The sequence below is a fragment of the Glycine max genome, chromosome 16, assembly GCF_000004515.6.
Source record: "Glycine max cultivar Williams 82 chromosome 16, Glycine_max_v4.0, whole genome shotgun sequence".
In the NCBI taxonomy this organism is placed as follows: Eukaryota; Viridiplantae; Streptophyta; class Magnoliopsida; order Fabales; family Fabaceae; genus Glycine; species Glycine max.
This window is the reverse complement of record NC_038252.2, coordinates 33,587,444-33,659,532: the sequence shown is the minus strand read 5'-3', so window position 1 is coordinate 33,659,532 and position 72,089 is coordinate 33,587,444. Positions and strand designations below refer to the sequence as shown.

At 30.8% G+C, this 72,089-nt stretch overlaps 4 protein-coding genes across 4 annotated transcripts; 3 read left to right on the top strand and 1 right to left on the bottom strand.

Annotated features, from left to right (window-relative positions):
• Positions 1-7,804: 7,804 nt before the first annotated feature.
• Positions 7,805-24,981, top strand: LOC100790492 (receptor-like protein EIX2). Its single transcript, XM_026126123.2, is given in 6 exon segments — positions 7,805-8,821; positions 9,014-9,347; positions 9,590-10,056; positions 10,126-10,662; positions 10,664-11,503; positions 24,049-24,981. Coding segments are annotated over 6 exon segments (3,969 nt in total). The 5' UTR covers positions 7,805-7,963.
• Positions 24,982-39,120: 14,139 nt separating this feature from the next.
• Positions 39,121-43,702, top strand: LOC102661033 (receptor-like protein 34). Its single transcript, XM_014768751.3, has 2 exons — positions 39,121-39,247; positions 42,474-43,702. The coding sequence occupies exons 1-2, from the start codon at positions 39,182-39,184 to the stop codon at positions 43,470-43,472; spliced, it is 1,065 nt and encodes a 354-aa protein (XP_014624237.1). The 5' UTR covers positions 39,121-39,181; the 3' UTR covers positions 43,473-43,702.
• Positions 43,703-43,828: 126 nt separating this feature from the next.
• LOC100789433 (receptor-like protein EIX2) lies at positions 43,829-47,438 on the top strand. The gene is made up of 2 exons (XM_006599957.3): positions 43,829-46,085; positions 47,176-47,438. The coding sequence occupies exon 1, from the start codon at positions 43,871-43,873 to the stop codon at positions 46,073-46,075; it is 2,205 nt and encodes a 734-aa protein (XP_006600020.2). The 5' UTR covers positions 43,829-43,870; the 3' UTR covers positions 46,076-46,085; positions 47,176-47,438.
• A 730-nt stretch (positions 47,439-48,168) lies between these two features.
• Positions 48,169-55,857, bottom strand: LOC100817952 (spastin). The gene is made up of 15 exons (XM_003548087.5): positions 55,231-55,857; positions 53,389-53,510; positions 53,208-53,296; positions 53,090-53,125; positions 52,889-52,982; positions 52,442-52,561; positions 51,932-51,996; positions 51,270-51,766; positions 51,118-51,190; positions 50,852-50,989; positions 50,019-50,584; positions 49,431-49,566; positions 49,290-49,358; positions 49,066-49,191; positions 48,169-48,737 (listed from the first exon to the last, which is right to left on the bottom strand). Exons 1-15 carry the CDS (start codon positions 55,437-55,439, stop codon positions 48,624-48,626), a joined length of 2,454 nt encoding a protein of 817 aa, XP_003548135.1. The 5' UTR covers positions 55,440-55,857; the 3' UTR covers positions 48,169-48,623.
• Between the last annotated feature and the right edge of the window lie 16,232 nt (positions 55,858-72,089).

The window sequence follows — 72,089 nt, the reverse complement described above, 5'->3', positions numbered from 1 at the left end:
GTGGTTTTGGGCTAAATTAGCATTTCGAGAATTGATTTCAATGAATATTTCATACAACAATCTCTATGGTATAATTCCAAATTTTCCGCTAAAGAATTTTTATCATTCCCTAATTCTTGGATCAAATCAATTGAATGGCTCTATTCCACCATTTATGCGACGTTCCATGTTTCTTGATTTATCCAAAAATAAATTCTCTGGTTCTCTTTCATTTTTATGTGTGAATGTTACAATTGAAACTTTATACCAATTAGACCTTTCAAATAATCATTTCTCTGGAAAAATTCCAGACTGTTGGAGCCATTTCAAGTCATTATCTTATTTTGACATGCCACAATAATTTTTCAAGAAGGATACCTACATCCTTGTGATCTCTTCTTGATCTTCAAGCATTGCTATTGAGAAACAACAACTCAACATACGAGATACCTTTTTCCTTGAGGAATTACACGAATCTAATAATTCTAGATATCGCTAAATGCATAATTATTTTTTTTACTTCAATGACTCAAAAGACATCTTCAAGAGATTATCAACGTTATTTATATCATTGCAATACCGGTTACTCGACATGCTCTGTTCAAACAAATTTTTTGAATGCACGCTTGATGTGGAAAGGTTCAGAAGAAATGTTCAAATATAAGGTGTTATCACTTTTAAAAGGCATTGATCTCTCAAGCAATCACTTTTCGAGAGAAATTCCACTGAAAATAGAGAATTTATTTGCATTGGTTTCATCAAATTTATCAAGAAACAATTTGTTAGGGATAATTCCCTAAAAAATTGGAAAGCTAACATCGCTTGAATCTCTTGATTTGTCAAGAAACTAATTGGTTGGATCAATTCCTCGGAGTCTTAACTCAAATTTATTGGCTCAATGTGTTAGATTTGTCACATAACCATCTAACTGGAAAAATTCCAACCAGCACACAGTTACAGAGTTTCAATGCCTCGAGTTATGAAGATAATCTTGATCTTTGTGGACCAGCAATTGAGAAATTTTGTATTGATGGGAGACCAACACAAAAACCAAATGTTGAAGTTCAAGAGGATGAATATTCACTTTTCAGTCGTGAATTTTACATGAGTATGACATTTGGATTTGTTATAAGCTTTTGGGTGGTGTTTGGCTCAATCTTATTCAAACGTTCTTGGAGACATGACTATCTCAAGTTCTTGAACAATCTTTCAGACAATATTTATGCCAAGGTCACAGTATTTGCTAATAAAATATAAAGGTACATGGCTGAAGCTTAACCGGTAACAATATTGTAGCCCTTCCATATATATAGTTTCTTTTGCTTTTCATATAGTTTATATACACGAAAGATTTCATATATATTATAATTTTGAATTGTGATAGTAAGATTTCATAATTTTTAACTATTTTTAATATAATTAATTTTGAAAAGATATGAGATAATCAAGTCAATAGCTACTTAACTAATTAAGTTTATTTGAGAGATGATATGAATATATTTACTGAAGTTAAAACATGTGAAAAATGTACGAGTGTTGTAAGCATAATATATATGTATTGAAGGAGATATTATTTTTGTGATACGACGGTTAAGTTGCTTTCATAAATTATAAAAGAAATATGAGATTTATTATCCATGAATAACTAAATGTGTGAATGTCGCGTGCTAGTTAATTAGGGTCACAATTTCTTGCTTCGTTGAATAGTTGGATGATCTAGTGTTTATATACAATGCTTTATTTTAATAAAATTAATTCCTATGGAACCTTTTGAAAATTTGGATAAAAAGTTTTCATGATAATAAAATAAAATAGAGATATAGTTAGAAAAAATAAGTTATGTACCACCCGTGTAAAACTATTTTATACTATCATTCAATCATTAATTTATTATTATGTATATGATAAGTTTGTGGAGTTTTACAAGAATTATATCAAAATTAATTAAAAATATAAAACTACATTGTCATTGCATAATTATTGATGTTCAATACTTAATCCTAAAATATTAATGATTTCCACTATTACTATAAAAGTTTTTCTTATAAACTATTGTGATTTTATTCTATCAACTTGATGTTATTATTTCGATTACTTCAATTTCTAGAAATTTCTTTTTATAGGTATAAGAATTTTATTTATTCTCATTTACACATTTTGGAAAGTAACATTCTGTTTTTCTTTTCTTTCTTTCTTTCTTTTTTTTTTAAAAAAAAAAATCTGTCCCTTGAAGACACTAGCCCTCTTGGATGACTGCAATGTCTAAGCTTGTTAATGCTTGGAAAAAGCAATAAGTTGAAAATTATGATTGATTTACATTTCTTCACTGTCAATTGGGATGGTTATATTTTGATGGTTTCAAGAAGACTAACTTTATTAGTGTTGTGCTTGTAATGAAATACATATTATCATGTATTATATGAATAATTTATGTGTCTCTGTCTCATAATCAAATTTTTGGTTTGACAAAGACATTGTCGAGTTAAACATTTTGATAAGGGCCTCGTTTTCAAATTTTTAAGAATCAAAGAAATTAGAAAAATACAGGCACAGATTTTGAATGAATGAATTTATCATTATCATTTTGTCATAATTAGAACAGAATAATTTGACCCCATATGTTTAAATTATATGGAGATCACTCCAATTTCCAAACTATGCATGCCTTTTATTTTAAGAAAGAAATAATAATAATAATAATAATCTATATTATTAATTATTAATCTATACTAATAATAAAGAAAATATCCCCATTTGATATCCATATTTCATTAGATAATTTTACCTTTAAATTACTTCTTAAATTTTGAAAAATTTCTTATCACCTAATATAACTTTCTACTACTTCTATATTGTTTTTTTATTCTATCACTTTTTTTTATTAAATGTATTTAACTTCTGTTTTTTTAATTGTTTTACTTATTATTTAAAATTTACATAGGCACGGTCTATCCTCTAGTTATTAATAAAATAAATACCTTTTTTAGTGTCCAAAAATTTTAGTGCACTATTAATAACCAAGTTAAAAACATTTTGATGCAATCCAAATATTGCCCTTTCATCAGTCTAACTATGGAACTTAGTGATTTTAAAAAAAAAAACAATGGAATTAAGTATTATATTTTGCTCCTTTTCATCGATCAATCAAAATATTACCCAAAGAAAATGTTGAAGTTACATAGCCTGAGGATAGAATGCAGGATTTCTAGCAAACTCATGACATGACTCGTTATGATCATTTGAAAGTGTTAAGAGCGGGGAGATGTCTGAACAAGTATAATTGTGAAGAGCTAATATTCTGACTAATAAAAGCTTATTAACGTAAGGGATCAAAAGAATGAATCATATAAAACTAATAAAAGGCCTTCTCCACAGCTGAATTTTAATTGGTATGAGTTATTTATATCAACCTAACCCCATTCTCTTAATTTGATTCCTCTCAATTCAAGGTTATTTTTATGCTAGCTCTCACAATTCAAGGTAGCATCTTCACAAGCTTCTTGAATCTAAAGTTAACAATTTTAAGGAATAATAAATTTTTAAGTCCTTGAATTTTTCTAAATTTTAAATTTCAGTTCCTAAATAAATATTTAAGTTGTAAAAGTCCTCAAAAATATATTTAGTTACAACTTTTAGTTCCTGCCGTCATTAGATGATGAAGTGGTGTCCTGTGACCTCTGCTGCGCCCTGGTGGGTGGCTCCAAGTGGCTTGTCAGTTGTCAAAGCTTGGGTCAACCCTTCCACAAGGACCACTTCATCCTCATAAATTTTATAATTTTATAATTTATTTTTATTTTTACTGTGCACTATTCACCAAATAATGCACATGATAAAAAGTTATAAATGTATCATTTGTAACTTTATGTTTGTGATGCTTTATTCTCCTTGTATTATACTTCATTAAGTATGTATCAAACGCATTTTTAAAGTACAAGAAAAATTAGCATTAATTAGTCATGACTCAATTTATATGTAATTTATTAAAAAAATATCACTAAAATTTTCATGACTCCAGTATTGGTGACAAAAAGAAAATTTTGTTCCTTAATGCTTTGACTTTTTGTGGCATTTCTAATGTAAGAACTCAGTTATTGAGTTCTTAATTTTTTTACTAGTGAGTCCTTTGTTTAAGATCGAGTACTCTCTAATTTTTACTCTAATTAATGGTAAAACATAATTGATTTCTTAATTATTTTTTAGTAGATCCTATTTTATCTTTCCACTCACACAATAATAATCTTTTTTAGTTGATTTTTTTTCCATCGTTAAACAATCTTGATTGTAGTTGCTTATATAAGAAACTTCCATACAAACTCCCATTATAATAAAAATTAAATTTTTAAATAGTTATAATAAATATTAACAGGTTTATCAATGTCCTATATAATAATCTATCGTTAGGTTACATTATTATTACATTTTGCTTAAATTAAAATATTATCGGTGCAAAAAATTGACTTACATTATGTATGAAATATCAAGTTTAATTTATTGTTTTATGTATTGTGATGACGGAATTTTCGTAGGCTAGTTTTTGGTGTTTTGTCTACAAAGTCGTACAAGAAGCCACCGACTCTATAAAAATTTCCACATTTATTGTTTTAAATAATATTGCGATGACAAAGTCTTTTCTAAAGGGGCCACGCCGGCCACTTCAACAAAATTTTCATAATTATTATCTTAAATAATGCGATGGAGTCATAATAAAAATGGGTTATAAACTTAAGCTAAAATAGTTGTATATTATCGTTCATTTACAAATCATTATGATAAATTTATTAATTTTTAAAAATATCTGAAAAGTCATAATGAAAATGATGTTTTATTAATTAATAATATGAAATCACACTGTATAACCATTAAACTATAATTTTATTGATGAAATACACTTTTCAACACTCTTTAATTTATTAGTAGACACAATTTATTAAAAAATAAAATTTTTGGTGGGTTTCATTTTTATTAAATGATTATCTCATGATTTTTTTAATTTTTAATAAATTTTAACCGTTAATATAATATATTAAAAAGTATGTTACTGTACTCTTCCAACTAAAATTTTTATTTATTTTCATTTACACGTTTCAGAGAACCAATATTCTGTGTTTTTTTTCGAGCCCCCTAAAGACCTCATCCTCTTCCATTACTCCAATATTTGAGCTTGTTAATGCTTGGACAAGGCAATAAGTTAAAAATTATGGTTGCTTATTTCACTGTGAATAGGGATACTTGTATGCATGCTTTGATTGTTCGAAGAAGACTCTAGTTTTATTCACGTTTTGCTTGTAATGAAATATAAATTATCACGTATTAAATCAATAATTTACTTGCATCTTTGTCGTAATCAAAATATTTGGTTTGACAAAGACATTAATTGAGTTGAAATATTTGTGTCAAGAAAGTGCCTCATTCTTCAATTTCTAAGAGTCAAAGAAATTAGAAAATTACAGGAACAAATTTTTAACGAATGAATTTATCATCATCATTTTTTCATAATTAAAACAAAATAATTTGACCCCTTATTTTTAAATTATACGGAGATCACTTCAATTTCCAAACTATGCATCTCTTTTTGTTTTAAGAAATAATAATAACAATTCAGGGTTCATAGTATATTTTGTCCTCTTGCTTTTGGTTTTCAAGGGTTGTCATATATGAAATACTATCAAATTTCAATTGTAGTGACAATAACAACTACAAATGAAAACTAGTAACAACAATAACTACAATAACATAATGACAATAATAATAATGATGATAGAGATAATGATAAAAGTGGTGAAGATAATAATAATAATAATAATATTACATTATAGGTTTATAATTAAATTTTAATCTCAATGCTATATTATTTTTTTTTTATCTTAATGCAATAATTGTTATTATTTGTTCTGGTTCTTTAAATTGACCTTTCTCTTAAATAAATGAAACACACAATAAATTTTATTTTCAATATTTCTCCACACACAAAAAAAAAAAAGAACCCACACAAGACAGTTACGTGTAGAATATGATAACTTTTTTTTTTTCCAATTTTTAAAATTTTGGATGCCATTGTCCTTTAAGTATGAAATTCTATTAACTATATTTGTCAATCATACATTATTTTCGTGAGACATTGATTATATAATTTTCCAAGTCCTCCCTTGAAAGTATCATTACATTAAGTAGTACAAATTTTAGTTAATATGACTGATCAAATTGATATTAAACCTTTATTATATGAATATTGAATTAAGAAATTTATTCTATATTTGATATGTGATATATTGATATATAGGAATAATGAAATTATAGCCCATTTAAAAAATTAAAAATGTGAGAAAATAAAAGAATTTAATGCTATCATGTGTAAAAATTTGATTGCCTTTCAAGCATGATATATCTTTTTAAACCCATTTTTTTCTTCTTGATTAAGAACATGATCACTTTTTTCAACAAAACTCAATTTGAATGTCACTTAAAGCGGACACCATTTTAACATACAATTTGAAGTCCTCCACTTGTTTAGGATGATTTGGAAGGAAATAAATTGGGAATAAATGAATGAAAATGAAACGGAAACTTTTGGTTTTCATGGGATGGAAACGAAAATGAAGCAAAATAAATTTAGTGGAGTCCAAAAAAAAATTGATTCCTCAAAAACAGGGATAAAATGGAAGTATTTTGTGTGAAGCAATGGTAATTTTATGGGAGGATTGCTAAAAGAATCATTCAATTTTTTTTATTATTTCTATTTATCCAAACAATATAAATTTTCCACCTCGTTGTTCTTTTATTTCTGTTTTTTTTCTCTCTCTCATTTTTCTCTATTTCATTTCTAATCCAAACAAAGTGCAAAAGTTACCGTGGGTTATATACTTTTAGCTTAAAGTGCAGTTTTTTGTTTTCATAAATTGCAAATTGTGCTTATTATTTTTGTAATTATTTTAAATATGAATGTAATTACTTTACGAATATATATACTATAAACTTTTTTGTAACTTTTTGACCGAAGACTTTTCCAAGTCTCCCCTAAAATGTCACTAGTCTGTACTTGATATGTATTGTTTAGAATGCTACATTATTTTCTAAGTCTTACTTTTTATTTAATTGGTTAGATATTAAATTGAAAAATAAAAGAAAAGTTGTGTTGTTGTGTAATTTTTGTCACTTTTACTCATAAGAACATATATATATATATATATATATTACCTTTAGCATCTTTAAACTGAAAATTATTCAATTCAAGTGCATAACAAAATATGGGTCAAGTAATTAGTGCACACAATCTTGCACACAATCTTGCACATAGTGTTTGTCACCATAGGATTTAGGTTGTGTTTATGACGATTACTTAAAATATCGTTAATTGATAGTTAAAACTTTAGATGAAATCTAAAAGTTTGAAAGTTGAATAGTTAAAAATGAAAACTGAAAATAAATAACCTAATGGATTCAATTTGAAGTATTTAATAGTATCAACAAGTAAAATTTACTCCTAATTCTCTTTTAAAAATTCAAATGACATCTAGATGAAAGTTTTCATTCAGAAATTTCCTTTGAAATCACTATTTTTCTAAAAATAGTTGTAGTAGAAACAAACAAGACCACAAAAATCATCATTATTATTTAGACGAGTTGTAGTACCTATACCAGGTCTGATCGGAAATTAGCTGTTTGCTGCGTGTGTATATGTTTTTTTTAACTGATTTCATAAATTTTATTGAATAGATTTTTATATATTTGATTCGTATATTACAACATTTTAAAAATTAAATATCTTAAAAAGACCTACTGATGAGGTAGCGAAGAAGACCCTTTGGATACTTGGAAGAAATTATGAGTGGCCCAACTGTTGAGAAATGTGTGTTCCATTAACCATCCATATGTTATATATATGCATGGCTATTGGCAGTGCTAAAGTCATCAGTATCATTCTAATTCTCATATTCAGTGGATTCATTTCATCAATCACTTTGCCTTTCTCATCATAACCACCAAAATGCCAACCATTAATCCAGTTGGTTTGAAATTCATGCAAGCCATAATAACATTTATGATGATGATGTTGCAGGTTGTTTGTGCTGAAGAGGAAATAATGTGCATTGAGAGGGAGAGGGAAGCACTCCTCCAATTCAAGGATGCACTTGTGGATGACTATGGCATGCTCTCTTCTTGGACCACTTCTGATTGCTGCCAATGGCAAGGGATTCGCTGCACCAACCTCACCGCCCATGTTCTAATGCTCGACCTTCATGGAGATTTTAATGATGTCCAGCAACGTTATATGAGAGGAGAGATCCACAAGTCGTTGATGGAGTTGCAACAATTAAACTATTTAAACCTAAATTCGAATGATTTTCAAGGCAGAGGAATCCCAGAGTTTCTTGGTTCTCTCACCAACTTGAGATACCTTGATCTTTCATTTTCTCATTTTGGCGGAAAAATTCCAACTCAGTTTGGCTCTCTTTCTCATTTGAAATACTTAGATCTTTCTTGGAACCGTTATATGCAGGGTTCAATCCCACGTCAACTTGGAAATCTCTCCCAGTTGCAGCATCTTGATCTCAGCTACAATTTTTTTGAAGGAAGTATACCGTCCCAACTTGGGAACCTTTCAAATTTGCAGAAGCTTTATCTTGGAGGATCACATTATTATGATGATGCTTATGGTGGTGCTCTCAAAATTGACGATGGAGATCATTGGCTGTCTAATCTCATTTCCTTAACCCATCTTTCCTTGGTCTCAATATCTAATCTCAACACTTCTCATAGCTTCCTCCAAATGATTGCCAAGCTACCAAAACTTAGAGAACTGAGTTTAATTCATTGTAGCCTTTCCGATCAGTTTATCCTTTCTGTGAGGCCCTCTAAATTCAATTTTTCTAGTTCCCTTTCCATCCTTGATCTTTCCTGGAACAGCTTCACGTCATCAATGATATTCCAGTGGCTGTCCAACGTCACTTCCAACCTTGTTGAGCTTCACCTTAGTTATAACCTCTTGGAGGGTTCCACATCAAACCATTTTGGCCGTGTAATGAATTCTCTTGAGCATCTCGACCTCTCACATAATATGTTCAAGGGTGAGGATTTGAAATCCTTCGCGAATATATGCACCTTACATTCTTTATACATGCCAGCAAACCATTTGACTGAAGACCTTCCATCAATCCTTCATAATTTGTCTAGTGGTTGTGTTAGACACTCATTACAAGATTTGGATTTGTCAGATAATCAAATCACCGGCTCTTTACCTGACCTTTCAGTATTCTCATCTCTAAAATCATTGTTTCTTGATGGAAATCAATTAAGTGGAAAGATACCTGAAGGCATCAGCTTACCGTTTCATTTGGAATTTCTGTCAATCAGCTCAAACTCTTTAGAGGGTGGAATTCCCAAATCATTTGGGAATTCCTGTGCTTTGAGCTCACTGGATGTGCCAGATTCTCGCTGCAAGAACTGTACTTAAGTGGAAATCAAATCAACGGTACGCTTCCTCACCTTTGAATATTTTCTGCCTTGAAAAGATTGGATCTTTCAGAAAATCAATTAAATGGGAAAATTCTAGAGAGTACCAAATTGTCACCTCTGTTGGAGTCTTTGTCAATCACTTCAAACATTTTAGAAGGTGGAATTCCAAAATCATTTGGAAATGCATGTGCTTTGCGCTCATTGGACATGTCTAATAATAGCTTGAGTGAAGAGTTTCCAATGATAATCCATCACTTGTCTGGATGTGCTAGATATTCATTGGAACGATTAAATCTAGGCAAGAATCAAATCAATGGCACACTACACGACCTCTCAATATTCTCATCTTTAAGAGAATTATATCTTGATGGAAACAAGCTAAATGGAGAGATTCCTAAAGATATTAAATTTCCACCTCAACTTGAGGAACTGGATTTGCAATCAAATTCCTTAAAGGGTGTGCTCACTGACTATCATTTCGCTAATATGTCTAAGTTAGACTTCTTGGAGTTATCTGACAACTCTTTATTGGCCTTGGCATTTAGTCCAAATTGGGTACCACCGTTTCAGTTGAGCTACATAGGATTGCGATCTTGCAAGCTAGGTCCAGTATTTCCCAAATGGGTGGAGACACAAAATCAATTTAGGGATATTGACATTTCAAATTCTGGAATAGAAGATATGGTTCCAAAGTGGTTTTGGGCTAAATTAACATTTCAAGAATCCATTTTAATGAATATTTCACACAATAATCTCCATGGTATAATTCCAAATTTTCCACTAAAGAATCTTTACCATTCCCTAATTCTTGGATCAAATCAATTTGATGGCCCTATTCCACCATTTCTACGAGGTTCCCTGTTTCTTGATTTATCTAAAAATAAATTCTCAGATTCTCGTTCCTTTTTATGTATGGATGGTACTGTTGAAAATTTATACCAATTAGACCTTTCAAATAATCATCTCTCTGGAAAAATTCCAGATTGTTGGAGCCATTTCAAGTCATTATCTTATTTGGACTTAAGTCACAATAATTTTTCAGGAAGGATACCTACATCCATGGGATCTCTTCTTCGTCTTCAAGCATTGCTATTGAGAAACAACAACTTAACAGATGAGATACATTTCTCCTTGAGTAGTTGCACAAATCTAGTAATGCTAGATATTGCACAAAACAGATTATCAGGGCTTATCCCTGCTTGGGTTGGGAGCGAATTACAAGAGTTGCAATTTTTTAAGTTTGGGAAGAAATAATTTTCATGGAAGTTTACCATTGCAAATTTGCTACCTAAGTGACATTCAACTCTTGGATCTCTCACGAAACAGCATGTCTGGGCAAATTCCTAAATGCATAAAATTTTTTACTTCAATGACTCAAAAGACATCTTCAAGAGATTATCAAGGTCATTCATATGAGGTCAATACTGAAACTTATAAGATCGTGAAATCATATGATTTGAATGCACTCTTGACGTGGAAAGGTTCAGAACAAATGTTCAAAAATAATGTGTTACTACTTCTAAAAAGCATTGATCTCTCGAGCAATCACTTCTCTGGAGAAATTCCACTGGAAATAGATAATTTATTTGGATTGGTTTCATTGAATTTATCAAGAAACAGTTTGATAGGGAAAATTCCTTCAAAGATTGGAAAGCTAACATCACTCGAATCTCTTGATTTGTCAAGAAACCAGTTGATTGGTTCAATTCCTCCGAGTCTTACTCAAATTTATGGACTCGGCGTGTTAGATTTGTCACATAACCATCTAACTGGAAAAATTCCAACCAGCACACAGTTACAGAGTTTCAATGCCTCGAGTTATGAAGATAATCTTGATCTTTGTGGACTGCCACTTGAGAAATTGTGTATTGATAAGGGGCTAGCACAAGAACCAAATGTTGAAGTTCAAGAGGATGAATATTCACTTTTCAATCGTGAATTTTACTTGAGTATGACATTTGGATTTGTTATAAGCTTTTGGGTGGTGTTTGGCTCAATCTTATTCAAGCTTTCTTGGAGACATGCCTATTTCAAGTTCTTGAACAATCTATCAGACAATATTTATGTCAAGGTCGCAATATTTGTTAATAAAATATCGAAGGTGCATGGCTGAAGCTTAACAGGTAATAATATTGTAGCCCTTCCATATATATAGTTTCTTTTGCTTTTCATATAGTTTATATAAATGAAAGATTTCATATATATTATATTTTGAATTGTGACCGAAAGATTTCATATATATTATATTTTGAACTATTTTTAATATAATTAATTTTGAAGAGATATGGGATAATTTCAAGTCAACAGCTACTAGAAAGTTAGACCCGTAAGTTATATGCAAGATTAGGTAAACTAATTAAGTTTATTTGAGAGATGATATGAATATATATATATATATATATATATATATATATATATATATATATATATATATATATATATATATATATATATATATATTTACTGAAGTTAAAACGTATTGAAAATGTATAAGTATTGTAAATTGTTTAATATTATTTTTGATTTCAAATAAAAAAATATATATTAAAAGAGATATTATTTTTGTGATACAATGGCTAAGTTGTTTTCGTAAATTATAAAAGAAATATGAGATTTATTACCCATGAATAATTAAATGTGTAATTGTAGCATGCTAATTAAGTGTAGGGTCACGATTTTGTGCTTGGTTGAGTGGTTGGGTGATCTAGTGTTTATATTCAATACTTTATTTTAATAAATCTATGTCCTATGTAATCTTTTAAAAAGTTGGATGAAAAGTTTTCATGATAATAAAATAAAATAGAGATATAATTATAGAAAATAAGTTGTGTATGAATAATGTTAAATTATTTTATACTATCATCCAATTGTTTTTTAGTATGTATGTGATAAGTTTGTGGAATTTTACAAAATTTATATTAAGATTAATTAATAGTATAAAACTATATTGTCATTATATAATCATTAAACTCATAATCATTGATGTTAAATACTTAATCCTAAAATATTAACGATCTCCATTATTACCATAAATGTTTTTCTTGTAAACTATTGTGATTTTAATCTATCATTAACTTGATGCTATTATTCTAATTACTTCAATTTCTAGAATTTTTTTTATAGGTATAAGAATTTTATTTGTTTTCATTTACACATTTTGGAAACTAACATTCTGTTTTTCTTTTCTTTCTTTCTTTCTTTCTCTTTTTAATTTTCAGTCCCTCAAAGACACTAGCCCTCCTGGATGACTCCAATGTCTAAGCTTGTTAATGCTTGGAGAAGGCAATAAGTTGAAAATTATGATTGGTTTACATTTCATCACTGTTAATTGAGATACTTATATAATGTTTTGATAGTTTTAAGAAGACTCTAGTTTTATTAGAGTTATGCTTATAATGAAATATAAATTACAATGTATTATATCAATACTTTACTTGCATCTTTCTCTTAATCAAAATTTCGGTTTGACAAAAACAGTATTGAGTTAAACATTTGATAAGGGCTTCATTTTCAATTTTTTAAGAATAAAATTAGAAAATTTCTTGCACATATTTTGAATGAATGAATCTATCATAATCATTTTGTCATAATTAAACCAAAATAATTTGACACCATATGTTTCAATTATATGGAGATCACTCCAATTTTCAAACTATGCATGCCTTTTATTTTAAGAAAGAAATAATAATAATAATAATATTAATCTATATTATTAATTATTAATCCATACTAATAATAAAGAAAATATCTCCATTTGATATCCATATTACATTGGATAATTTCACCTGTAAATCATTTCTTAAATTTTAAAAATTTTCTTCTAACCTAGTGTAACTTTCCACTACTTCTATATTGCTAATTTTTTTTATTCTATCACTTTTTTTTATTAAATTTATTTTTTTAACTTTTTAAATTATTTTACTTATTATTTAAAATTTAGAAAGACGTAATCTATTATCTAGTTATTAATAAAAGAAATATCCTTTTTAGTGTCCATAAATTTTAGACGATTATATTCTTTATTAATTTTCAAACATCTACTATCCTCTCCTACTAACTATCCACCATTATCATGTTGTTAGTTATTTTATTTTAACTTCTAAATCTTTTTCTTTTCTTTATTTTTTATTTTTATTTAAATTATTTAAAATGATTCAGAGTGTGTCTCTCCCATAATAATAATAATAATAATTGTTGGACAAGTGACTTTAATAATTAAGAGGGAGATGAATTAAGTCTTACAAAAATTTTCACTAACAAAATTTAACCCCTCCTTTAAATGATATTTGATAGGCTCATAATGAAGAAGAAGAAACAATCAATTTAACAATGTTCTTCTAAATGCTCAAGATAAAATTGATTATAATAACATAAATGAGATAATAAAAGAGAAAAATGAAAAGTCGATTTATATTGGTTCGGCCACTTCCCGTGTCTACGTCCTGTCAACACGTATTGGGATCTCTCACCCTTTGTTCAAAGATTCTCCAAGAGACAACCCATCTTTTGATTACAATTGACTTTCTAAGATGAACAAAAAAATTTCTTTCCTTTAGAGTGGATGATACAAATTGAAGTTCCTAAAGAAATTTTTCTCTTTTAAAGATGATAATACAAATTAAAGTTCTTGGATGAATTCTCAATAGATTTGCAAGTATTTGCCTAAGAGCTGTTGATAGAGCATTTGATAATTAAGTTCTTTTGAAATATTTTTTTCTTGCTTTTTCGAAGTCAGACACATATATATAGACCCTTCGTGCCTTTTCAAAAATGGTTTGAAGGGATGTGTTTTTTCAAAAAAAATTTTCTAAAATTTTTCACTGATAATCGATTACAGATTTTTGGTAATCAATTACACAGTTATATTTTGAAGGGTTATGACTTTTCAAATTGAATTTCAAGAAAAATGGCATATGCATCAAGATTCTCTTCTAATCGATTACACACATCAATGGTAATTGATTACAACTTTTAAATTCAAATTTCAAAACTCTTCTAAAAGCTAATTTTTTAAAATTATCTTCTGTATAATCGATTACCAAAGTCTTAGATGTCTTGTAAACACTTTGTTTTGAGGCAAAAACTTGATCTTAAATTAATCTATCTTCTAGTAATCGATTACACTGGTAATCAATTACTAGAGCCTTAATCTCTAGTAAACACTTTGTTTTGAGACAAAAAATTGATCTTGAATTAATCTTTAAACAATGCTTGTTTGTTGAAAAAAACTTGTATAAATCTTAAAGCAATGTTTAACCTTTGAATGTTTATTGAAGTAATCTTGAAAGTAACCTTATTTAATTATTCTTTGGCATCTCGAAATCATGTATTCATACATTCACAATAATAAATTCAAACTTTTGAGTGAAATCATCAACAAAAATGGCATATGCATCAAGATTCTCTTATCTTACAAATAAATGGGTCATGTTATATCAAGAGACTTCCCGGAGAATGTTTGAATCAAAATATGGTTGCATATACAATCATCTCAAAATACAGGATAAAAGTAGATGCCATAATGCACAGTGTAAATCCACCCACACATGTGGAGATGAACCAAGATATTGTATAAAATATCCAACTGAATAAACTTAATTCTTCTAGACTCATCAATTTACACTGAACGCCACAAACGCTTATGCAGATACATGAATTAACAGTTAAAAACAATATTTGTTAGTCTCTGATAGCAGCTCAAAATCCTTATATAGCACATAGCAGGATGATCACTATTCTAAACTTCTATATAGAGACTAAATAACTTACACTATATACATATAAATGCTCAAACTAAAAAAAATGCTTATTTCAAATTTGCAGACATCTTAAACATTCAAATATAAAATGAGTGTTGCACATGAAAAGTAGAGCAAGTTGAAGGTTCAGAGTTCAGTACAAAAACTTATTAGAGTTCAGAGTAGAGAAAAATATTTTCAAAAGATGAGTTAGTGTGAGTCAAATAGTATAAGCATCGCATAATAGATAGAAGCATGAAAAACCATATCTATTTTGGAATGTCTTTAATTTTAAAATCAGGGAAAATCTCAAGATTGCAACCCCAGCACCTAAAATGATGTTATTTTAAAGGAAAAAGTAGATTTTACGAAAATTCACACTCCTACACCATTATGACCACTATTCAGTAACACAACAACATTCAAATTCTGTAACGGGACACGGCTACTCTGTATCACTATAGTGCACTATTAATAACCAATTATGCCCATGTTTTCTCCCAAAAAACTACTTCGAGTCTGAAACTATTTCACACAAACAGTTCAATAGAAAGAAAATAAAAATAAACTCAAATTGAGAAACCAAAGCTCTAATGTGAGTGGAAATCATGCCTTTGACGGTGATTCACTAGAGCTGGCAGCAACGGTATGATTCCGTGATTGAGATGTAAGTGCCTGTACGTCTTGTGAAATTCTGCAGGGAGAGGAACATGCTTGGGAACACCCCAACGATCCCACTCTGCACTCCAAAATATACATTGAACATATGTTAACAAATTTTCTAATAATTGATGCAAATACATTTCAAGGTATGCATTTAACAATTGTCTTTCTTTCCATAAATATTTGTATGAATGCAGAATGCAAGACAAATAAGGACTGTTTGTTGTGATCAAGTGAGGATTTTTTGTTTTCACTTTTACTAAAAAATCGAATGAGTGAAAACATGTTGCCAAAAAAGATTCCAAAAAGGTTACAATTTATTATTCAAAAACAGAGGATCTAGTGAAAACAATGTTGTCATTGGATCTTTCTGGTAACAAGTTTAGTGAAGAACTGACAGTGATATTCAATAACTTGTCTGGGTGTTTTGGATACTCATTGCAAGAACTGAATCTAGGTTGGAATAAAATCCACGGCATACTGCCTGAATTCTCAATGTTTTTGAAGTTGGAAACATTGGTTCTATCAGGGAATCAATTAAAGGGTGGAGTTCCATAATCACTTCAAAATGAAAGTTATTTGCAATGCTATCCAATATCAGTTTGAGTGGAAATCTTCCACTGATAATCAATAACTTATCTAGATATATTGGATACTCATTGGAAGAATTAGATTTGGGCATGAATCCAATGGCACTCTTCCAAACACTCTCTCAGTGTTCCCATCTTTAAGAAGATTGTACCTTTATAGGAACAAGCTAAATGGGACAATTTCTGAAGATGTTGGATTTCCAGCTCGCCTAGAACAACTAGATTTGAGTTCAAACGCTTTGAACGGTGTCATCACTGACTTGTATTTGGCTAATATGTCTACGTTAAAGTCATTGATTTATCTGATAACTCATTGGCTCTGGAATTTAGCCAAAACTGGGCCCCATGTTTTCAATTGAGTTAGATAGGATTGAGATCTTGCAAGTTAGGTCAGACATTTCCCAAATGACTTTAGCTATATTGACATTTCAAAAACTGGAGTATCAGATTTTGTTCCAAAGTGGTTCTGGGCTAAATGAGCTGTGCAAAAGTGGATGGAAATAGATCTTTGGTATAATTATCTACAGGGTATGCTTCCAAATTTTCCACTAAAGTATATTCAACATTCCCCAATTCTTGAATCAAATCAATTTGATGGCCCTATTCCACCACTTTTACGAGGTTTCATATTTCTTGATTTATTCAATAACAAAAGATGAACATCTAAGTATAAAAAAATGAACAAGAATAATTTTATTGCATTTCTGAAATATAGATTAAATTGTTTATAAAATATTAATTTTTAATTAATAGTCAATGATGATAGGATGCTTGAAAATAATATATATATATATATATATATATATATATATATATATATATATATATATATATATATATATTCGAGGAAAGATGTCCAATCTAAATCTTACTATTTTCTTATCTCAAAATGTCTTTTAAAACTACAAATCATTTATGATTATGTTAATAACGTAAGATTATCATTTTTTGATAAGTTATTTGTTTAAAAAGTATATAATACGTTGAAAGAGTTTTACTATTATTAACTTTAATTACTAGAGTTTTAAAATGACATCTATTAATATTAATATATTTAATTTTATATCATTTCATATTAGTTAAATAAATGTAATAAACAATGATGGTAATAAAACTTAAGTAGTGGAGTAGGCTATAAAATTTTTACTTATTTTCTGATCGCAAAAACTACATATGAATAATGTTTATTTTTCTTCATTTTTTATATATCATTTTTCTCCTTGGAAGTTATTTAGTGTCAAATTGAGCATAAGTTTGAGGGGGGTAGTTTTTCTCCTTGGGATTTCATATTTTTCTTTATTCTCTTGTTATATCTATTTGAGGAACACTTTTGAAGGATATCTCAATTTTTGGCAGAAAAAATCTGGATTATAGGTGCCAGCTTGTTGATGTGAAAAAATGCAAAGAGCCACTTTTGAAGGTGAGAAGGCATCTCTCACAGTTGGATTTGGAGAGAGAATAACAGAAGGCTTTTTTAGATTTATTATTTTCTTTAAAAGTGGATGACTAAGGGATCCTATCTCATGTATTTTGAGTTAATAATGGGTTGCTAATTTTCTTTGGGCTAGGGCTTGAGGGAGCCAATTGGAATTGTGATCTAGTTATTTTTCTTTTTCTAAGCATTTTGTTGATAGATTGTCCTTCAAATCTTAATTTACTGTTTTGTATGAAGTTAATGAATCTTCATAATATTGGGAAATGATTTGTTTGCTTATTGCTTCTTGATTTTTGACCATGCTCTTTGATTATGTAGAAATATGAAACAATTGGTGTTTGAGCTACGAATTTCGTTGTGCTTTTTTACCTTAGTCTCGTATGATTTCATTTTAAGGAATTAAGTTGTATGATATTGAAAAGGTTCATTGTCAAGGAATTGAACTTGAACTACTTTAGCTAAAAATGATCTTAGGCTTGAGCACAGTTGTTTGGATTAGGTGGAAGTTAGGTCGTTACTTAAAAATCCCAAAAATCAAAACATAACCCTCTTTCATCATTTGCAAAAGAATTTAAATCAGTTGACTAAATTTCTAGGTAATTCATTTTAATTTCTTTTTAATATCTAACTTCATTACAAATTTAAATTCAGAGTTTCTTTCAATTCCAATAGCATTCAACTAGTTCCATTTAAAGAAAATTCATTTCAGTTGCACAACTGTATAAGCAGTACAGTTTAAAGACAATTCAATTTACAAAATTCTACTGTCATATATAATACAGCACACCTAAAATGTCTGGTGTAAAATATTCCTACTTCCTACAAAGCCATTGCATCTTCCAAAACCATGCATGACATAACATGAATCCCCTAATACAGGTGCTCATTTGTTTGTAGACAACTCAAACGAAAACCGAGAACCCATTCCTAAACATAGTGCATGATGATCTACACGTCCTTTAGAGAATAGATGCATGTTGCAGAACTTGTGCTTTTCTGGCATGGGAATCATGATATCTCTGTGACATTTGGGATATAGTGAGACATTTAGGCATGCTTTGAGTTCAACATCTCTGGTGAAGGACTCCTTCCTTTGTTGAAATGTATCATTGAAGACGAATTGTCACAAATCCAATAATAAAAGTAGCATTCCACAATCTAAAGGAAGCGAGTCAGCTGTTGTTTCTTCCTTGAACCTCCTTCTCCATACATATCATTCCACTGCTTTAACTCATTCATTATGGATCCTTCTGACGCAAAACTTGCATCCACCTCCATTTAATCAGATATATGTAAGTTTATGTACATGGGAAAAGATATTCTATTGCAAATAACACTTTCCTTCTTCCACTCGTGTGCAAATAACACTTTAATTAGACAAGAAGCATAGAAAAGTGCAAACGACAATTGTTCCATCATCTAAAAGAGGGTGACGCTCTAATCTCAAATATAGTGCTATGTTTAACCAGAAAACTAATATGAATGATAACAAATCAACAATAAGTGTTACGTGCACACTAGGTAACATTTGTATAACAACATAAGCCATCTTTTGATTACAAAAATTACACATTAAAGTATGATATCAGATTCAGAAAAACACCATGTATTTATCAGGAAAGATGCATCATTCATCTCCTGCAGCTGTCCTGTTTCCAACGCAACAGATACTGATACTAAAAAATGCAACAATCTATTTATAATATATAATTTCTGAGATGTGCAACAATAGGCTTACGCATCATTACTACATTTTTTCGCCTCATGCTTAATTAGTAAGAATCATTAGAAGCTAAAAATAAATTTTAAAAAAAGCTGAATTTCATACCCTGCTGCACGCAATAGTTCAATGTAGAATTAAGCCTTGAAATAGTACCCCCTACTAAGTGTTCGAATTTGTTGCTGTCATAACTGATGATGTTGAAACCTGATTTGGCTTCAGATATGAGAAAGAAGCTTGATGGTTTTACCATATTCATCAATGGGGAAACTGAGGATATGAAGGAAGCAAACATGGGGAAAAGGGACCTGTAATCTTTAGAATCAGAGCTAAAGTATGATTTTCGAAAGAGTTTGGCATGACATAGTGCCTTTTTCACAAGCTCTGGTATAATTCATATTCCTACGGAAATGTATTCAATTGATTTTCATTCAGTTTTTGTATTCATGACTAAATTTATCCTTAGGAATTCTAGAAGTAGAGGAGTTGTTCAACACTTCAGATTCATGGCACAGTGAGAATGGCTTTTCTTTTTTATTTTCTCGCTAAATTGTTTTTCTATATAAAAAATTGGGTATTTAGCTATTTCCCCAATACTTTATCTTATTTTCTGTCTCATTTGTTTGGTTATTATTTGTTTTTTTCTGGCGTGTCATTACATTGCATAGGCTATATCTTTTTACAAACTATAAGCACTTCAACCATATAAGTGTTTGTCTTTGCTAAACCCCCAATGACTGGTGTTGTAAAGTCATTAGAGAGTTTGGCATGGCATAGTTCCTCAATACTTTTTCTTTGATTTCTCTTATTTTCTATGATTTCATAATTTAAAATCACATTTTACTACTTCCTTATTTCTTATTAGCTATGACTTCATCACTTATTTTGGCTCAACAGTTTTACAGAGGAGACCTTTTGTTGAACAAAATTATTGCAGTTTGCACCAGGGAACCATGATGTAATCACCCCCTTTTATGATGGTTGGCTTACTTGCAGATCATTTTGCCCTTTTATGAGACATGTGAAGGATTGGGGCTTTTAATTTATTTTTTCAGGTTCTAGGTGCGTTCATAAAATACAACTTATGAAGGATCGGGGTTAGTACATACTCCATAGCATTAGAGTAGAAGCTGAGTACAAGGAACACTTTTAATGTAAAGGACTAACTCCTGTATGTAGGCTTTTTTTGCTGGTTCTTATCTGTTGTATGATACCCCTTGTACCCCACTTGAATAAAATTTATTAGTCCTCTATAAGAAAATATTATAATACTCTGAACGGTTAGAGTAAATGAGTCACCACATGATTGGTGTCATTCGTAGTTTTCATACCATTCAGCATTTTCCAATATTTATTTGCATGTTAATATTTTCACATTGAGTGATATGTTTCAATATAAGGTGGGATGCATGGTAAAGCTTTTGATTGTGGCATATGGGACAGAGAGGATTAGGCCCAATCCCCCATTCTCCATCCTCTCTGGTTAGTCATCAAGGACGACTTTTCTATCTTCCAAAGGAGATATCTCATTCTCTCAGGGCCTTTCCAAACAAAGATATCTTCTCTCGCATCATCCTCAGGAGGGACAATACGACAGGTTTCGAGGCAACACTTGATTTCATTCAGAATGTTGAGAGCCTTTAAATAGGCAAATTACAGAACTCAAAAAACACTCCTAATACCTATGGCCTATATAATTCAGGACCAATAGTTTCCCATTGAGTCTGATGGAACCCCAGAGCCTTGAAGCTACCAATACTGAATATAGCCTTCTTTACATTCTCATCATCACCACCCAACTCCTCCAACCCAGAGCTCAGCTTGAAGAAAAAATAAAATAAAAAAGAGTCTGTGAATTAAAATTTAAATAAAATATGTTCCTAGTATAAAATAGTATTTTATATATGTGGCTATTGGCAGTGCTAAACTCAGCAGTATATCTCCATTATTGATGAGTTTCCCCTAAAATGTCACTAGTCTGCACTTCATATATATCGTTTAGAATGCTACATTATTTTCTAAGTCTTGTTTTTTTATTTAATTAGTTAGATATTAAATAACTTATACTATATACATATAAATGCTCAAACTAAAAAAAAATGCTCATTTCAAATATTCAGACATCTTAAACATTCAACTATAAAATGAGTGTTTACATTTGATAGCCCCTTCAAGCAGGGTATACATTTTGGTGTTTAAATTTGATAGCCCCTTCAAGCAGGGTATACATTTTTAAACCCAATTTTTTCTTCTTAATTAAGAATATGGTCACTTTTTTTAACCAAATTCAATTTGAATGTCACTTAAAGCACAACACCATTTAATGTCAATAATATATAATTTGAAGTCCTCCACTTGTTTAGGATGATTTGAAAGGAAATAAATTGGGAAGAAATGAATGGAAATAAAACAGAAACTTTTGGTTTTGATTGGATGAAAATGAAGTAAAATAAATTTAGTGGAGTCCAAAAAAATGATTCCTCTAAAACAGTGGTAAAATGGAAGGATTTTGTGTGAAGCAATGCTAATCTTATGGGAGGATTGGTAAAAAAAATCATTCAGTTTTTTTTATTATTTCTATTTATTCAAACAATATAAAATTTCCACCTGGTTTCTCTTTTATCTCTCTCTTTTTCTTTTTTTCCTCTTTAATCTTTCTCTCTTTCACCCCTAATCCAAACAAACTGTAAAAGTTACGGATGAGTTATACTTTTACTTTTTTTTTTTTCAAACTGCAGTTTTTTTTTCTTCATAAATTGCAAATTTTGTGCTAATTATTTTTCTAATTATTTTAAATATGAATGTCATTACCTTAATTACGAAGAAATACTATAAACTTTTTTTGTAATTTCTTGACCGAAGACTTTTCTGAGTCTCTCCTAAAATGTTACTAGTCTGCACCTGATATATATAGTTTAGAATACTACATTATATTCTAAGTCTTATTTTTTTATATAATTAGTTAGATATTAAATTGAAAAAAAAGAGAAAAGTTGTGTTGTTGTATAGTTTTCGTCACTTTTACTCATAAGAAAATATATATACTACGTTTAGCATCTTTAAACTAAAAATTGTTGAATTGAAATGCATAACAAAATATGAGTCAAGTAATTAGTGCACAAAATCTTGCTCAAAGTGTTTGCAACCATAAATTAAGGTTGTGCTTAGGACGATTACTTAAAATATCGTTAATTGATAGTTGACCTTAGTGGTAACCCATCTCATAGCGTGTGTGTGTAAATGTTTTTTTTTATATAACTAATTTCATAAATTTTATTGAATATATTTTTTTATATTTGATTCGTATATTACAACATTTTAAAAATTAAATATCCTAAAAATGATTTTTGTTGCCTAATTTATAAGATAAATTGATTTAATTAGGGTCATGACAATATTTTGCCAGATTCTATTTTAGTCTGCTTTGCATTAGAATGTTTACATTCAAATAACTCTTTTATAACAGAACAACAAATAAAAAAAGCTATTTATTGATTATACATACAAAAGGATTAATTATGCTTTTCTTTGGGACAATTTTTTTTATGAATGCCAATTTTAAATAATTATTCAGGTATTCAAGAAGACGTACGCAAACAGCTTGTTTACTTTCGTATTCACAATTCAAAGTCGTCTTTTGTTTATTTATTTATTTATTTTTGAATCAGAGAACTTTTTGAAGTCGTCGATCATTTTTTTCATATTTTGTCAGTCTTGTCACTTTTGAACACTTTTCTTTTATAGACAAATAATACATTATATTAAAAAAATCAAAATTATCAGAACATGTAACACGTTGGCAAACAGTAGATCTCAACCAAACTTTCGAAAACTTTTGGATATTATATATGTGGCTATTGGCACTGCTAAACTCAGCAGTATATCTCCATTATTGATGAGTCTCCCCTAAAATGTCACTAGTATGTACTTGATATATATCGTCTAGAATGTTACATTATTTTTCAAGTCTTATTTTTTATTTAATTGGTTAGATATTAAATTGAAAAATAAAAGAAAAGTTGTGTTGTTGTGTAGTTTTCGTCACTTTTACTCATAAGAAAATATATATATTATGTTTAGCATCTTTAAACTGAAAATTGTTCAGTTGAAATGCATAACAAAATATTGATCAAGTAATTAGTGCACAAAATCTTGCTCAAAGTGTTTGCCACCATAGATTTAGGTTGTGTTAAGGACGATTACTTAAAATATCGTTAATTGATAGTTGAAACTTCAGATGAAATTTAAAAATTTAAAAGTTGAATAGTTAAATATGAAAGCTGAAAATAAATAAGCTAATGGATTCAAGTGCTAAAGTCATCAGTATCTTTCTATGTGGGAAAAGCAAGGGCTGGTGGCACCTACCGAACAGAAGCAAAATATGACTCTGATACCATATTAAATGTTATAGTGCAGCAAAGGCAAATATACCCTCTCAAGTGCTAAAGTCATCAGTATCTTATAGTGCAGCATCTTGATCTCAGCATCAATCAATTTGAAGGAAATATACCCTCTCAAATTGGAAATCTCTCCCAGTTGCTGCATCTTGATCTCAGCTACAATTCTTCTGAAGGAAGTATACCGTCCCAACTTGGGAACCTTTCAAATTTGCACAAGCTTTATCTTGGAGGATCATTTTATGATGATGATGGTGCTCTCAAAATTGACGATGGAGATCATTGGCTGTCTAATCTCATTTCCTTAACCCATCTTTCCTTCAACTCCATATCTAATCTCAACACTTCTCATAGCTTCCTCCAAATGATTGCCAAGCTACCAAAACTTCGAGAACTGAGTTTAAGTAATTGTAGCCTTTCCGATCATTTTATCCTTCCATGGAGGCCCTCGAAATTCAATTTTTCTAGTTCCCTTTCCGTCCTTGATCTTTACAGGAACAGATTCACGTCATCAATGATACACCAGTGGCTGTCCAACGTCACTTCCAACCTTGTTGAGCTTGACCTTAGTCATAACCTCTTGGAGGGTTCCACATCAAACCATTTTGGCCGTGTAATGAATTCTCTTGAGCACCTCGACCTCTCACATAATATATTCAAGGGTGAGGATTTGAAATCCTTCGCGAATATATGCACCTTACATTCTTTATGCATGCCAGCAAACCATTTGACTGAAGACCTTCCATCAATCCTTCATAATTTGTCTAGTGGTTGTGTTAGACACTCATTACAAGATTTGGATTTGTCAGATAATCAAATCACTGGCTCTTTACCCGACCTTTCAGTATTCTCATCTCTAAGATCATTGGTTCTTGATGGAAATAAATTAAGTGGAAAGATACCCGAAGGCATCTGCTTACCGTTTCATTTGGAATTTTTGTCAATCCAATCAAATACTTTAGAAGGTGGAATTCCAAAATCATTTGGGAATGCATGTATTACATGATGTAAATAGTAACTCTAGTTAGTCTTAGTTAATCATAGTTGTAACTGAATTAGTTTAGCCAAGTTAAGAGTTTGTTAGTTAGCTAGTTTACTATATATATTAATTACTCTTATGCATTGTGAGATGTTCTTTTGACAATGAATATATTCCATTTCATAATTTCTCTCCTTTGGTATTCCAAAGTTCACATGGTATCAGTTTGAAACCGTTTCCGTAATTTTTTCGCGCCTTCATCTTCTTCGCGTTCTACAATTCTTTCTTGCTGAATCACCTCAACAATGGTGATTTCTTACTCTGATTTTGCTACCAATCCCTCTAATCCATACTACATGCATCCGAATGAGAATCCTTCTCTTGTTCTCGTTCAACCTGTGCTTGATAACAAAAACTACCAGATTTGGTGCAGATCGATGAAGGTGGCTCTTATCTCCAAGAACAAGGTCAAATTTGTTGATGGCACTCTTTCCCCTCCCCCTATCTCTGATCCTCTCTATGAACCCTGGCTTCGTTGTAATAAACTCGTTCTCTCATGGCTTCAACGTTCAATCTCTGAAGAAATCGCGAAATCTCTCCTATGGTGTGATCGCGCTTCTCTTGTATGGAAAAGTTTGGCGAATCGGTTCTCTCAGGGTGATATTTTTCGCGTTGCTGATATTCAAGAGGAAGTAGCTCGTCTTCAACAAGGAACTCTTGACATCTCTTCGTATTTCACCAAATTGATGACGCCTTGGGAAGAAATTGAGAATTTTTGTCCAATTCGTGATTGTACTTGTGCTATACCGTGTTCTTGTGGTGCTGCTACAGATTTACGCAAATTCAAGGAGCAAGATAAGGTAATCAAGTTCTTGAAAGGTATTGGTGATCAATATTCTCATGTTCGCTCGCAGATTATGCTGATGTCTCCACTTCCAACCCTAGACAATGCGTTCAATTTGATTCTTCAACAAGAACGCCAGTTCAATCTTCCTTCAACCACTGATTCTTCAATTGAGAATCAATCGTCTGTGAATCACTTCTCTCAAACGCCTTCTCGTCCTTCTAATAATTTCGGTCGTGGTTGTGGTCGTGGATATTCCTCTGGTGGCCGTGGCAACCGGCTATGCACTCACTGTAATCGCACCAATCACACTGTTGAGACTTGCTTCATCAAGCACGGGTATCCTCCTGGTTTTCAACATCGTAAGTCCAATTCCTCTGGAAATGCCTCTGTGGTGAACTCTGTTCAAGATGCTGGTTCTGCTCACATTTCCTCATCATCATCTGCTTCCACATCAACAAATGGATCAAGTGCTTCTTTGTCCACGATTCAAGAGCAATATACTCAGATTTTACAGCTACTCCAACAATCCAACTTGCAATCTACTTCACCTTCTTCAGTTAATTCTGTTTTTGCTACAAATTTTGTCTCTCATACCTCTCCCTCTCCTTCATCTGGTAAGAATCTCTCAAATAATACCAGTCACTGGTGGATTGTTGACACCGGTGCCACTGATCATATTACTCATATCTTTGACAGTTTTTCTTCCACATATCACATTGCACCCAAAACTATGACCATGCCTAATGGTGACACTGTCACTACCACAATAGTTGGTTCAGTTTTGTTATATGACTCCCTTGTTCTTCATAATGTTTACTACTTTCCTTCGTTTCATGTCAATATTATCTCTGTTACTACTCTATTTGATTCCACCTTATATGATGTGAAACTCTACCCTAATAGTTGTAAAATTGTGCAGCTACTTCATCCCAAGATGACTGGATTTACAGCTAGGAGGATTGGCAAACTGTATGTGCTTGACACCACCTCACCTCTGGTTTTCTCTCCCACACCTGGTTCTGTCAACACCTCCATCTCTCATGATCCTGCCACCATTTGGCATTTTAGACTAGGACATTTAAGTTCTCATATACACAAATGTATTTCATCTTACTTTCCCTTTGTCACTTTCAATGACAATCATAAACCTTGTAATACTTGCCATTTGGCTAAACAAAGAAATTTACCTTTTGCTCATAGTACTACTAAATCTGTTGCCATTTTTGATTTAATTCATGCTGATATATGGGGACCTCTTTCCACCCCTTCCATATCTGGCCATAAGTATTTTCTAACACTTGTAGATGATTACAACAGGTTTACTTGGACAATTTTCATGAGAAATAAAAGTGAAACCAAAACTCACTTAGTTAATTTCATTTCCTTCATAGAAACTCGATTCAATAAGAAACTCAAATGTATTCGTAGTGATAATGGGCCTAAGTTTCTCATGACTAGTTTTTACCTTTCTAAAGGTATCATCCATCATAGGTCATGTGTTGAAACACCTCAACAAAATGGCATCGTGGAAAGAAAGCATCAACACATTTTGAATGTAGCACATGCTCTTTCTTTTCACTCTCATCTCCCTCATAACCTTTGGCACCTCTCCATACAACAAGCTATCCACATTATCAACAGACTTCCCACCCCTCTTTTGAACAACCTCACCCCTTATCAAATGCTTCATTCTACTCCTCCCAGCCTTCATCATTTAAGAGTTTTTGGATGTCTTGTATACTCCTCGACCTTACATAACCATAGAACCAAATTTGCACCAAGGGCAAGAAAATCCATATTTCTTGGATATAGGGAAGGCACCAAAGGCTACCTTCTTTATGATCCTATCATCCATGAGTTCTATGTTTCAAGGAATGTAATCTTCCATGAAATTGTCTTTCCTTTTGCCTCACCTCCACTTGCCAATAATCCTGTCAGTGTCAACCCCGATATTACTACCTTAGACACATCTGACATTCTCCTAGATCTTCCACTATCCTTACCTCCACCAAATGAACCTACCTCCCCTCCTGCACCAACCAGAAAATCACATAGACTAACAAAACCTCCTGCTTATCTCTTTGAATACCACTGCAATTTGCTATCCTCAATATTGTCAGCATCTAATCCAGGTAAATCTCCTTACCCTCTTTCTTCAGTACTGTCATATGACAAATGTAGTCCATGTCACAAACGTTTTTGTCTGTCCTTTAGTTCCCTTACAGAACCCAAAACTTATAAACAAGCTTGTAAGTTTGATTGCTGGAATCTTGCTATGAAATCTGAGTTAGATGCTCTTGCATCCACAAACACTTGGTCTGTTGTTGATCTGCATGAAGGTAAGCAACCAATTGGTTGCAAATGGGTTTACAAGATCAAGCATCATGCTGATGGATCCATTGAACGATACAAGGCCCGTTTGGTGGCAAAAGGATACACTCAACTAGAGGGTGTGGATTATTTTGACACTTTTTCACCAGTTGCTAAGCTTACCACAATTCGCACCCTTCTATCTGTGGCTGGTATTAAGGACTGGCACTTAGAACAACTTGACATCAACAATGCTTTCCTTCACGGTGATCTGGATGAGGAAGTATATATGGATCTGCCTCCTGGGTTCTTGCCACCTGGTTCTTCTTCTAATAAAGTCTGCAAATTACATAAGTCCTTATATGGACTGAAACAGGCTAGCAGACAGTGGTTCTCCAAGTTATCCACTGCTCTTATCTCCCTTGGATACTCACCTTCATCTGCTGACCATTCTTTGTTCACAAAACTACATAATTCTCATTTCACTGCTCTTCTAGTCTATGTTGACAATATTGTCTTGACAGGTGATGATTTGCAGGAAATACAATCTGTCAAACAATTCCTTGACTCCACATTCAAAATCAAAGACCCTGGCAAGCTTAAATACTTTCTTGGATTGGAAATTGCAAGATCTACTCAAGGCATCTTTCTCAATCAAAGGAAGTATGCATTGGAATTGCTTGAGGACAGTGGTTTATTGGCTACTAAGCCTAGTACAACTCCCTTTGATTGCTTCTTGAAGCTTCATGACAGTGACTCACCCCCTTATGAAGATGAAACAGCCTATAGGAGACTTGTTGGCAGACTTTTATATTTAACTACAACCAGGCCTAACATTGCTTTCATTGTTCAGCAACTTAGTCAATTCATCTCTCAGACATTACAAGTTCATCACTCAGCAGCAATTAGAGTCCTCAAATATCTCAAAAGTGCTCCTGCCAAGGGATTGTTCTATTCTTCCTCCTCCACACTCAAACTCTCTGGTTTTGCAGACTCAGATTGGGCAAGTTGTCCTGCTACTCGCAGATCAGTGACTGGTTACTGTGTCTTTCTTGGCACATCTATGCAGTCTTGGAAATCCAAAAAGCAGTCCACAGTAGCCAGGTCAAGTTCAGAAGCAGAATATAGAGCTTTGGCTAGCTTAACTTGTGAATTACAATGGCTGCAGTATTTGTTCAAGGATCTTCACATCTCTCTTGATCAACCTATCTCAGTCTACTGTGATAATAAGAGTGCTATCTATCTTGCTCACAACCCCATCTTCCATGAGAGGACAAAACATATTGAAATTGACTGTCATGTCATTCGTGAGAAAATACAAACTGGCCTCATTCATCTCCTGCCAGTTTCTTCTGCTGCACAATTGGCAGATGTACTTACCAAGCCATTGCCTGCTCCCTCCTTCAATTCATTGATTTCCAAGCTTGACCTATTAGACATTCATAGTCCAGCTTGTGGGGGGCTATTACATGATGTAAATAGCAACTCTAGTTAGTCTTAGTTAATCATAGTTGTAACTGAATTAGTTTAGCCAAGTTAAGAGTTTGTTAGTTAGCTAGTTTACTATATATATTAATTACTCTTATGCATTGTGAAACGTTCTTTTGACAATGAATATATTCCATTTCATAATTTCTCTCCTTTGGTATTCCAAAGTTCACAACATGTGCTTTGCGCTAATTGTAGCCTTTCCGATCATTTTATCCTTCCATGGAGGCCCTCGAAATTCAATTTTTCTAGTTCCCTTTCCGTCCTTGATCTTTCCTTCAACAGCTTCACGTCATCAATGATACTCCAGTGGCTGTCTGGGTGTGCCAGATTCTCGCTGCAAGAATTGTACTTAACAGGAAATCAAATCAATGGTACGCTTCCTGACCTTTCAATATTTTCTGCCTTGAAAACATTGGATATTTCAGAAAATCAATTACATGGAAAAATTCCAGAGAGTAACAAATTGCCATCTCTGTTGGAGTCTTTGTCAATCCGATCAAACATTTTAGAAGGTGGAATTCCAAAATCATTTGGGAATGCATGTGCTTTGCGCTCATTGGACATGTCTAATAATAGCTTGAGTGAAGAGTTTCCAATGATAATCCATCACTTGTCTGGATGTGCTAGATATTCATTGGAACAATTATCTCTAAGCATGAATCAAATCAACGGCACACTACCCGACCTCTCAATATTCTCATCTTTAAGAGGATTATATCTTTATGGAAACAAGCTAAATGGAGAGATTCCTAAAGATATTAAATTTCCACCTCAACTTGAGGAATTAGATATGCAATCAAATTCCTTAAAGGGTGTGCTCACTGACTATCATTTCGCTAATATGTCTAAGTTAGTATACTTGGAGTTATTTGACAACTCTTTAGTGACCTTGGCATTTAGCCAAAATTGGGTCCCACCATTTCAGTTGAGCCACATAGGATTGCGATCCTGCCAGCTAGGTCCAGTATTTCCCAAATGGTTGAAGACACAAAATCAATTTCAGGGTATTGACATTTCAAATGCTGGAATAGCAGATATGGTTCCAAAGTGGTTTTGGGCTAATTTAGCATTCCGAGAATTGATTTCAATGAATATTTCATACAATAATCTCGGTGGTATAATTCCAAATTTTCCAATAAAGAATATTCAATATTCCCTAATTCTTGGATCAAATCAATTTGATGGCCTTATTTCATCATTTCTGCGAGGTTTCCTGTTTCTTGATTTATCCAAAAATAAATTCTCAGATTCTCTTTCATTTTTATGTCCGAATGGTACAGTTGAAACTTTGTACCAATTAGACCTTTCAAATAATCGTTTCTCTGAAAAAATTTCGGACTGTTGGAGCCATTTCAAGTCATTATCTTATTTGGACTTAAGTCACAATAATTTTTCAGGAAGGATACCTACATCCATAGGATCTCTTCTTAATCTTCAAGCATTGCTATTGAGAAACAACAACTTAACAAATGCGATACCTTTCTCCTTGAGGAATTGCACAAATCTAGTAATGCTAGATATTGCAGAAAACAAATTATCAGGGCTCATCCCTGCTTGGATTGGGAGTGAATTACAAGAGTTGCAATTTTTAAGTTTGGGAAGAAATAATTTCCATGGAAGTTTACCATTGAAATTTTGCTACCTAAGTAACATTCTACTCCTGGATCTCTCACTAAACAACATGTCTGGGCAAATTCCTAAATGCATAAAAAATTTTACTTCAATGACTCAAAAGACATCTTCAAGAGATTATCATGGTCATTCATATTTTGTCAAAACCAGCCAGTTTTCAGGTCCTCAACCATATGATTTGAATGCACTCTTGATGTGGAAAGGCTCAGAACAAATGTTCAAAAATAGTGTGTTACTACTTTTAGAAAGCATTGATCTCTCGAGCAATCACTTTTCTGGAGAAATTCCACTGGAAATAGAGAATTTATTTGGATTGGTTTCATTGAATTTATCAAGAAACCATTTGACCGGAAAGATTCCTTCAAATATTGGAAAGTTAACATCACTTGACTTTCTTGATTTGTCAAGAAACCATCTAGTTGGTTCAATTCCTTTGAGTCTTACTCAAATTGATCGACTCGGCATGTTAGATTTGTCACATAACAATCTATCTGGAGAGATTCCAACTGGTACACAATTACAGAGTTTCAATGCCTCATGTTATGAAGATAATCTTGATCTTTGTGGACCGCCACTAGAGAAATTGTGTATTGATGGGAAGCCTGCACAGGAACCAATTGTTAAACTTCCTGAAGATGAAAATTTGCTTTTCACCCGTGAATTTTACATGAGTATGGCAATTGGATTTGTTATAAGCTTTTGGGGCGTTTTTGGCTCAATCTTAATAAATCGTTCTTGGAGACATGCTTATTTCAAGTTCATAAGCAATTTCTCAGATGCTATTTATGTCATGGCAGCCGTGAAAGTTTTCAAGTGGCATCACAGAGGATAGCTGGTAATAATATTTTAGTCTTCATATATATACTTCATTTTCCTTTATATGATAAATATATAGCAGTCACAGACCTTAGTTTACAACTAGATGACGTTTTTCTCTTTTGTTTTGACCTTTAGACCCTCAATTAATAAAAAAAAAAAAACAAGTATTCATCAACACGAACCTTAATTTACTATCACACTGCAGGTAAACAAGTTGTATTTCGGTTTTCTTCTTATATATATATATATATGAACTAGTTTTAACTGAAGATGAACAAGCAGTTATATAATAATGAAAAAGAAAAGTTGAACATGCATGCATGTTGCTTTTGCACTTCCGAAATCTAGATTATATTGTTTATAAAATACAAATTTGAAATTGAATATTCTAATCATGATACGGTGCTTGAAAATATATATTGAATGAGTTGTGCATATATATTCGAGGAATCTAAATCTTGATATTTTAAATATTCTTACCTCAAAATGTGTTTTAACATAACTACAAATCATCTTTTGGAATTTTGTTAATACTGTAATATAATCAATTTTTGATAAATGTTTTTCTAAAAAGTATATAATAAGTTCAAAGAGTCTAATTACTAATTAGTATTAACTTCAATGTTTTGGAGTTTTACATGGGCATATATTAATATTAATATATTTAATTTTATTTATTTTTATACCATTTCATATTAGTTAAATAAATAAAAGAAATGATTATTAATATTGTTATATTAAATTGAGTAGGTTATAAAACTTCTTTACACTAACATTTCATATTAAACAAATCAAAATACTTTTACCTATTTTCTAATCCCAAAATAATAGCTACATAATATTTTTCTTCTTGATATATATTTTTCTTCCTTATAAATACTTTTACCTATTTTCTATCTCACGTTCTACTTTTTGATATAGCTTTTAGTGTTGGTGATTTTCTTGGCATTCCAATTTTTTCTCTATTCTTTTATTATTTCTAGTTGAGGACAAATTTTGAAGGATCGATATTTTAATTTTTGGCAGAAAAATTCTGAATTGTAGGTGCCAGCTTGTTGAGGTGGAAAATGCAAAGAGACACTTTTAATTTGGAGGTGAGAAGGCATCTCTCACAGTTGGATTTGGAGACCGAGAGAGAATTAAGGAAGGCTTCTAGAGCTTTAGGGAGCCAATTGTGATTGTGATCCATCTAGTTTATTTTCCTTTTTAATTTCTAAGCATTTTGTTTGTAGTTTGGCATGTAAATCTGAACTGGTTGTTTTGTATGAAGTTGATGAATCTTCTTCATAATAATGGGAACTGAGAGGTTTGGTTATTGCTTCTTCATTTTTGGGTCATGCTATTTGATTATGTAGAAATAGAAAACCGTGTTTGATCTAGGGATTTTGTTGTGCTTTTGTACATTAGTCTCATGAATTCATTTAAGGAATTAAGTTATATGAGATTAAAAGGATTCATTGCCAAGGAATTGAATGTCAATTACCGCAGCAAAAACTGATCATAAGCTTGGGCAAAGTTGTTTGGACTAGGTGGAAATTGGATTGTTACCTCAACAATCCGTAAAATCAAAACTTAACTGTGACAGGTGTGAGCACTATGTCCCTTCTTTGAGCAGAGTTGGCAAATAGTGTTGGAGTAGGAAGAGATAAGATGCTTGCCAAATAGTGCATGACGATCCACACGTCCTTTAGAGAAGATGTGTGTGGTAGAACTTGTGCTTTTCTGGGAATCATGATATCCCTGTGACATTTGGGATATAGTGAGACATTTGGGCATGCTTTGAGTTCAACATCTCTGATGAAGGACTTCTTTCTTTGTTAAAGGTATCATTGAGGATGAATGGTCACAAATCCAAAAATAAATGTAGCATTCCACAATCTAAAGGAAGTAAGTGAGCTGTTGTTTCTTCCTCGAACCTCCTTCACCATACAAATCATTCCAGTGCTTCAACTCATTCATTACAGATCCTTCTGATGCAAAACTTGCAGCCTCTTGCATTTAATCAGATATCCGTAAGTTCATGAATTTACAAAGTTTACCGCAAACCCAACATCTTTTTTAAAGAGGCAAAAATACTCAAATAAATAATCACTCAAGTTATCTTTTTTATGTTTCGTGCATCTTAGGTTGAGTTTCTGACTTACTTGATGGTGTTTTAATAACATGTGAGTACATTTTGTTAATGTTGTGTTAGGTCTCCAACTTTCTTTACTTCGTAACGTTTATCACAACCAAAATCTTTTCTAAAAAGGGAGTCAAAATGTTCAAATAAATGAACATTCAATTCTTTTTTTTTTCCTGAATGAATATTACACATTACTTGAATCGTTTCAATGCCTTAAGCGATTCTCTCTATTATTTTTTTTTTAAAATTCAATATCATTTCAAGGTTCAACACTTTAACGACTCTTATTCACACAATTAAATACAAATCATTCAAAAAAAGATAAAACCAACCAACACACAAGTTATTTTTTATCCAAAGAACTACATAAGTATGATTTTCTCATTACACGTGAGGATATGTATGAATAAGGAAAAATCCCTTGTTGACCTAAAACACTAGGGGAAAAAACATGAAATTTCCTCTTTACTAAAAATAAAAATTTGTTTTCTTTTTTTAAATTAAATAAAATATAACAAACATAATTCATGTTCTCAAGGGAAGATAAATAATTAAGAAGTCGCTTTTATTTTTATTAGACTGAATTAAAGGTTGTCATCTTCATAACGGATAAGTGAGGTGTTAATACCTTTCACATAAATAATTTTCGAATCCTTTTTTTCTCAAATTGTAAATCATTTCTTTTTTTTTTTCTGACGTTTTTCTTAAATAAACATTGATGACAACTTCTCAATTTTCTTTTGAAAAACTCACTTGACCGTCACATTGAGACAATGACAATATTATTTACAAAAGAAATAATAATAATATGTTGTGGAAAACATAAATCATATTTCTTTTTTTAAAGAAAATAAATTCATATTTCCTGTTTTCAGTGTTACTTACAAAAATGTTACTTTTGAGTCCTATTCTCAAAATTTTAAATAAGAGAGAAAAATGTTGTAAAAAAGTATACCAAAAAAGTTATAATTTTTTATTCAAAAAAGATAAGATGTTACTTCCATGTTTGGTTTGATTTAAAATAAAAATTATGAAACTTAAAAACTGATTATCAAGAAATAACAATAGGTTTGGGGAGTAGGCTCATGCATCGATCAGTAAAAAAGAAAAAGCCAACACCTATCAAATTCTAATTCAGAATGTAAACAAAACTAAACCTGGATTGGATTAGAATAAAAAATACTCAAACTAAAGTAAAATCGCCGTTCAAGTATATAGTATACACATCTAGAGAAACAACACCAAAGTTTCAAGATACAACCATTAAGTTAGTTCCGGTTCAAGTTGTCATTTCAGCAAACACTATAATTTTCAAAAGCAAAAACAATTCTCCCTAATTACCACCAAGTTTGGTTGGCGACAAACCTTATAAGTTTGAATAGTTTAAGACTTAGGATTTTCTTCGGTAAATATTGTCTGAATTATGAATTATATACTATCACAGATTTAATAATAAAGTAGTCTTATCATTCTTATAATTAAAAGAAAAAAATATGTTATCTTTTATTTTTTATATAAAAGACCGTACGTAGGTAGTATATTATGCAGAACTTACATAAGCACCACTTTTGTTGACACAGAATTCCTTCAAAAGAAATTATCAATCAAAATCAATGAAGTAATAGTCTGTATATTACGTTAGCAAAATATAGACAAAGGTCAATGTGGGTATCTTGCGAATTTTATAAGTCTTTTTGTTTTGTTCCCAAGTATATGGGTCATGTCACTTCACAAAATTTTCCACATTTGTTGTTTAGCGCAATGACTGGAATCTTAAATTCTAAGTCTTTATGGTTTTGTTTGGTTCCTACATAGTCATATAAATGGTCATGTCACTATAAAAAAAATTTCACATCTATTATTTTTGTAGGTAGTGCGATGACTGGAGTATTTTCTACGTCTTTCTTTGTTTTGTTCCAATGGAGTCGTGTAAGGACCATATTACTTATAAAAAAATTTCATACTTAATTGTTTTTTATGTAATGTGATGTTGATTGGAGTGCTTCTTAAGTCTTTCTTTGTTTTGTTTCCGGAAAGTCATACAAGGGCATTCCACTTAATAAAAATTAATTTCCAATTCTCTGTTTGCAAAGTCAATAAATTTATTCTAGATGAAGATTTAGGAAGGCTACACAAATGGATGAGAAGATTTAGAAGTTGTTGCGGAAGATGCTGTAAAGGAAAATACTTGAGGAAGCTCTGTTATGAATTAAAATTAAAAATGAGACCAAATAAATTCAGACACGACATAGGCTTCTCTTGGTATTTTTTAATTTGTTAAGTATAAGGAATACTTTGTAATTAACATATTCTGAATCCAACATATAGCAAAAATTGATGAAATAGAAAATTCCTCCCTGTGACGTAATAGAACTGCAAATGATGTAACTATGATAAGTCTTATGGCACAAAATATTAATATGAACACGTACTCAATTTGTAATTCCTTAGAGATTAAGGTGTATATATATTTCCAAAAAAAATGTCAAGGGAGGTTAAAAAGAAAAAGAAAAAGAAAAAGAAAGGGGTGTATATATATATATTAAGTTTTAATCTCAAATGATATATTATTTTTAATCTTAAACCAATATTTTTTATTTTTTGTTTCAATTTTAGTCTTCAAACCAATCTTTCTCTTAAGATTTTGATATGACTCATCTCCACTCAAACAAATAAAACATACAATAGACTTTATTTTGAATCTTTCTCCCCACACAGACAGAAAAAAAAAAGGCTCACACCATTCACATTTTTACATGTATAGTAGAATATAGTGGCTTTTTCCAATTTTTGAATGTCATTACTCTTTTTAAGTACGATATTCTATTAGCTATATTTGTCAATCATATATTATTTTCATGAAAAATTGATGGTATATTTTTTCAAGTCCTATTAATTAATAAATTTATTCTATACTTGATATTTGATATATTGATGTATAGTAATAATGAAATTATAGCCAATTAAGAATTTTAAAAATTGTAGAAAGTATTGATTTTTGGTGTGAATGGAATTGTTTTAATATATTGAATATTTTAGTTTTTTTTCTCAATATTCTCTTCTTCCTTTTTATGAATATATATATATATATATATATATATATATATATATATATATATATATATATATATTGTCTTCTTCCTTAAGAACATGAACATGCTCACTTTAATAAAAAAAATTATTTATGGGTCTATTGATATCTAGGGCAAATAGACTAATTAACTTTAGATTTGAATGTCCTCTTCAAGTATGATATACTTTTTTAAACCTAATTTTTTCTTCTTCAATAAGAACATGGTCACTTTTTCCAACTAAACCCAATTTGAATGCCAATTCAAGCACGGTATAATTTTAATGTCAATTACATATAATTTGAAGTCCTGCACTTGTTTAGGATGATTTGGATGAAAATAAATTGGGAAGAAGTGAAGGAAAATGAAATGGAAACTTTTGGTTTAGATGGGATGGAAATTAAAATGAAGTAAAACAAATTTATTGGAGTCCAAAAAAAAAAATCCTCAAAAACAGTGGTGAAATGGAGGATTATGTTTGAAGTAATATTAATTTTATGGGAGGATTCCTAAATAATATAAAATTCACTCATTTTTTTCATTTTTATTTATCCAAAAAAAAAGATAAATTTTCCACTTCGTTTCTCTCTTATTTCTATCTTTTTTTTCCTCTTTCATTTTTTTCTATTTCATCTCTAATCCAAATAAAGTGCAAAAGTAACTGATGAGTTAATCTTTTTAAAAGTTTTTTTTCTTTCAAAGTGCTGTTTTTTGCTTTCATAAATTACAAATTTTGTGTTTATTAATTTTCTAATTATTTTAAATATGAAATTGCATTACGATATACGATCAACTTTGTGTGACTTGTTGACTGGAGACTTTTTCAAGTCTCCCCTTGATATATATCGTTTAGAATGTTACATTATTTTTAAGTCTTTTTTATTTATTTATTTGGTTATATATTAAATTGAAAAATAAAAATAAAAGTGGGAACCTAACTAGGAACTGTGCTGTTGTTGTGTGGGAACCTAAGTACATTTTAGCATCTTTAAACTGAAAACAGTTTAGTCAAAATGCGTAACAAAATATAGGTCAAGTAATTAGTGGACAAAATCTTGCTTATACTGTTTGCCACCGTAGATTTAGGTTGTGTTTAGGTCAATTACTTAAAATATTGTTAATTGATAGTTGAAACTTTAGATGAAATTAAAAAGTTTGAATTATTCTGAAAATAATTGAGGTAGAAGCAAACATGACCACAGAAGTCCTAACTATTATTTAGACGTGTTATAGTACCACCAATACGAGGTCTGATTGGAAATTAGCTGTGTGTCGAACCCATCTCATAGCGTGCATGCGTATATGCTCCAAATCTCTTTAACAAATTAAATACCAAGCTTTTTTTTTATCCAATTTCTTGTTTTTTTATCTTTTGTTTATCCGTAAGAATCAAAGATAATAACAAAAGATATATAATAATTCATAAATCTTATTGAACCAGCTAAACTAAATCCCCTAGCTATCCAAATCCCTTTAACTTTTAAATAACAAAATAAAAGTTATACACACTTTTATATTTAACCATTTTTACTATTATTCATAGTTTTAGTTACTTGTTTATATTTTAGAAACGTCATAATACTTACGTCTTTTGCTTTTATATTTATAACATAAATATATAGAATATAACATGTATAATATAAATAATAAAAAAAGAGCTGATAATTTAAAAAAATGGGAAAGAAATAATTATAAAATAAACATAACTAATCAGACTATTTGCATCAAAAGAAATTATTTGAATATATTTTACATACTTGGAAGAATTTATGAGTGGCCCAACAGTTGAGAAATGTGACTTCCATTAACCATCCCGATGTTATATATATGCATGCCTATTGGCAGTGCTAAAGTCATCAGTATCATTCTAATTCTCATATTCAGTGGATTCATTTCATCAATCACTTTGCCTTTCTCATCATAATCACCAAAATGCCAACCATGAATCCAGTTCGTTTCAAATACATGCAAGCCATAATAATATTTATGATGTTGCAGGTTCGTTCATGTTTTCTCATTTGAATGTATTTGTGAAAATCGCAATTCAAATCTCATTTGATTTCAATGAATTTCAATTTCCTTAAATTTTTATTCACAGTTTTGTCATTTTTTTCTTCTTAAAATAGATCATTCTCCTATGTTTTGTTCATTGTTTTTTGGGTTCATAATGTTTCAGATTGAATTAGAGGTTGAAGCACCGTTTGTTTTGCCCCCTTATTTTTTGTTTTCAAGGTTGAACCATGGTATATGTAGATGTTGAACCATCAAATATGATAGTGGCAACAAGGCATAAATAGTGATGACAAAGATAATGACAACAATAATAAAGACAAGGATAATAATAATATTACATTCTATGTTTATAATTAAGTTTTAATTTCAATGATATATTATTTTTAATTTTAATTCAATAATTTCAATGATATATTATTTTTAATCTTAATTCAATAATTTTCATTTTTTCCCATTTTAACCTTCAAAATGATCTTTCTCTTAAGATTCTAATATAATCCATTTTGACTTAAACAAATGAAAGATACAATAAATTTTATTTTCAATCTTTCTCTCCGTACGCACACACAAAAAAGGCTCACACCATGCATACACTTTTTTATTTGTAGAGTAGAATATAGTGGCTTTTTCCAATTTTTGAATGTCATTACTCTTTTTAAGTTCTATTAGCTATATTTGTCAATCATACATTATTTTCATGACAAATTGATGATATATTTTTTCAAATCATCCCTTGAAAATGTCATAGTATTAATTTTTTATTATATTAAGGAGTACATATTTTGGTTGATATATAAGACAAATATAAAATTGATATTAAGAAATTTATTTTATATTTGATATTTAATATATTGATGTATAGGAATAATGAAATTATAGCCAATTAAGAATTTTAAAAATTATAGAAAGTATTGGGTTTTGGTGTGAATTTAATTGGAATTGAATTGTTTTAATTTATTGAATATTTTAGTTCTTTTTTCTCAATATTCTCTTCTTCGTTTTTTTAAAGCATTTATGTATATATATATATATATATATTAAGAACATGGCCACTTTAATAATAAAAAAATCATTTATGGGTCTATTGGTATATGGGACAAATAGATTAATTAACTTTAAATTTGAATGTCCTCTTCAAGCATGGTATATGTTTTTAAACCCAATTTCCTCTTCTTGGTTAAGAACATGGTCACTTTTTTCAACTAAACCTACTTTGAATGTCACTTCAAACACGTTATGATTTTAATGTCAATTACATATAATTTGAAGTCCTCCACTAGGATCATTTGGAAGGAAATAAATTGGGAAGAAGTGAGGAACTTTTGGTTTAGATGGACTGAAAATAAAATGAAGTAAAACAAATTTAGTGGGGTAAAAAAAATGAAATGGGAACTTTTGATTTAGATGGGATGGAAATGAAAATGAAGTAAAAACAAATTTAGTGGGGTCCAAAAAAAAATTGATTCCTCAAAAACAGTGGTAAAATGGGAGGATTTTGTGAGAAGCGATATTGATTTTATGGGAGGATTCCTAAAAAAACACTCATTTTTTTACTATTTCTATTTAAACAATATAAATTCTCTACCTTGTTTCTCTTTTATTTCTATCTTTTTTTCTCTTTCATTTTTCTCTATTTCATCTCTAATCCAAACAAAGTGCAAAAGTTACGGATGAGTAATCTTTAATTTTTTTAAAAAACTTTTTTTTTTTGCAACTTCTTGACGGAAGACTTTTCCAAGTCTTCCCTTCATATATATCGTTTAGAATGCTACATTATTTTTATTTAATTGGTTAAATATTAAATTGGAAAATAAAAGAAAAATGGGAACACAAGCAGCAATTGTGTCATTGTTGTGTAGTGATCGTCACTTTTACTCATAAGAATATATATATATATATATATATATATATATATATATATATATATATATATATATATATATATATACTAAAGTACATTTTAGCATCTTTAAACTCAAAAGCTTTCAGTCGAAATGCATAACAAAATATGGGTCAAGTAATTAGTGCACAAAATCTTGCTCATAGTTTTTGCCACCATAGATTCAGGTTGTGTTTCGGACTATTACTTAAAATATTGCTAATTGATAGTTAAAATTGTAGATGAAATTATAAAGTTTGAAAGTTGAAAAGTTAAAAACTGAAAGCTGAAAATATATAAGCCAATGGATTCAATTATATTTGAAGTATTTTATAATATTATCTAATAAATAAATTTTCTCCTAACTTCTCTTTTAAATATATACCAATTTTATTGGTTAATGTTTGTAAAAAAATAATATGAACTAATAAAATTGTTACATATTTAAAAGAGAAGTTAGGAACAAAATTTATTTTAAAATTAAAATAAAAATTCAATGGCATTTGGATGAAAGTTTTCGTTCAAAATTTTTCCTTAAAATAATTATTTTTCTAAAGTAGTTGTGGTAGAAGCAAACAGAACCGCAGAAGTCATAATTATTATTTAGAAGTGTTGTATGCCGAACCCATCTCATAGCGGCCATGTTTATATGCTTCAAATCTTTTCAGCAAATTAAATACCAAGCTAAGATTTTTTTTATCTATTGAAATCAAAGATAATATCAAAAAATTTATATTAATTTCCAACTAATTAAATTAACCCCCTAGACTATTCAAATTATTTAAACTTTTAAATAACAAAATAAAAGTTATACACACATTTATATTCAAACATTTTTACCAATATTCATAGTTTTAGTTACTTGTTTAAATTTTAAAGACGTCATAATAATTACTTCTTTTGATTTTATATTTATAACATAAATGCATAGAATATAACATGTTTAATATAAATAATAAAAAAGGAGCTGATAGAATATTAAAAAAGCCGGAAAGAAATAATTATAAAATCAACATAACTAATCAAACTATTTGGGTCAAAAGAAATTATTTGAATATATTTTTCATACTTGCGTAAAATTTATATTAGTAAATTTAGAGGAAATACAAAATTATTTTAACTAATTTCCATAAATTTTATTGAAGAGTTTTTTTTTTATATATTTTATCCGTGTATTACAAATTTTTAAAAATTAAATATCCTAAAAGGATTTTTTTTATTAAAAGTATGAATATCTAAAACTTTTTTTTACTGTTATTTATTAAAAGTAAAAAATAAACTCCAGTTGGTTTGAAATTCATGGAAGGCATAATAATATTAATGATGTTGCAGGTTGTTGTTTCTGCTCAAGACCATATTATGTGCATTCAGACTGAGAGGGAAGCACTCCTCCAATTCAAGGCTGCACTTCTGGATGACTATGGCATGCTCTCTTCTTGGACCACTTCTGATTGCTGCCAATGGCAAGGGATTCGCTGCTCCAACCTCACCGCCCATGTTCTAATGCTCGACCTTCATGGAGATGATAATGAAGAACGTTATATCAGAGGAGAGATCCACAAGTCGTTGATGGAGTTGCAACAATTAAACTATTTAAACCTCAGTTGGAATGATTTTCAAGGCAGAGGAATCCCAGAGTTTCTTGGTTCTCTCACCAACTTGAGATACCTTGATCTGTCACATTCTTATTTTGGCGGAAAAATTCCAACTCAGTTTGGCTCTCTTTCTCATTTGAAATACTTAAATCTTGCTCGGAATTATTATCTGGAGGGTTCAATCCCACGTCAACTTGGAAATCTCTCCCAGTTGCAGCATCTTGATCTCAGCATCAATCAATTTGAAGGAAATATACCCTCTCAAATTGGAAATCTCTCCCAGTTGCTGCATCTTGATCTCAGCTACAATTCTTTTGAAGGAAGTATACCGTCCCAACTTGGGAACCTTTCAAATTTGCAGAAGCTTTATCTTGGAGGATCATTTTATGATGATGGTGCTCTCAAAATTGACGATGGAGATCATTGGGTGTCTAATCTCATTTCTTTAACCCATCTTTCCTTGGCCTTCGTATCTAATCTCAACACTTCTCATAGCTTCCTCCAAATGATTGCCAAGCTACCAAAACTTAGAGAACTGAGTTTAAGTTACTGTAGCCTTTCCGATCATTTTATCCTTTCATTGAGGCCCTCCAAATTCAACTTTTCTAGTTCCCTTTCCTTCCTTGATCTTTCCCAGAACAGCTTCACGTCATCAATGATACTCCAGTGGCTGTCCAACGTCACCTTAGTTATAACCTCTTGGAGGGTTCCACATCAAACCATTTTGGCCGTGTAATGAATTCTCTTGAGCACCTCGACCTCTCAGATAATATACTCAAGGGTGAGGATTTCAAATCCTTCGCGAATATATGCACCTTACATTCTTTATACATGCCAGCAAACCTTTTGACTGAAGACCTTCCATCAATCCTTCATAATTTGTCTAGTGGTTGTGTTAGACACTCATTACAAGATTTGGATTTGTCACATAATCAAATCACCGGCTCTTTTCCTGATCTTTCAGTATTCTCGTCTCTAAAAACATTGATTCTTGATGGAAATAAATTAAGTGGAAAGATACCTGAAGGCATCCTCTTACCATTTCATTTGGAATTTCTGTCAATCGGATCAAACTCTTTAGAAGGTGGAATTTCCAAATCATTTGGGAATTCATGTGCTTTGAGATCACTGGATATGTCTGGTAACAATTTGAATAAAGAGCTTTCGGTGATAATTCATCAATTGTCTGGGTGTGCCAGATTCTCGCTGCAAGAATTGAACATAAGAGGAAATCAAATCAATGGTACGCTTTCTGACCTTTCAATATTTTCTTCCTTGAAAACATTGGATCTTTCAGAAAATCAATTAAACGGCAAAATTCCAGAGAGTAACAAATTGCCATCTCTGTTGGAGTCTTTGTCAATTGGATCAAACTCTTTAGAAGGTGGAATTCCAAAATCATTTGGGGATGCATGTGCTTTGCGCTCGTTGGACATGTCCAATAATAGCTTGAGTGAAGAGTTTCCAATGATAATCCATCACTTGTCTGGATGTGCTAGATATTCATTGGAACAATTATCTCTAAGCATGAATCAAATCAACGGCACACTACCCGACCTCTCAATATTCTCATCTTTAAAAAAATTATATCTTTATGGAAACAAGCTAAATGGAGAGATTCCTAAAGATATTAAATTTCCACCTCAACTGGAGCAACTAGATCTGCAATCAAATTCCTTAAAGGGTGTGTTCACTGACTATCATTTCGCTAATATGTCTAAGTTATACTTCTTGGAGTTATCTGACAACTCTTTATTGGCCTTGGCATTTAGCCAAAATTGGGTCCCACCATTTCAGTTGCGCAGCATAGGATTGCGATCTTGCAAGCTAGGTCCAGTATTTCCCAAATGGTTGGAGACACAAAATCAATTTCAGGGTATTGACATTTCAAATGCTGGAATAGCAGATATGGTTCCAAAGTGGTTTTGGGCTAATTTAGCATTCCGAGAATTTATTTCAATGAATATTTCATACAATAATCTCCATGGTATAATTCCTAATTTTCCAACAAAGAATATTCAATATTCCCTAATTCTTGGACCAAATCAATTTGATGGCCCTGTTCCACCATTTCTGCGAGGTTCCGTATTTCTTGATTTACCCAAAAATCAATTCTCAGATTCTCTTTCATTTTTATGTGCTAATGGTACAGTTGAAACTTTGTACGAATTAGACCTTTCAAATAATCATTTCTCTGGAAAAATTCCTGACTGTTGGAGCCATTTCAAGTCATTAACTTATTTGGACTTAAGTCACAATAATTTTTCAGGAAGGATACCCACGTCCATGGGATCTCTTCTTCATCTTCAAGCATTGCTATTGAGAAACAACAACTTAACAGATGAGATACCTTTCTCCTTGAGGAGTTGCACAAATCTAGTAATGCTAGATATTTCAGAAAACAGATTATCAGGGCTTATCCCTGCTTGGATAGGGAGCGAATTACAAGAGTTGCAATTTTTAAGTTTGGGAAGAAATAATTTCCATGGAAGTTTACCATTGCAAATTTGCTACCTAAGTGACATTCAACTCTTGGATGTGTCACTAAACAGCATGTCTGGGCAAATTCCTAAATGCATAAAAAATTTTACTTCAATGACTCAAAAGACATCTTCAAGAGATTATCAAGGTCATTCATATCTTGTCAATACCAGTGGCATTTTTGTTAATTCTACATATGATTTGAATGCACTCTTGATGTGGAAAGGTTCAGAACAAATGTTCAAAAATAATGTGTTACTACTTTTAAAAAGCATTGATCTCTCAAGCAATCACTTTTCTGGAGAAATTCCACTGGAAATAGAGGATTTATTTGGATTGGTTTCATTGAATTTATCAAGAAACCATTTGACCGGAAAGATTCCTTCAAATATTGGAAAGCTAACATCACTTGAATCTCTTGATTTGTCAAGAAACCAGTTGGTTGGTTCAATTCCTCCGAGTCTTACTCAAATTTATTGGCTCAGCGTGTTAGATTTGTCACATAACCATCTAACTGGAAAAATTCCAACCAGCACACAGTTACAGAGTTTCAATGCCTCGAGTTATGAAGATAATCTTGATCTTTGTGGACCGCCACTTGAGAAATTTTGTATTGATGAGAGACCAACACAAAAACCCAATGTTGAAGTTCAAGAGGATGAATATTCACTTTTGAGTCGTGAATTTTACATGAGTATGACATTTGGATTTGTTATAAGCTTTTGGGTGGTGTTTGGCTCAATCTTATTCAAGAGTTCTTGGAGACATGCCTATTTCAAGTTCTTGAACAATCTATCAAACAATATTTATGTTAAGGTAGCAGTATTTGCTAGTAAAATATCAAAGGTGCATGGCTGAAGCTTAACAGGTAATAATAATATTGTAGCCCTTCCATATATATAGTTTCTTTTGCTTTCCATATAATTTATACATATGAAAGATTTCATATGTATTATAATTTTGAATTGTGATAGTAAAGTTTCATAACTTTTAAATATTTTTAATATAATTAATTTTGAAGAGATATGGGATAATTTCAAATCAATAGCTACTAGAAAGTTAGATCCCTAAGTTATATGCAAGATTAGTTAAACTAATTAAGTTTATTTCAGAGAGGATATGAATATATATATATATATATATATATATATATATATATATATATATATATATATATTAAAAGAGATATTATTTTTGTGGTACAATGGCTAAGTTGCTTTCTTAAATTATAGAAAAAAAATGAGATTTATTAACCATGAATAACTAAATGTGTAAATGTAGCATGCTAATTAAGTAGGGTCATGATTTCTTGCTAGGTTGAGTGGTTGGGTGATAGTGTTTATATTCAATACTTTATTTTAATAAAACTATGTCCTATGTAATCTTTTAAATTTTTGGATGAAATTTTTTTATGATAATAAAATAAAATAAAGATATAATTAGAGAAAATAATTTGTGTACTAACAATATTAAATTATTTTATATTATCATTCAATTATTTACTGGTGCATGTGTATATGATAAGTTTGTGAAGTTTTACAAAACTTATATCAAGATTAATTAATAGTATATATAAAACTATATTGTTATTGTAAAATCATTAAACTAATAATTATTGATGTTCAATACTTAATCCTAAAATATTGATGATTTCCACTATTACTATAAATGTTCAATACTTTATCCTATTTTCTAATCGCTAAATAATAACTCAATATAAATAACGTATATTTGTTTTCTTGATATATTTGTTTCCTCCTCGTAAGTTATTAAGTGTAAAATAGAGAATAAGTTTGAGGTAGTTTTTCTATCTCATTTTCTACTTCTTTATATAGCTTTTAGTCTTGGTAATTTTCTTGGCATTTCAATTTTTTATTTATTCTTTTATTACTTCTAGTTGAGGAAATATTTTGAAGGATAGATATTTTAATTTTTGGTGGAAAAATTCTGAATTCTAGGTGCCAGCTTGTTGAGGTGGAAAATGCAAAGAGACACTTTTGGAGGTGAGAAGGCATCTCTCACAGTTGGATTTGGAGACCGAGAGAGAATTAAGGAAGGCTTCTAGAGCTTGAGGGAGCCAATTGTGATTGTGATCCATCTAGTTTATTTTCCTTTTTACTTTCTAAGCATTTTGTTTGTAGTTTAGCCTTTAAATCTGAACTAGTTGTTTTGTATGAAGTTGATGAATCTTCACAATAATGGGAATTAAGATGTTTGGTTATTGTTTCTTGATTTTTGGGTCATGCTCTTTGATTATGTAGAAATAGAAAACCGTGTTTGATCTAGGGATTTTGTTGTGCTTTTGTACATTAGTCTCATGATTTCATTTAAGGAAATAAGTTATATGAGATTAAAAGGATGCATTGCCAAGGAATTGAATGTGAATTACTGCAGCAAAAACTGATCTTAAACTTGGGCAAAGTTGTTTGGACTAGGTGGAAATTGGGTTGTTACTTCAACAATCCGTAAAAGCAAAACTTAACAGTGACAGGTGTGAGCACTGTGTCCCTTCTTGGAGCAGAGTTGGCAAATAGTGTTGGAGTAGGACGATCTATGATGCTTGCCAGATGGGTAATGCTAATTGCACCCTCTGGTAGACTGATGTGAGCAGCGGTGATTGGCAAAGTTGGCACAGATGGGTAATGCTAATTGCACCATCTGGTAGACTGGTGTGAGCAGCGGTGATTGGCAAAGTTGGCACAGATGGGTAATGCTAGTTGCACCCTCTGCTAGTTGAAGTGCTCATCACGCTTGCGATACATCTCATAGTTCTGCAATTTAACAAATACCTCATCAAAAGAGGGCAAGGTGTTTTGCCAATGAGGTAGCCTTCAAGGTCACGAATAAGCTTAGACTGATACCATATAGAGAATGAATTAATAAGTTGTTTATTTTAAACACAATTTGAGTACAAGGCAGCAACATTTATAAAGTTGTCAGTTACAATTAGATAAGATAGAAGCTTTCTAATTTTAATTATTAAGCAGTACAGTTGCACAATCAATTTACAAATTTCTGATTATATAATACAGCATACCTAAAATGTTTGGTGTAAAATATTCCTACTTCCTACAAAGCCATTGCATCTTCCAAAACCATGCATGACATAATATAAATCCCCTAATACAGGTGCTCATTTGTTTGTAGACAACCCAAATGAAAACCGAGAACCCATTCCCAAACATAGTGCATGACGATCCACACGTCCTTTAGAGAATAGATATGTGTGGTAGAACTTGTGCTTTTCTGGGAATCATGATATCTCTATGACATTTGGTATATAGTGAGAAATTTGGGCATGCTTTGAGTTCAACATCTCTGATGAAGGAATCCTTCCTTTGTTAAAGGTATGTATCATTGAGGATGAATGGTCACAAATCCAAAAATAAAAGTAGCATTCCACAATTTAAAGGAAGTAAGTGAGCTGTTGTTTCTTCCTTGAACCTCCTTCACCATACAAATCATTCCAGTGCTTCAACTCATTCATTACAGATCCTTCTGATGCAAAACTTGCAGCCACCTGCATTTAATCAGATATCTGTAAGTTCATGTACATGGGAAAAGATATTCTATTGGAAATACACACTTTCCTTCTTCCACTTGTGTGACATTGTTAGTATGAAATCCTTGGTTACAACTTACATGTACATGTTACCATTTTAAGTGGAAATAAAAATGGATCAGATGACTCTAGTGCCATATATCCATCACCGTATTCAATTGAACCAGCATTTTTTAATTCCTCGATTTTAACAAATATCCACTTTTAAATACTTCATGCAGTATTGTACAAATGCCCAAATCAAGTACTCCATAGCCATTTGAGTGAAATTTTAAATTCACCCTACCTGAGTCTTAGCCTGTCTCATGTCTTCCATGTTTAAAGGCCTCAGGGTAATTTCTTTTTCTTCCTTATCTTTATTGTTTGAAGCATCTTCAGAACTTTGGCCTTCTGCTTCTCTTTTCTTCTTTTCCTAATATATCGTGCAATAGATATTTAGTTAAGCTCATACCAAAGTTTGCATGGACATAGATGTTAAACTTAAAATAGTAGAAGTTGTTTAACAACTACCATGTCCTTCATTCTCTCCTGCTGTATTAGCTCTCTAACAGGTCGATAAGCCGCAGTGATGCACAAATTCTGTTCACAGAAATTAACATCAATTTATTTTCCCAAAAAAAATAAAACCAGTAAATCGCCACCAAAATTCACCTTTAGATCACTTCCAGTATATCCTTCTGTCATGGTTGCCAGCTCTTTGAAGTCTAAATTTTCATGTTTTTCTTTAGCCAAAAGAGTCTTCAAGATCATTTCCCTGTTCTCAACAGATGGAAGACCAACCAAGATCCTGCTCAACAATAAAAAGGTGAGAGTTATGATTCACAAGTTACAAGAGCAATAATAGTTGAACTAAAAAGCATTAAATATTGATGTTGCACAGTTGAAAACACTTGATTTTATTGTATCCATAAAAGACATCTGACAGACTAAATTTTGAACAATTTAAATGCCAAAGAGGCAAGAACTGTTGCTAAAAGAGTTAAGGCAAGCTACAGAAAGATATCTGTCTTCAAGGGAAGGCATATGGTATTGTCAGCTATATAGAAAATAAGAATAGACACCTCAAAAGGAAATTGATGAAATGACCACTTGTTATGAATTTTCTTGTTTTCTTATGGTCAAACATATGCTCATCATAATGATGGAGAAATGCAGTCTTTGTTCTGATTGCAAAAATGTTGTTGCTGAATAGAAGCAACACATGATCATGCAAACAATAAGACAAAGGTGTGGTCCTACCTTCTCTCAAACCGTCTTATGATAGCTTCATCAAGGTCAAATGGCCTGTTGGTTGCTGCAAGAACCAAAATTTGCTCATTAGGTCCTGTTAATAGCCCATCCCAGTGTGTCATGAATTCATTTTTAATCTTCCTCATAGCCTCATGCTCTCCTACTCTAGTCCTCTGTCCAAGCATGCTGTCAACCTCGTCAACAAAGATAATTGTTGGGGCAACCTTAGCTGCCAGTGTGAACAGAGCTCGGACATTCTTTTCATCCTCTCCAAACCATTTTGATGTGATGGTTGACATTGAGACATTAATGAAACTTGCACCAGCTTCATTTGCAATTGCCTTTGCTAGCATTGTTTTTCCAGTACCAGGAGGCCCAAAAAGCAATATACCTCTACATGGCTTTAGAAGCCCACCTTTGAAGAGGTCTGGCCTTCTAAGGGGAAGCATTACCAGCTCTTGAAGTGATTCTTTGATCTCATCCAATGCACCAATATCTGCAAATGTAACCCCTATCTCATTTGCAGGGATAACCTCTGGTCTTATGCGCTTCTCAAACTCGTTGTCAGGAACTTCCTGCAAGCAAGAAATTAGTATATAGTAACACAAAAAAGGGGGAAAGTAAAAGGAAATAAGTTTAGAATTTAAATCATACAGCTTCAGCTGCATGGCTAGTAAAATGTTGAGAAAACCAGCGAATTTCCATTTATAAATCATACAGCTTCAGTGAATTTGCTATCCATTTATTGTTTCTTATCTCTGTTACTACATGGGTAGAACTTGATAGGTAAGATTAAGAAGCATTTTACAGTTTAGCCTAAGTGCTGAGAAAATTTATCTTACCACTTTTGCAGGTATAGGATTTTCGCCATCTTTCTTCGTTATTGGGATGGATTTCTCTGTCTCACTCTTGTTTTCAGGTGCTTGGTTGTCACACTTCATTTCATTCTTTGCACCAGTAATATCTTCTCCAGAATTTTCCTAATGTAACAGAATACACATCAATTAATAATAACTGAATATATATAATGATAGGCACTCTCCACCAGTTTTTTTCCTTGTGCTTATCCGCTATTCCTGTGCTGATAAATAGATGTAAACAAGCATACCTTGTTAGATTCATTAGTCTTCAGATTCCCACTACTCTTGCCTTCCTGGAACAGACTCAATCCATGGGACAAACTGTTCACATCCAAGATCAGTAACTAGAAAATCTGGTCACGTAATTAATTGCTTACATAGTCATTGGGCAAGTATTTACCTATTGGCTGATATAACTAGCTTTCCATTTCGGTACTCCGGATCCTTGGTATTCATCAAATGGTAAGATAATGCAGATACTACAATTTCTTCAATATAATTACTGAGTAAGATAGTGTCTGCATGGCAGATTGAGTTCAAGTCATCACAATCAATGTCATTTGCTGCAAGTACTTCAGCAATATGGTTTCTATTATCTTGGAACTGAATATCTTTCATATCCTTTTCCAGTTGGCCTTTCCAGCAGCCAAGATGAGTTTCATCTTCGGGAGCTTTGATCTCAATGTTGTAGGGGAATAGTACAGTGAGCCTTTCATCAACTTCTTTGCAATCATCTTCTGAATCTAATATCTGGGAACCAAGTATCAACACCGAGCCTGATAGTTTCTTTATCATTTTTTGTAGTAAATTATATAACCTTGGTGATTGGAGAATGAGCTTCTCAACATCCCTGATGTATAAAATGATGGAACCAGTTTCTGTGATAGAAACCAAAAGCTGCAAATATTACAATTATCTTGTTATTAGTGTAAGAACTCTACTTGAAGATAGCCAAGTGACAAATTCGTTATACTCATCTCATGTAAATGTTGCCAACAAAGGTTGACGTTAGATACAATTTAAATATGAACTGGTAAAATAAGTTTTCAGTAATTAAATCACCTTGTAAAGTGACTGTACAAAGAGCTTTTCATCAAAACACAAACTACTTGTGTGCTTTAAAGGAGCTGAAAACATAATTCAAAGAAGTGAGCAAAATGTTGGAGGAGAACATTGATATTTCATGCATTAGTGACAACAAGACAAGGCATCAAGCATTTAGCTGCATGACATTTACCATGGTTTAAACAAGAAACTTGTAGAGAAGACTATTTCCCTACTAGAGTTTGCAGAATAATCATAAATTCATAATATGGATTTTCATGTATCAGATTAGTTCTTGTTAACATTAGTTCGAAACTTCTATAAACGTCCTTAGAAATAGTATTAATACCTTTCATCTTTACAGATGAACTAACAAATTGACCGGGTAGTTTACTATTTAAAGCAGTACGTTGAAAAGAAGCTTGCAGGGTACACAACAGAATTAAAAGTAGATGTTCAAATTAATCTGAGTTGGATTAGCAACCCCATACTTTCTTAATATGGTAACCTATAGTTCTAAAGTATAACCTGGAAATGTTGGACCACATTGGGAAGAAGTGCTACTTATATCATATGAAGCAGAGGCATTCCTCCTAAGCTTTGGAGGATTGGAACTTACAGAAGCACTGCTTTGTTGACGCAGAATTCCTTCAAAAGAAATTATCAATCAAAATCAATGAAGTAATAGTCTGTATATTACATTAACAACATATAGATAAAGGTCAATGTGGGTATCAATCAATACAAATTCTAGAAAAATGAGAAGAGATAATAATAGAGTCTTCACGATGTCAAGCTACGATTACTGTCTGTGATACTAACATTAAAAACAAAACCTATTACCAGATGTCAAAGCAATACATGCATTATAAAATCTTTCATATCTTGAAGTCTTCAACTACCAAACTCTATAACAGGTAATTATAGAATAAAAAATTTCATACTGTAAAAGTTGACTGTTATTTCCTTTAGTACCTCTCGTTTCTCCTGTTGAAGAAAGCATTGAAAAGGAACCAAACAAACCAGACATTCGCTCCAAAGTCGCCTCGGATATTGACCTTTTGAAAGACTATGTAAACAGAAGCAAATAAGTCATAAAAATATCACTTATGAACAAACTATTACATGATTTCTAGAACATGTCAAGAATGACAGAATGGTGCAGAGTAAACTTACTGGTTCTTTTCTAGAACATCCAAATTTATTCTGCAACTGTACAAGGGAAAACGTAAAAGGTAAAATATATGTATGCGACCAGATAAATCAAATAAAATGAGAAGCCATGAAAAATTACCTTCACAGAAAAGTCAGTAATATCTAACAACAGCAACTTTGATTCAAAGTAATGTGCTAAAGCTTTGGCAAGCATTTGCTGGTAAGGTTCTTCAAAATATATAAGTAAATAGTATTAGTAAAACCAACTTAAAATTTGAAAAGGTTTCGGCAGGACAAGGTTAAATTCTTGCTTAGTATACCTGCTGGACCAGATAGCAAAATAGCCCTGCTTGCTGGTGGGAGGTTCCTGGTGTGCTTGGAAAAGTGAAGATGTTTTAAATGAACATATGCAGCACTTGTCAACAAAACTTGAGTTCTTTCACTGCAATTTGTCACATTATATGCATGCATAAGATATGGTGCTATCAGGAAAAGGAAAATAAAAATGAAATATTGCTCATGACATCTGAATAAATAAGGAAAATAGGTAGTAATAATAATACATTAAATTCCTCCATGGTTAGATCAAATCCATCTGTGACAGGACATGAGCTCCAAATATAGAGATCCGCGCTAAATATAAACAATATCTACGGGAAACAATACTTTTATAATACTTACTTTTTCCTTAATAAAAAACTCATTTAGAAACAAGAGCATGATGGCTGATTTAATGTAGCATGTAACTGTTGGAATATAAAATCAAAAGGTGAGAAGCTAGAATTTGAATTCAATTATATCCAAGATGCAAAATTAACCATAGAAGGAATTTATTTTCAATCTTGCAGTAATTAAAAATCAATACCATATTCCTACATCCAAAAACTCTTTGATAGTTGTTATATACCAACATACCGACCTATGATGAACTAGAGAATATGAGAGCAGAAAAAGAAAAGAGAAAATATGGAAAGAACTCAGTTGTTGCTGTAAAAACTGCATAAGCAATTAAGCATCTAGGTATCAGGAATTTTCAAAGACTATGGAATTAGAAAACATTTTTTTTTTTCATTTTTGGCACTTCAAGAAGTTGTTAGAGAGTGTGTCTTCCCATCATAGAGGTCATGAGTTGTAGTTACTGAAACAACCTCTCAGGCCACGCTCCAAGGCTGTTTATATATGACCCTCTCATAATGGTGAGAGACTTGTGCAGCCGTCCTTTCACACCAGGGGGTTGTTACCACAACTTGAATTAGAGTGTCAATCATTGTAGCTTTGCAGAAAACAAAAGTGTGATCATTTCATGTCAGCTGGTATTAATTATTTGAAGTTGGGTGTCAGATTTATTGATCACCATTTATATGCTCTGAATCAACAACTAACTTAAGTAGACAGGCATAGAAAAGTGCAAACGACAATCGTTCCATCATCTAAAAGAGGGCGATGCACCAATCTGAAATATAGCGCTATGTTTAACCACAAAACTAATATGAAAGATAACAAATCAACGATGAGTGTTAAGTGCACATAATAAGCACTAGGTACCATATATAACAAAATAAGCTATCTTTTGATTACAAAAAGTTCAAATTAAAGTATATTGTCAGATGGAATAAAAAAAAGTATGCTATCAGATTCATTCTTTGATCTACTTCAGAAAAACATCACGCATTTATCAGGAAAGATACATCACTCATATCCTGCTGCTTCCCTGTTTCTGACCCAACAGATGCTCAAAATGCAACAATTTACTTTTAATACCAAAGAAAACTATCCCAAGGGAAAATCTAAGGAAGTTTGGGATTACCAAGGTACCAAAGGTTAACTCAACAACAAACAATCAAATAAAATCTCAAAGATACTAGGAGATCAAACCCATAACAGAAGCCCAATAGAAAGTATCAAACTTATATCTACCAGAATAATCGTAGCAGATTGCCAAGTAACTTACAAGTCAAACTGAGAGAGATCCATGTTCAAAACACCTTTGACACCCAACTTTATCAAAATAAACTATCATAAATTCAAATATACCATGTCTAAATGTCATTCTGCAGGGTCAAATGGTTAAAAAAGAAAAAAGAAAAAAGAAACAGAGACATCAATAACACCATGTTTGGGTCATATTATATCATTCTACTGCAATGAAATCTCAAAATCACCTCAAGTAATAAGGAAAGTCCTCAAATGTAACGTTGCCGTCCCTTCCTTCAACCACCAGATTCTTGAGCTCCTGCACAATCTGCTCCACAGAAAGCTCATCAGAGTCACGGTTCCCGCCAACCCATTTCTGCCCTGAGCTCAACCCAAGCCCCACACCCACCCCAACCCCGACACTCAATGCTGACAACAGAACGTGCTTCTGCTCCATCACGGCCCTGAATCCTAGTCTGTTCCTTTAAGACCCCAGAAGCGATTTTTCACCAAAGGGTATCAGGATTGTCAAGCAAAGAATGATTTGGTGAAATGGGTACCCCAGATATTGTGGATGACAAGAACAACAACAACAACAAAAATAACAGAACAACCTATGTAAAAATGAGGCTCCGAAGACAACGTTGGACTAAAGGATTTTGACAAGGCAATGACTCTTGTGTGTGTGTCCCTCCACAATGCCTATATATAGCATGCCATAACTAATGGACGTTAAACTTAAAAAGTTAAAGCACATTGCTTGCCATGAACCAAATTTTCAAAAAAGAAAAAAAAATAAAAATAAAGTTAAGATTTTTACTTTTGCTTGCTTCTTTTTTGGCATAGTGGTGAGTGGTGTGGTGCTACTAACACCAAATCTGGGTTCTCTCTCTTAGATTAGACTGACCTGTTTTTATTTATTTTTTAATTATTTGTCCACTTGGAAACCTTTTTTAAAAGGTATTTTTTTAATATATCATAGCTTTGGCTAATAATTTTTGTGTATTGTTGCCCCTTGTTTGCTTGGTGCAGTGTCATTTTGGTTTTTTCTTAATAAATAAATGTAAAGGTGATGAAACGGTATGGTTGGTGCCTGCCTTATTTGTTTTTCTATAAAGCATGTTAAAGTCAGGACCATTCATGAAGTTTTCGAAAATTATAAATAAAGAAAATTGGCACATACCTACCCCTACCCCTTTTATGGGACATTCTAATTTTGCATATTTTACAGAGGAGGGATCGTGATTTCGGTAATAGCTAGATCGGATTGATCTTGTAATCTTTTTGAGAGATTATACATTTTGATCTTCGAATTAATGTAGGATTATAATAGTATTCGCTATTTGGTATATTTAAACTATTTACTCATTGAAATATATTAACAGTGTCAAAGTTTTTATACTATCAAATCATAATTTGTGATAAACTTATTAATCTTTATAAATATGATTAATATATACAATGATATTGTAAAAAAATTATATTTTTATGTAAAAAATTGTTAATTTTTATAATAATTATCTTAAAAATTATTTATTATAATTGTTTATTAAAAATATATTGACAATATATATAAATTAAATTATTTATAATAATGATTACTTTAAAAATCCAACGTGGAATTTTTTCTAATTTATTCCCAACGTAAAATTTTACTGGTTTAAATTCATTTTCAATAACGTCATCTCTACTTATTTATAGACTGTGCATTCTGGGGCACAACGAAAGACATTCGTAAACATGCAATTGTCGTCCCTTTTGCAAAAGTCTAAGCACGTTACGAGAGGTCATGTCATAAGACTTTGCCAATTTCATTAAACCCATTTTCTGTATCGTTGAATGGAATTCATTTATACACGTTTTTTTTTCTTTTAAATTTTTATCTTATATTATATCTTTCTTTATCTTTTATCTTAAATTTCTTAATTCTTATTAGTATTCAGATTTTATAATTAAATAAAATTTTAATTTTAATTTTTTATTTTAATTTAATTTAATGATTAAAATTAATCATTTTTATTCTGGATTATATATATATATACTCCGTTTGATAATTATAGCTAATTATTACTTCCCAAACATTATAAAAATAACATCAGTAAATCATTTTATAAATTAAATTACAATTCACAGCTTTACGTGCATAGTAGGATGGTCCATGCACTACATAGTGAAGCAGAGGAATAGTTAAAAAGTACAGGCCCAGCCGAAATTTCCAAAATAAGATTTAGAAAAGTACTTTCGGTCATTGCAGCTTTTATAATGCACATGGGAAGAGGCCAAAACAAAGTGTCTTTTTTTTCTTGCACTTTCGATGTATTTTAAATCGGTCTTGTGCTATAAATTATATATTGAAATGCTATTTTTTTAAAAATGAAATTAAAACTTAATTATGCCCCTACTGTTAAAATTATGCATAGTTTGTTATATTATAACTTAGAGTTAGACTCACGTGGTTTACTCTTTCAATTCTTTTTTTTATATTTTTTTGTCTTTTCTTTTTGAAGTGTGCATTTCACACAATATACTCATCATTAGCTAAAGAACTTTTCTGTCGACCATATCAAATTATCTTCATTTTATCTGTATTTGTATATTTTTTTCTTCTTAATTATCCATGTCTTTCCATTTACTTTCTTATATCTCCGCCTCTAAATTGAATTTTAATATTTTTTAAGTTATCAATATATAGTTAAAAATAATTCCACATCACAATTTTAATTGTTACTAGTAAATTTAAATCATAATATATATATATATATATATATATATATATATATATATATATATAGTTTTGGTTATAAATAACTTTTACATTGAGAAAACATGCTTATTGTAAATTTTAATAATAAAAAATAAAAAAAAAATTGTACCATACAATGAACAAACCAATTATCTGAAAAGAAAGGATAAAATTTATCCTATTTCAAAACCAGATAAACCATTTACTAAGAAAATATTTAAAACTCTCAAATTTAAACTAAATTTAATCTATGTAATTTGTATAGAATAAATTAAAAAGATGGGAATATGATATTAATCTACGTAAATATTTTTCATCAACCTTTTTTTTTTATTTACACCCAAAGATCATGTTACTTGTTCCAACAATAACTTTGGTATATAGATGAAATGAAATTCTTGACAACATAGCTAAGGAACCCAAATATCTGCCAATGGGGCTGGAATTCGTTAGTACTTTTTTCTTTAAATTTTTTTCTTAACATGCACGTAGTAAAAAAAACCCTTATTGTGTTGTGTAGTAGTACGTGGATACAGCGAAGTGTGAGGTGCGCCAGTGCGTGCCACCACAAAAGCAGCCAAAAGCCACAATCAAAAGGCGGCTATAAGGAGAGGGGGGCCATTTTTTTCATCGTTAGGGTTAGGGTTAGGGTTAGGGTCAAATTGTTGAGAGGAAACGAAAGGACATTTCCTGCCCTTCTGCATAGATGATTGGAGAATCTGGAAAAGATAGATAGAAATGTTCAGAGTAAAGATTTATATAAATATATACTCTTTCCTTTTCTTTTTTTTCTTTTATTAACGATATAAATATACACTCTTTTCTTCTTTTTTATTTATTTATTAACAATGTATCTTTTGGCCCAAAATAAAGTATTAAACATTTGAGGTATTGAAATTCATTTAAAAATCTGATATCTTATATAATATATATTTTTCATACACGGAAATCAGACACTTATAATTATAAGTTTAAAAAATAAAATAGTCTATCCATCATATCATATGAGTTAATAATATTCTTATTAAGCTCGTCAAATACTTTTAATATTTTTTTTCTTCTATTACATTTTATAATTTATCATACTCTTAACCTCTAATTTATTATATCTATTTCACTCTTCTCTTTCTTTTTTTAGAAGTCAATTAACACTTATTATACTCTGTTTGGCAGCTGCAATTTGGTGCGGACAGACGAGAAAATGATCCTAATCATTTGCTTGAGGTGATTCACGAAAAATATGTTGTGGTGTGTCCCACATTTTTACATCATCTCCCAATTTTTTTCAGCAAGTCACATAAGCAACTAAGATTATATTGTATTGAGTCTTCTATCCTTCTCTTGATTGTTTGATGGTGACGAACCTAACCACCAAAACGTACCCCAAATTGGTAACACTCAACTCCCTCATAAAATTGTGTTATATTGGTATGAGTGTGTAGATTTCTACGTTGCTAAATTCGTTGGTCCAATTACTGCACATATGTGAAGGTTGCGTTCTTGTGGCGACAGTGTTCCTCGAGATCTACACATTTCTTCACATAAGTTGTTTCAGAAGGTCGTGTCACTTGTGGTATGCCGTTGTTGTGTCCTCCTACTGATTCAACGTCTCGCAACTGCAATCTCAAACTCTATTGCATTTATTAATTGATTATTTGAATCTAATAATCAGTTATTCAAATGTGTTCAACCATCAGACACTTGAAATAATCGGTTCTTCAAATGGCATAACCGATTCTTCGAATTCATGGGTTGGCTGAAGCAAAATTATTAGAAATATTATTTTGTCAATTAAAATTTTAATCAAATGGCATAATCGTGCGAGTCATGTTTGCATTCAAACAATCGATTATATGAATCATATAATAATTAAATTGATACATCTGATAGATTATATAATTCAAATAATCAGTTATATTCGGTTAGCTGGCACCAGCACCACTATGATAAGAGTATACCAGTATTTCTATAATTTTATTTAACTCTCTTCCTCTATTTCACTTAAACCCTAACAATTTTATTATATTATTTTCACTTTATTTCAGTCACTTTTTTCTTAAATCAGACAACCTAATATTTTATACTTTATTTTCACTCTATTTCTCTTTTATCTTATTATTTCTCTTCTATTTCTATCCACTTCATTTCTCTTCCCACAATTAAATATGACACTCAAAACATCTACAATACGATGATGTTGCTCATATAAGCAACATTGCTTAATCATTTCTAAATAATAAAAAAGTTATTATATCAGGCCAAGATTCAACAGAAAAAGAAAAGAAAAATAATGATACTTTAACAATCAATACATAGTCTATAAAATGAACCTAGAATCAAACACAGAATCAGAATCATTTTCTTAAAAAAAATTACAATAAAATAATCTTCATGTTCAAACTCCACATGCAAATATTGTATCAAACTTCAGATACAAAATCAAACCATACAAGCACAATAAAACCAGAACATAAAAAAAAAAAAAAAAAGAAGATTACATCAATTTGCATAGATGATGAACATTCGTCCATGCATGATGAATGGTTGTTGGAGAAGTAATGAATCCTCGCCGGGAAGGATCGATTGAGCCAGAGAAGACAGAACTTTAATATAAAAGTTAGCTTATAGAAGTTAATCTTTCAATTTCTAGCTAAATATATTTAATAAATTATGACTATATTAATCATTTTTGTTAACATAGTCACAATTTTTTTAAAAATTATTTGATATATAAACTATTTAATAACTACCAATTTATAAAGATTCCTTTCTCTAAACTGTGTTTTACATCTTAATAACTAGGACAGAATCTCTCTATCATTCACAAAGATACAGCTAATAATGTTAGAAATACATTGATAAATTTGGTGGGAAGTAAATCAAATCCATTCACACTTTTAAGATCATCACTTTCAGAATATGGAAAGTGCACATTAGATTGGCTCACGTATAAGCAATCAAAATTATTCTTTTCAATTTTGAAATATTCTTTAATCCTTTTCTCTTTTTTAGGTTTTCAATTAGTTTTTTCCTTTTGCTTTTGTCCCCCCTTTTGACCATCAAAGCTTTAATTAGCAAAACAGAAAAGGGGTATGAAGCAAAACAGAAACAAAGTAAATATATAACTGAGTGCTTTTTTATACTTAATTGACGTGGGAAATATTCGTGTATCTGAGCAAGAGAAGGAAGAGATTACATTTATGCATTAGTCAAAAGGGAAGGAGATGAAATGACAAAAGCAAGGGAAAAAAAATATAGAGACTTTGTTTAATTATCATATAAACCAGTAATTGTACTTCTGGTTTCTGTCTAACCATATATATGTGGTCTATATCATTCACATCAAATTTTGCGTTAAAGGAAATGATCATGACTGCAAGGATATATATCTCTTGCATATAAAGGTTGATATGCACTTTCCACAAGGAATCTCATTTAGAGCTATAAGCTAATTAAAAGATTTTTTTTCTTCATAATTTGAATATCCTACATGTTCTTAATTATGTATCACATAATCAATAAATTTATGCAATTTATATCTGAAGATGTTATTAAAATTAATGTTTTGCATTTTCATATTAAAATTTTAACAAGCACACCAAACAGTACGTGATTATTATGGTTTCCTCGTCATATTTTTTTCTTTAGTGTATATATAATTAATGGCTATAAACACTTGATATTAATTAAGCTTCCATGCTAACTGCAAGTTGCACTAATTTATAGTTCCTATTCCACCCCACTAATAAAGATTGATCCATATATGGTCTAAGACTGAAGCACGATCGTGACTCCAAAGTGAAATCAGTAATATACCAACAGCTACACGGGTCATTATCTAAGACAAGACTTTGAATATCTGTAGCCTCCTTGTGGACGACAATTATATACTTTAGTAGTAATAATATTTATTTACACAAATATTTTCTCTCATATATTTTATGAAAAATTAATGCTCATCATTTATTCCTTTTTTTTTCTTTCTCATTCCTTCTATCTGCAAATTTATCGTTATTATTTATTTTATTAATTTATATAAACTATTGTGGTTATATATTTACAACTACATTTTCCATACGACAAATAAAAATACATTGTGGAGAAAGAGACCAACAAGAATGACCAATTCCTATTCTCAAATAAGTATTTCAATGTTTTAAAATAAAACTTATGTACAATATAAGCTATTCTATATGTGCTTGAAGGCGAAGTAAACTTTAATTTTCAGGCCGTGAGAGAGAAAGGAAAATGCTTCTTGGCTTTTAATTATTTTGCACATATGCAAGAAACACACGTAACCTCATATTTAAAATTAAAGTATGTAGTAGGGACGATATGCAGCATGGAAAAACACATGCAGAATTAGAATATGTAGTCATTTCACCAAAAATAAATAAATAATATGTAGACGTTATTTTCTATAAGTCATTTAACAGGGACGATACTGTGATAATATTTAGAAACCTAATGAAAGTTTCATAAAATAAAGATATATATGTTTGACATTATAAAGATATAGCAACTATAAAATCAACTCTGACGAATATCCCATGTTGATGGCCTAATTAGAAAAAGCACTCACTCGTGGGTTTAGAATACACCATGGCTCTTGACTAGAACCACTAGTATATATTAATGTTGTCTTTGTGTTTATACTTTCCGAGCTAGCTTGTTTAATTTTTCTTTATAAAAGAAGCCTTTGGAGTGATGCGAGCTTTCCAGTGGTAAAGTAAGTGTATAGAAGTCATGAAAAATAATAGTGGCATTGCGTGTAACCCACAAATCAAAACGTTAACAAAATATTGAGAACCAAAGCATGTGATGCTGAGTTGGAAAAAGGAACTAAAGGCCAAAAGAAGATGGCAAGGATACCCAAGGAATCTGCAAATATTTATTAAGAAGTTTAACCAAGAATGAAGGAAAGAAAAAAATAATGAAAATTCTCATAAAGATTCAAGTATTATATGTCCTTTTGATAACTTGATAAGAGCTCTCACTGCTCATATATTTCTAAGAACTTTTTTCTTCATCAGCTTTTACCTATAGCATATTTGAGGAAGTCCAAAAGTCACACCTTTAGAGCCATTTGGAATGCCTTTACAATATGGACCCAACAAAATCCTCGATTGTAGCATTCGGGCACTGCATAGACCCCCACCCACCCTCAAAGAAAAAATATTTTATACATGAGCAAAGAGAAAGGTGGAAGAGGATAAAAAAAAATGAAAAGAATGATATATCTTTGAATAAATTAACTATGCGTAACAAATGAATAGTGATGGGAAAGAATGTCTTGTGTGTTACCAAAGCAAAGCAGTTTGTTTGGCAACATTTGTTTGAACAATAGTGGACGGGAAACTTTTTCGATCTTTAGGTCACGGTTGTATCAAGTATAGGAACGAGCATTGTCCCACTTTATTCAGACTTGTCCTAATTGTCAAATAGTTAATCATTTGTCATTCGTTTATGCAAAAGATCATTGTGTGGTTTAACATCAATTGGAATTGGACCATTAATTTAGATAATATAATTAATATACGGACAAACCTATTACCTTTTAATATGTAACCACGAGCGATATATATATATCTTAACTTTTCTGTTTTTGAAAAGCCAAAATAATGAATTATAATTAATAGAACAAAAAATAGAACCAATATATATCTTAATTTGACATGTGTTTCAATTAAGACTATATTTGATATGCAATGATTATTTAGTGATATTTGTTTTGTTATTTAATTACTCTTATCTCTGTGGAGCATATTAGTTTTGAGGATATATTGTTGGCATCACATTCAAGAATTGAAGAAGCATGTGTTTTTATGAAGAGAATCCAATTAAGGAATTTTTGTAATACACATGAATCCTACTTGTACGTGGCTTATTTAGGATTAAAATTGAAATTGGATTAGAATTGAATTTAGATTAAAACTAATTTAATGAAGAAAAAAAACATAATGTATCACTATACATGAATGAGCTTTTAATTTATTTACATCGTCTTTTTTAGGTTGATTCTTAAAGAACCCATGTAGATAATAAACCAACTGTGATATTTTTTTAAAATTAGATGAAAATACACTACCTCAATTTAAATTAATAGATGTAGAATAATCAATTCTATATTGGTTCTTATTTAAAGCGATATATATAAGATATTCTGTATCGATTCAAATAATAACTTATATAAAAATGTCTCTGCACCCTTATAAATTCAAACTTCCTCATGCTCTCACCTCAATACAATCCTTGCTCCTCAAACTCTCAAAAGCCCTATCACATCACTATCATCACCATTCGTACCACATCTTGCCACCACAACCACACCATGCATGCCACCACACATCACCACTATATTTATAGCTCGTTTCAATAGTCATTACAACCAAAATCATGTTACCACCATTAGTTGCCATCAATACACGTATAATAATTTATATAACATTATTTTGTGTTTATATTTCTCTATCATTTTATCATTTATCATATTTCAAATTCAAATTTCTCTGTTTTTCATCTTGCTTGTAAATTTTATTGTACAAGTATGAATTTTTAATATATTTTATTAAATGAAACAATAAATAGCATAGTTGCACAAAATATTAGTGCACGTAAGTTTCAGAAAATATTAAAATAAAAGTGATTGAATTCTTTTTTTCTGTGTAAAATATATTTTTTAACCTTTCATTTTTCTGCTCAAAATCTTTACCCAACTCCTATCATGCATGAAATTAAACCAGAAAAACAAAAGTAGAGCCGACAAAGAGAGTGTAAACCTAACATACCTAATTGGCAGTAAGAGAGATTGAGAAAACAACAAATTAAGTCAGATTGGTCCAGTTACAAGCTGCCGACTGGCTTTCTTTATATGCAAGTGGGTGCCACTTTTTCATCTCCATTAATTATTTTCGTTTTTGCTACCTTGCAAGTTGCCATTGTGGCAGGTGACACATTATTGGAATAGTTTTTAGTAACGTTGCAGTCACAATCATGTACATGCATACAATATTAAAACTTATTCAGTCTTTTATTTTAAAAAAAATGTTTGATTTTCACTTGTATTTAGAAGAGAATGAAAAATTTCTTGCCACTCATTTTAGTCAAATTTATGGTAGCATATAGTTGACTCAAATTAAAATATATCAAGTAAATATATGTGCATGATGATTAATTAACTATTGGATTAAATATATCATTGTAAAATTTCAGATTTTTTTTATTTTAATTCCTATTAATTTTTTGTCCATATTTTGCCTCTCGTTTATTTTCCATTATCAATATGAGTCCGAGAAAGGGACTGAAAATGAGAAAAAAGAAGAAGAAAATTGTCCTTGTTTAAAGGAACTAATATTAATGGTGAAAAATAAATGAGACTATAAAAATGACCAATTTTTTTTTATAAGGACTAACATTAGAAATTTAAAATTAATTATACAGTGATTATTAAAAGCATATTTAATATTAACATATTTTCATAATGTTCTGCAACTTGGTAGCATATAGTTTTGGAAAAAATGTGTTTTTAGTTGTTATATATACTTTTGGTAAGTAATTAAGATCTACATACTTTTATATCAAATAATCTGATCCTTAAAAGTCTCCCATTTGTAAGAGCCCATCATTATATTATTTTTTTAAAGTTGAGCGGAGAGACTAAATTCAGATTTTTTTTTCAAAGTTTATAACCAAATTCATCAATATAAAAGTACAGTGATTTGAATTTGACCATATTACCCAAAAGTTTAAAGATTAAAAACACAATTCTTTAATATTTTTTTTTTTATATAAACCCCGTAGCATACAGTTAGCTTCAAATTATTTAAAAAGTTGTGAATATAAACTCATTATAGCTAGAGAGCGAAAATGAGTAGGTGAGAAGTCAGGCACGGCAGACACTACCATCTCACTTTGGCCATAAAAGCAATGATATATTTGCGGACTAAAGCAGTTTCCATACTTGAAAGTTATGAGGCTATCATTCTCCAATCAAATTTTGTTTTTCCTTTTAGGCATGGAAAAAGGCTTGGGTGCACAAACTTGAGTTAAAAGTAATTTTGTGGGTAAGTCGTTTTCAGAGTGAACAAGACGCCATGACGGTGCATGAACATCCATATATAGTTTTCAGAAGCCTAAATGCTGGTATTGATTAAGACTAAGTAAATTTAATATGTGTTCGATGTACTTGTGAGGATTAATGTAATATGTATGATAAGATAGGTTAATGACTTCGATGTATTTATATATTTAACGTGCATAACTTTAGCGGTTGAGAACATACTTTCTTTGTGAAATTAGCAATACTTGATTATGCTTGCAAATTACAAAATGATAGTAATCTAGGTAAGCTGCTTTATACCCTCCAATTGATGTTCATTAAAATCTGATCAAATCGATTAAACATGCTCAATTACTTCAATTTTTATTGGAAATAATTTTATTTGATTCTAATCCTTACATATTTCATAAATTTATGTTGTGTTGGTGTATTTTTTTTCTTAGGTCGAGAAAGATTTAACCACTCTAACATTCAAGTATTTCGATATTAGTTTTTTTCTTAAGTTAAATATTGCTCGTGTAATTAGATCTTCTTAGGTCGAGAAAAAACTTATACAGAAACATACTAATAAATATTAATTGTTTGATTGATATAAGACATTTTTACTTAGAGGATTCTAAACAGTTAATTTTGTGAGTCACAGTCTCTTTAGTAATTCCTATTAATGTAGATTCTACTATTTTCTTCTTTTCTTCTAATATTGGATTATAAATTAACATCATGCGCGCAAAGCTTAATTATATTATTTGGAGAACTCTTTACATGCACCTTTTTTTGCAAATGTAAGCATCTTCTATACTTTTATTACTTGAACTAATTATAAAACGTAACCTGAGAAAACATGCACAACTTTGTTTTCCTCTCACATTAAGAGTCCCCCCAAAGTTTTTCTTTTGGAATGAATACATGGAGACAAACCGCCCAAACCTGAAGAAAACTACCTTGGAATGGTAGTAAACGACCAAATCCCACAAAGGTATTTAATTATTGATGTTCAAGTTCTTTTTTGTTTTCTTACTTTTAAAGTCCTCTTGTTGGCCAGATACTCAATCGTCCTTTTAGCTTGAATATTCATGAATTCTGTCAGTGTCAAATTAAATTAACTATTGCTCAAATAAAATTAAAAAATGCTGATTATTTAATGTCCAGCTGAAAATGCAGAGAAACTTGAAGATTCTTTATATTGATACACCTTCAAGCACTCTCTTTTAGTCTTTTGAACATATTATATATTATTGTCTAAAATTTATTAAAAATTATAAGTTTCTTTAAGATTTAATTCTTATTTAATAATTATTACTTATGATTTTATAACTTTTTTTTTAATTTTAACTAATAATAAAAAATTTTATAAAAAAAGATATGTTAAAGAACATATATATATTACTAACATTCATATTGAGAATAAAAGCTACAACTAGTATGTAACTGAAAATATCACATCCTTCACAGGTAAGAATAGTTTCTATGTACAGACTGACAGTTGTGAAAGAAAAGTTCCACAAACAGTGAAAAGCGTATGCTACTAGTGTTTGTTTAATTCATGATGGTGAATCTTTCTTTTTTCTCCCTTTAAATATATCTCAGTTGCTAATGTAATTGTAAGTAATCCATATGTTGAATTTACGTGCTTTCTTTGTCACAAAGAATTAGGGATCAATGATTGTAACATTCACAAAGATGTTCCATTGGATTGTCCAAGTCATGTAAGCCTCAAAGCTAGACAATGAATAACGTCCAACTAACCAGGAAATGGAAAAACATATGTAATGGTTGAAATTGTTTTTCCTACACAAATATATAATGCCACACTTCGAGGGGTGACTCCTCCTATGCAGAAAAATAACAAACAAAGAAAATAAAATGCAATAAAAGGAAAACTCAACTCATTTTTCCCACCTTATTCACATACGAGCTTCTCATGCTTGAGTTCTTGCTTCATGAAAAGGAAAATATCTTCACACATTCACCAATAAATTCATAATCACTTAATGAATCACACACCCGTAATAAACCACCCGTTTGGTTCTGACATTAGGCTTGGTCCATAATACACATATACCCAGTTAGAACTCATATAATCAACGTTATGCGAGCTAGGCCATTGATATTAGCACCCCCTTACTGCTATTGGCACCCGGTTCTTATAATTTTTTTTAATGTTTTGGTCCTACCCCTTCCCCTCCCTCCTCCCCCCTTTAGCATTAAAACCCCTCCCTCTCTCTTACTGTTTCTCTTCCTCTCCCCTTTAACACCACTGACACCTATTATGCCCCCACAAAGGTCCTCCGTGAAGTTTCCCAAAGAATGAAGTAAGAAGTTGCATTTCTTCTGGAATCTTTTTTTGGATTTGAAAAAAGACTAAAATGAAAATACATTTATGTTTTGGATTAAAGATAATTATTCTAATCATTTTATTTAATTATATTATTAATTGTTTTATCTAATGACAAAACGCTAGTGATCCAATGACAAAATCTTAGCCTACTTGCGTCAAACTAGAGTCATCAATCAAATGCCCACCCATGGCTTCCCTGTGTTGACCAAGATTCATCACCCAAATCATAACGAATTTGGCTTCTCTGCTAATCCCTTCTCATGTTGTCTCTGTGCTATCCCATAAAAATAATACTGCATAACAATTATATTAATATTTAATGATAACATTTAATTTTAAAAATAATTAAAACTATATAATTTTAGAAGAACAACACAGGGAGGGACAACACAGAAGCTAGATCCAATCATGACAAACTTACATTAACTAGAGCTAGAGATTGATTAACTCCACCAATGGAGAGTCAACCTTAAAGCCTAAACACAATTTTGTTAAGTCCGTTCATTTGTTCTAATTACCACTAATTTGTTTCACTATATACATGTACTTTGTATTGCTTTGTTTTATGTTATGTTAGACTTATTAGGTAGTTGCATTTATAATGCCATTTTATTTTTTAAAAATTGAGAAAATGAAAATAAATTTTTGTTTTGTAGATTATTCTAATATAAAACAAAAATGTATTTCCATTTTCTAAAAAATTATACAAAACAAAAATGCATTTATTTTGTATTTTCGAACAATATGCAAAACGGAAATGCATTTCCATTTTGGAAAAAATGGCATAAAAAATTCATTACGAAATGGGAATACATTTATGTTTTGTGAAAATACTCAACGAAAATATGTTAGCACTAGGGATATTTTTGCCAAAAAAATAACATAAACAGAGAGGCGTCAACCACAAAAAGAAAGTGTAAATAACAAAACCCTGCAAGCTAATTAAGGTTGTGTAAATTGCGTTTTGGTGGTGGTGTTAGCATTGTCTTAGTGGATTTAGCTTAGTTGACTTACAATTTGACATTTGCGGCTCACTTTAATTAATGCATAAAGGTAATTTTAGGATTCGTTTGAAATGGAAGTGAGTTTTTAATTTTTTTTTCTTAGTTTTTAAATGTAATTTTAAAACAAAAAAATATTTTAAAATTAAAAATTGAAAAAACTAAAACTTACCACATTTAATTTTAAGATCTGATTTTAAACTTTTTTGAAATTAAAATTAAAAACTAATTACTTTTAAAAATTATAAAATTCAAAACTAAAAATCACTCCGAACGTAGCCTTAATTTTGATAGTTTGTTGACATAATAACACTTTGGATCAAATCTTACAAAGACTTTGATGCAATAAATAGTATGGTAATTGTACTCGAATAAGACAAAGGTTCGAATCCACGAGCATGTGAGAATAATAGGGAAATTTGTAGTCTACTTGTCTGCGGTATTTGTCATATATACCTGTGGAAATAATTGCTGAAAAAAGAGATAGTATTTCTTTTTAATATATCACATATATCTTTTTATTGGAGATAATCTTGCTGATAGGATATAACTCATCTTTTTTACTCTCTTGTTCATATATCGTTGTGTTAGTTTGTTTTAAATAGAACAAGAAAAATAATAAATATACCAAAAGAAAATAATAATTTTATAAAATCATTAATTTATTTATATATTATTTTGTTTACTATTAATATTATAAAAGACATAAGTAAAACAAAGTAATTAATATTACATTAAAAAACTAAAATAATAATTTTTTTAGGATAATTTTTTTTATCTTACATGATAATTATAATAAGACTATAGGAATAATATTTAATGCAAGGCTAAAATTTGAAACTACTTGTAAAATTATAATGATTCACAACAGAAAAAAAATTATTTTTTATACTAATTTCAACACAGTTACTCTTATGAAATTTAACCTTCTAACTATCGAGATAAGTCCAAAACTTCTTAAAACAACCTTTAAACTCCACAAATTTGCAAACTAGCTTCTCCCATAATAATAAGCATAATGCAAAGAGAGAACTAACACAATCCTGACCAATATAATTTAAAACGTGGACATTACAAATTCAATTGATTAGAACAATATAAGGAATAGAAAAGGGGCAAGAGGATTCTCAAACCTAAGTCCCCTTGACATCTAAATTTCATTAACAGACTGCCATTCAAAAATCAAATATGTCGTCCATCATATATATATTATCCAAAAAAGTCCAACTAATAGAATAATATATATTTTTTAAAATCAAACTTTCAAAATCATGCAGTCCTTTTTTTTCCTCTTCTTCCAAATCAATCAGCTTATCACTAACCACCAGAACATGCACCATGTCTATAAGGAAAAAAAGCGGGTTGGCAACTTATTTAAAAGAGTGTTCCGCTGATCAATCCTATTTACAATGTAATTGAATTGGATGAATATATATACTGCAACTAGGTTCAAAATAAATTTTTTGATTTTTTATAAAGAAAAATTTAAATAAATTAAATTCTGAAACTTACTGTAATCAAAACATGTTTTAAGATACTTATAGATTATTTATTAATAAGATTCTTGGAGATAAGAGTACAATACTTATCAATTGAACTAATTTTTATTGACTAAATTCTAAATGATTGTACCAAGAAATAGATTCTACATTTTAGGCGCGGAAGAAAAAATGTCAACTTAAGTAAGACAACCTTGGTGAGAATCCAATGTCTCAAAAACTGGCATGTTCTATGAACATTCACGACACTTAGATATAGGACTACATAACAATATTTATTCTTCAAGATCCCAGAAATTTAGATACATAGTACTTGTTGTGTACCAAGCCGAGGCATATTTGATTGTTTACAGATCATCAAACAGATAGAAAGAAAGAGGCGTGTCATTTAGTGGCATATCTTATTTTTTTTAGCTGTAAGTGGGGACTGCACTGTAACCTTCCTGTGCCAGCGATGGTGCATGTGGCATAATTCACACCACGCCTTTGACTTATTATTATTCAGGTTCTCCATGTTGCTATCATAGCAAAGCCTATTATATTCCTTGGCTGTCGGAAATTGACCCTATGAATTATTTTAGTTCGATCACATATATATCCATGACAGTACAACCGGAAATATACACATTTAATATTTGTTTGTTGAAATTCATCCAAAAAATTTGTTCGTTGAAAATATTGGTATGTTCAAATTGACGTGTTATCGCATTAAAATATTTATATATTTCGTTGAAATTACACTTTAACTTCACTTAGTAGACGATAATCCTCCTCAGGGTGATCTCTAGCAAGACGCACAAGGGTTAATTAGTCGAATAGCTACCATAGATTAAAATAGTTTTCTATATAAATTAGTACAATAAATCTCTTAATAGGTGAGTTTCTGCTCACAACTCTAATATGTTGTTGGCGCCTTCTTTAGTAGTATTGGCACATACCCTCATTCTACCACGTTTTATAACAAAAAAAGACTAATGAATTTATTGTAAATGTTATAATTAATTGAAATAGAATATACTGATTGGTTCATAATGTTATTTTGTTGCGGTATTCAATTTGCTTTGTCTTGTCATAATTTTTTTATTTTTTATTTATTCACCGAACTATAATGAAAGTTAAGTGATAATAATTTATCGCTATATTATATTACGCGCTAACCTATATTGTTTTTTAAACGTTGAACCAGCATGCAAAACAAGGACTTGTTGGTGTTTTGCCGTGAATTATTTATTCATTTGTTTTCCTCTCGTCGTTGACTGTGATTTCTTAGAAGCTCTCATCACCTTAATTAACGCATTTATAATTACATTTTATGTCAACATTATTGTATATGGTTGTCACTTACTATACTGACTGCAGATTAACTATTTTCTTTCATGGTGATCAGATTGTAATATAGCGTCCTTAATTTGGGCCTTGCTCCTCTTGTAACTAACAATTTTTTTAGACCCATGCAGTACTTAACCA

Bases quoted from the DNA above. Each gene is read 5' to 3' on its own strand.
- LOC100789433 (XM_006599957.3), top strand. From the start codon at position 43,871: ATGTCTGGTAACAATTTGAATAAAGAGCTTTCGGTGATAATTCATCAA.
- LOC100817952 (XM_003548087.5), bottom strand. From the start codon at position 55,439: ATGGAGCAGAAGCACGTTCTGTTGTCAGCATTGAGTGTCGGGGTTGGG. The intron at 52,562-52,888 runs GTACTAAAGGAA...TTTCTTTTGAAG, and splicing joins TTCAACAGGAGAAACGAGAG to GAATTCTGCGTCAACAAAGC. The intron at 51,191-51,269 runs GTAAATACTTGC...GGATGTGAACAG, and splicing joins CTAGTTATATCAGCCAATAG to TTTGTCCCATGGATTGAGTC.
- LOC102661033 (XM_014768751.3), top strand. From the start codon at position 39,182: ATGCCAACCATGAATCCAGTTCGTTTCAAATACATGCAAGCCATAATA. The intron at 39,248-42,473 runs GTTCGTTCATGT...ATGATGTTGCAG, and splicing joins TAATATTTATGATGTTGCAG to GTTGTTGTTTCTGCTCAAGA.